The sequence below is a fragment of the Ammospiza nelsoni genome, chromosome 23 (assembly GCF_027579445.1).
Source record: "Ammospiza nelsoni isolate bAmmNel1 chromosome 23, bAmmNel1.pri, whole genome shotgun sequence".
Lineage (NCBI taxonomy): Eukaryota > Metazoa > Chordata > Aves > Passeriformes > Passerellidae > Ammospiza > Ammospiza nelsoni.
Window position 1 is genome coordinate 4,570,589 of NC_080655.1, and position 72,089 is coordinate 4,642,677.

General features: G+C 43.2%; 1 protein-coding gene across 1 annotated transcript; it reads right to left on the reverse strand.

The window, feature by feature from the left end:
- Positions 1-14,420: 14,420 nt before the first annotated feature.
- NGF (nerve growth factor) lies at positions 14,421-42,963 on the reverse strand. The gene is made up of 3 exons (XM_059488029.1): positions 42,795-42,963; positions 18,994-19,121; positions 14,421-15,263 (listed from the first exon to the last, which is right to left on the reverse strand). Exon 3 carries the CDS (start codon positions 15,250-15,252, stop codon positions 14,536-14,538), a length of 717 nt encoding a protein of 238 aa, XP_059344012.1. The 5' UTR covers positions 15,253-15,263; positions 18,994-19,121; positions 42,795-42,963; the 3' UTR covers positions 14,421-14,535.
- Between the last annotated feature and the right edge of the window lie 29,126 nt (positions 42,964-72,089).

The following is a 72,089-nucleotide window of genomic DNA, read 5'->3' on the forward strand; positions in this document are numbered from 1 at the left end:
GACAGGGCTGGGAGAAAACCTGGGACAGTGGAAGGTGTCCCTGCCATGGCAGGGGTGGCACTGGATGAGTTTTAAGTTCCCAACCCAAACAATTCTGTGGTTCTACAATTTTACAGCCCCATCCATACAATCAATACAATGAATTCTGGGCTGAGCTCAGATATCAGGGCTCTATTCCTGGTGAGATGTCAACCAACATTTCAATGTGCATTGAGTCCTGCCTGATAAACCTGGCAATTTGCAACCTCCCCGTAAGCACCACTTTGCATAGCAAATATTTTTCAATCAGTATCATCTGTCTTGCAGGTTTTGTTTCTTTCAGGATAACAAACCCCTCCTCTGTTTGCAAGAGTTTTTGCTCTTTCCAAGAGTTGCAAACTATTTACTGAGGCTACAGCCTCAGTAAAAGGAACCATAAGGCTGAGTTCAGATCCTCCAAGGAGGAATATGGCTGGAAGCAGCTCAGGTCTCTGCACTGAGCTGTTAAGGCTGAGCTTCCAAGTTTCTAATCAAAAGCTGAAACCAGATGGAAGTAAAATGTGAGGAATAATATGAAAAATGTGTTTCTGAGGAGATCAAATGGAAGAAAGAAAATGAAAATGTTCTCAATTGACTGCAGGGTTCCTTCAGAAGCAGCTTTGGAGGAGTCACCTCGTTCCTCCTACACCTTTATTTTGTCCCCAGGTGCACCCAGGTGAGGCCAAGTGGAACCTGTGGAGCTGGAGCTCTGTCACAGTGCTCCTGCCAGCACGGAGCAGCTCAGGTTTTCTGTGCCACTAACTCAGATTTAGAAACCTAATAGGTTTTCTGTGTTACTAAATCAGATTTAGGAACCTATCATGTTTTCTGTGCCACTAACTCAGATTTAGGAACCTAACAGGTTCTCTGTGCTGTCCAAAGGCTCTCCCTGCAGTCAGCAGCTGAAAGGACAATAATTGAAGGTGCCAGCTCTGCAGGTAAAACTCTGTTCTTGTTTCTTTATTTGAGGCAGTTAGGATGACTTTCTCTGAAGAGCAAGATTTTGAAGGACCTGAAACCTCCTGATCCTGAAGATCCAACAATTCAAGAAGGAGAAGGGAAAATAAATAATTAAATCTCTCTGACAAGCAAGATGTGTCCTTATTCAGAGAACAGGAATACCATTCTTTCCTTCTTTGGGGAATACATGAACAGAAAAATGAACCCGGAGACAATAACATAAGAGTGTTGTCAAAGTATTCCAAAAAATAACTGAGACTTGTGCAGATGCCAAGTCTAACTTTGGCTGATTCTCTTTTTTAGGAATGTTGTAGAGCAATTTTCTGAATTCTATTAATATAACAAGCAAACAGACTTTGGATGCTCTGGATCTACATTGTGGGAAGTAAAGGTGATTTCTTGGTGATTTTATAGAATCCAAGAGCCTGCATGCTTTTGAAATATGAACTTAAATGTTATTTATAAATTAAAAGATGGTTAAAAGTTTAGGCAAAGAGGGGCACAAGGCCTATGGAATATGCTGGTGATGGTACAGGATGTGTGCAGGCCATGATGAGGGATGATTACAACAATAAATTCTGTTTATTCCAGCCTTGGCAGGGAGGATGGAGAGGGGAGGTCTGTCCATGGCTCTGAGCTGATTCCTTTCTGTAGCACTTTGCCTCCTGCTCCAGCAGCTCTGTGGGAATTACATTGCTGTGTCCTTGTGCAAAATGAGGATGGCAGTGAGCTGCTGAACCTTCCACCACCACTGAAGTGCATTTGCCTTTCCCAGATGTGGTTTCCCAGACTCCTGGTGACACTGGTGTGTCCTCAGGATCCATGCAGAGTTTGGGTGGTGAGCTCCAATACAGGAGGCTGAAATGTTTCTTTGATTCCTTGCTCATTCCCAGCTCCCTCAGTCTCTTATATTTATTAAGGAAGAGGCTAAACAGGAGCACAGATTATTACTTTTACAGTAATACCAAAATCCTGTTTAGGTGCTAAAAGCAGCTGGCTTTGGCAAAGTTAAGAAGGTTTTTGGTTTGCTGCTGTTTGCTCAGGGGTCCTGTATTTCTTATCTCTGTTTTTCTCCCATTTTCTTTTCCTATGCTGATAAAATGAACCAAGAGCCTTGAAGTTTTCCCCCTCTTTTTGGGACCAGACTGTCCCAAAGGCACCAGAATTGCCATGTTGAGAGCAGTGGGCTCATCTTTCCTCTGTTACTGCTCCAAACCATCCCTCAGCTGGAGCCTGAGCCCCTGCCTGCAGAGTCAGAGCTGTCATGGAGGAGCACCACCACCTTCTGCTGCTTCCATCACACTGATAATTAAGTATATATATAATGTATATCAAAATGGGAGTAAAATGTGAGGAATCATGTGAAAAATATGTTTCTGAGGAGATCAAATGGAAGAAACAAAATGAAAATGTTCTCAGCTGACTGCAGGATTCCTTCAGAAGCAGCTTTAGAGGAGTCACCTCATTTGTGCTACACCTTTATTTTGTCTATATATATAATAAATAAAAGAAATTTCACTTTGATCTCTGGTTTAGAGAGGAAGGCAACTTAAACACTAAGAATAAACATAAAATGGAAGATAATTGAAGCACCACCAAGTCATTCCTACGTATTCTATCTTTTGCTGTTGATTAAACTCTGCTTGACAAAGGATGTTCTGTGCCTTCACAGCAAAGATGTGAACAAAAGTAACAGGCATTTAACAACACCAGTGAATTAGTTCTTGTAATGTTACCTGTCAGCAGTGGCAGACAAGAAGCTGTCTCCAGATGATTTCAATTTCACACATCTTCTATCTTCTAAACAGCTTTAGGTAATATTCCAGCAATCAAAGAGGGTAGGAAAAGCTGAGTAATGGTGTCACCTGAGTCAGGAAATGTATTCCTCAGCATGCTGTCACAATATGACTGCAGGAATGCAGGTTTCATGAACTTCTAACAGTATGTGTGTCAGATTTCCAGGCAGAATTCACTGTTTCAGTGTTGCGTGGATGTGTGCAGAAACCTGCAGAGCAATCTGCTGGAGCAGTGAGGAACAAACAGGAATAAAACTCATTGGAAGGGGCTAAAAAGGCAAGGCTGTGCAGGTTGCAGAGTCTTCATTCAAAGTGAAGGAAAGGCAAAAATGCCTTTGAGAGTAGAAATGTCTTGAATGAGAAGCACAGCCTTGAGTGGAATCTGCAAACTGAACGAGTCCAAACAACTCTCACAGAAGAAGAAAGGGGAAACCAGAAGGAAGGAGGCAAAAACCCCAAGCAACTGTTAGGAAATGTTGCTCTAAAGTACTTGATGAGGATAAATGAGTAGGGGCTTAAGTTTTTAAGGCATCGGAGGCTGGTTAAGCTCTGGCTGGTGCAGCACAGGGGAGGTGCTAAGACCATGTTCCTGCTTCCAATTTCATGCTGCATTTGCACTTTCCAGCTCTCAGTCCTGATGTGCTTATCTGTCCTTCTGGATCACTGAATTAGGAGTAGTCTTAAACTAAATATTTCCTAAAGCTCTTGAAATCTAAAATCTAATGGTCAGGAGAGAGTGTTTGAAGAGAGGGTTGAGTGATACCTTCCTTTTCTGTTCTCCCCATGTTTCTCCTTGTTCTTTATGGTTTCCATTTCATGATATTTGGGTAACATGAGCTGAACCAAATCGTTGGTATTGCAGATCTTAGAATTCCAAAGTGGTTTGGGTTGGGAGGGACCTTAAAGCTCATCCCATTCTAACCTCAAAACCTTCCCCTATCCCAGGTTGCTCCAACCTGGCCTTGGACACTTCCAGGGATCTCTGGAAGTGAGATCTTCATTTTATTCCAATTCTTATTACTCTTTCTTTTAATTGCTATCAATATTTTTTTCTTTATACCCTTTTAAAGTTTTAAACATATTCTACCTTTCTTCTAATCCTATCTCACACAAAAAAATAACATGAATACATTAATAATATTAATAAAATATTATTTTATATTGCTATAATATACAATATACAATATACAATATTATATATATAATATATAATATACAATATACAATATAGAATATATAGAATATTTAAGTAATATGAAATATGTAATATACAATATACAATATATTATATATTATCTATTATATATTATCTATTATCTATTATCTATTATATATTATATATTATATATTATATATTATATATTATATATTATATATTATATATTATATATTATATATTATATATTATATATTATATATTATATATTATATATTATATATTATATATTATATATTATATAAATATTATAGCATTAATAGAATATTGTTGTTATAAAAATAATATTAATACATTAGTAATTAACCAACACCAAACCTGCCACACTCTTTAAACTATTAGCCAAAAAAACCCTCAAAATTGAAAAAATCTCAAATTAACAAACCAAAACCACTACACAGGGGCAGCCAGAGCTTCTCTGCCAGGGCCTCCCCACCCTCCCAGGGAAGAACATGAATGTGGCTGCACATTTGCTGGATGCTCCCATTTTTTTTTGCTCCCTAAAACCAGACAGAGCATTCCAAGACACCTCCCTGTGGCACATTCCTCCAGGCCTGGCTGTAACCTTGCCCTGTGTCCTAGGCCCATCTCTCAGGAGTGTTCTTTGCTGCAGGACTTTGTCTAAACATTTTCCCACTGGATCTAATCCAGTCTGGGATCGCAACTGTCGTGAGAATGCAACAAATCATTCTGGGAAGTCTCTAATTTTGCCCCTATTGGTCAAAGCAATGTTTATGCACAGCCAGAGCCACATGACAGAGGAGAGGGTATTCTTGAACCCTGTTAGCAATGTGTACTAAAAAAATACCAGAGCTCCCAAGTTTTTGTGTGAGTAAATGGCAAAACTACTGTTTCCTAGTTTGAGCAACCCCTGATATGAACATCACTGGCAAAAAGCCAGGAAAGCAACTGGAGCCAGCCCAGAAACATTTTTTATCCTTGTGGCTGCTTTATTTAATCAATAAACAAACAAACAAACAAAGTCCCTCAATAAACCAACAAAAAAGCCTTTTCAAAAACGTACTTTTTCTTTGAAAGGGTGTTTTAGGGCTTTACAATGATGCTTGAGATGTGGTACCTACACAGAGATTGCCAGGGAAATGTGAAACACAAAATAAATGCTATAAGTGCATGTGGTTTTGCTCATTTTCCAGGTCTGCCTCAAATAAATAAATAAAGTAAATAAAACATTGTTCAGTTTCTGTCTAGGAGCTCCTTCACATTGCCCAGGTGTCTGCAAAGGGCCAGCCTTGCAGAGAGCTCTCTTCAGCAGTTTTCCAGTGGAGGGGACTGCAGAGCTCTCACACATCCAGGGCAAATGGCCAAGAAATTGATTATTTCCATGGGTTGTTCTGAATCCTCTGGAGGGGTGGGCTTACCTCCAGCTCTAACTGATGCTTGGCTGAAAAACAGAGAATTTAATAAATACTTGAGGGGAAGCTCTGAGTGACAGAGGCTGTGTCAGGGAAGAGCACTGGTGCTGTTGCAGCCTGTTCTGCAGGAGCTCTGCAGGGTAAAATGTCTTTTTTTCCCCCAGCCACCATTCATCAGAAACTGACTGGGGTGCTCCTGCCTCCAGCTGCCATTTCACTTTAGGGTATTGACAGGGAAGATCCTTTGGGAAGGAATAAAACCTGGTTTGAAGGCTCAGATTGATGGAACACCCACCCTGTGCATGGTCACCTCTTAGGGAAGAGTCACAGCATCTCCTGGGTGACAATTTGAGAAATAAGTGAAGGTTTATGGCACGAGGTGCAAAGCAGGTAACTGAAATATATTGCAAAAAATAGGGGAAAAAATGAATGAGAGCTGCTGCTGTTGAGGAGCATTTTAGAAATTATATTAATAAGCAAGATCCTGAGCACAAAAAAAAAAATTAAAATAAAAGAGAAATAAAAATGGGATGGGGAAAATTGGCTAAACCAAAACAGAAACTGAGCCATGCTGAGAAAGTGACAGTGTGAAGTGTTTGTTGATTCACCTTTGATGCTCAAACACAAGATCCTGTTACAACTGGTTAACACAAACGCAGGGCTGCTTGATGGATGGGAAGATAAGTGCTGTATACTTGTCTGAAGAATGATGGGTTGTTATGAACATTAAGAATAAACTATTACAGTCAACACCATTATTCAGCCCAGTGCTAAAGGAGCCAGAGCAAATCCAGTTTACAAAAATCCCATTTATTAATTTGATTCTCCCTGTTTGCCCTCCATGGCTTTGATGTTCTGAAGTTGGTGTTTAAGCCTTGCTGATGACAGCTGTATTGGGAGTTATTAATCACCAAATGAATCATCTCTTCACTCACATCAGACAATGTCTAAGCAGTTTGATAAAGCTGAAGGTGATCTGAGTTTAGGGAAGATTAGATGAATAATATTTTTTTCCAATTTATCCCAAATCCTTTGTAGATAAGACAATCTGTATCTTAAATTCTCCAAATAAATGTCTGGCTACTTTTAAGCAAATCAGACAATTAGGACCTATAATGTCTTTAATACATTGGAGAAATAGCAGCAATTTGTATTTCAAGTGCAGTTTTCAAGAAAATTTTGGGTTGGTTATACTTGAGATGCTGGGGACTCCATCTTGCATTTCCAGAAAGAAAAATCTCTTGATGTAACTTAATTGGATGGTTCTAAAGTGACAGAGAGTAGGTTAGATCAGATGTTAGCAAGCTATTCTTCCCTGTGGGGGTAGTGAGGGGCTGGAATGGAATTCCCAGAGAAACTGTGGATCCCTGGAAATGTCCAAGGCCAAGTTGGACAGGGCTTGGAGCAACCTGGGATAGTGGAAGGTGTTCCTGCCATGGTAGGGCTGGGTTGGGATGAGCCTTAAGGTCCCTTCAACTCAAACCATTCCATGATTGTATGAAAATGGGGGTTTGTCACCAGTGCTGAGCTTCTACAGGATCTGCTACTCCTGGAATGTGTAGCCTTAATTTTCAGTTCCACTCTCCTCCCTGTGCTGGCTGTAGAAATTGCAATCAGAGTAACTGATTGCACTCAGGGCACAGCAGAAAACCTTTTAACTTCTCCCAGAAGCTTTATTGCCACAGAAAACCTTTAACTACTCCCAGAAGCTTTATTGCCACAGAAAACCTTTAACTTCTCCCAGAAGCTTTATTACCACCTGGTAATTTTTAAATAAATTATTCTCCTAGCTCTGAGCTCTCTCTTACTGCAGCAGCATGGATGAAGCATGGAAACTCCAACAGAAGAATGTCAAGAGCAAGTAACCCAAATGTTTGTTTTCTTTCTCTTTCCCACGTCAGCAATTAGTCACTAATTGTATCAATCCCTTCAATGCATAATGAGCTGCATTCTGTGCAGGTCACTGTGCTGATGTGGCCAGGGTGGAGCAAGAAGAGTTGGAAATGGCTTTTCTGCATCAGCTCCTGGCCTGGTGGCACCAAGGGTTTCTGCAGTTCTGTGGCAGAGCTGAGTGTGGCAAATAATGCTGCAGGAGCTCCTGCTGGGCTCTGGGGATGCTGCTGGTGCCTGGCTGGGCTCTCTGGGCTCACAGCTCCTGCAGCACACAGCTGAGGAGTTGTTTGCTTCAGCCTGACAATAACCCTGGCCAAGTTTGTTGTCTTTGGCTTCGGGGATCTGCTTTGGGAGCGCAGTTTGAAAGGGAACTTCAAGAACTCTTGACTTCCTAGAACAAGAGGATTGGGCTTCCATCATTCCCCAGTAAACAGTCCCAGTTTAGAACAGCACTTTCCCATTAGATACTGCTTTTCCTGTGCTACTAATCATCTAAATTTATGGATATGATTCCAAAACCTCTTTTCTGCTCTCCTTGTCTATTCTGATTTATAGTCTTGAGAAGTTAATGGAGGACAAGGGACTTTGCACAATATTTTGCATTCTGGTCACCTTCACTTCTTCATTTGAGCTCATTACAGCTGTTCTGATTCAGAATATTTTTAACAAAGCCTCCAGTTTTACTGTTTGCTAAACAATATTTGTGGCTTAAAATTTCTTATAATTGTTGTCAGTGACGTAAAGGCTCTTAAAAAATTTGTGCAAAATCTGTCTGCTTGGCTTTTTACTACCTTAATAAGAAAATGTTTTCCATGACTTTCTGAAAAGCATTCTGGACCTTGTGTGAGAAAACAAAATAAAAGCTTGGGTTTTACATTTATAGGTTTGATATAGTGCATTGTCTAGCAAATTGAGCACATTCTCTTGTTATTTCCCTGTTGACCAGCTCCTGCCTGTGTCCAGCATGTTCCACCCCACTTAAAATGTCAACTCACAGTGTCTGAAGGGTTGGAATGCACATGTTCTTAGAAATTTGGGTTCCAGTCTCTGTAAGGAGCCTAGAACCAAAGCAATCCTTTGCAGCTGGTGACACGAACACTTTTCCTTTCCCTTTTCTTCCTGTGCATCATCAATCCAAAAAGAAAACAAATAGAGCTTGAATGTCACTACAACAGATCAAACTGAATTTTGGAATGAGCTCCTAAATCAGACAAGCCCTGTTCTAATTAGAACCTGTAATAAAAGGCTCATTATTTATTGCTTAATAGACCTGTCACCAGGGAATTGGGGCTGTGCACACTCCTTCCTTCCTGCCACAGCTTAACTTGTTCTCAGACTTGGACTCTGTGCAGTAGGACTGGAATGTACCCAAATCCAATGATTCAAGAGGAAAAAAGGGAAACGGAACAAAATCCCCAGAGGACACATCTGATCAGGAACAACAGCAGATGTGTTTTGCACAGAGGTGCCATGAGCATCTGTGTTCATCCCGGGCTGAAGGCATCACCTGGGCTGAGGTTACCCAGAGCTTTCCAGCCCCGTGAGTCACTCCTGCACCCATCAGCTTGGATCACAGCCCTGGGGGCAAGATCTTGCTAAATGCCTGTCAGGGCCCCCCGTGTGTGCTGGATTATGGAAATAGGGATGATAAAAAAAGAGGCAATCCGTGAGTCAGTGTGCTCAGTACAGGCTTGCCTTTTCCAGGCAGAAGGAGCCTTCACACAGGCACCACTTTGCACAGTGGGTCTGGTGGGGTTTGTGCTGGCAATATTCTATTTAAAAGCCATGTGTGCCTAAGCAATGCTTCAAAAGAAAAAGCCATTCACATTTGAAGCAGAAATCCATTTCACTGACTGTAAGAGCCTGAATGAGAGATGTGGGACTCCAGGCAGCTCTTCAAAATGCAGTTTATTCCATCCAAGAGGTTACAGCAGTCCAGGGTGATGGGTGACAGAGCTGTGCCTACAGCTGTCAGCTCCAGCTGCAGGCAGGCCTGGAGATTCTTAGTTTAGGTTACAAAGGCATTCTATACTTTTCTTTTGGTTACAATGCATTCTATACTTTTCTTTGCTGATCATCTCAATACAGTAGAACCAATCGATACCTTAACTATTATCTCTAGCCTATCATAACTACTGGTATTACCATATTCATGTTACTGTTCTCCAATCACTAAAAGTTAGTACATTGCAGTTTAAGCTAGAAGTTGTTTCCCAGTTTTCTTGCAGTGGAAAATTCTGAGACCTTTTTTCTACTTATAACTTTGCTGACTTGTTTGCCTGTGCTCTCTTTCTGCTTGGTAAAAACATATTGTTTGGGTGGGTTTATCCTTTGCTCTAAGCCATAAAAACCCCTTCTAACTAACACACCTTTTGCCTTTTAGCTTCCAGTAAGACTGGCTCAGCAATTCTTTTCTTCTCTATCAAAACTTGCTTCCATCTCTATTCCTTCATCAGACTCTACATTTAAAAACCTTTCTGCCAAGCACACATATTTGTGAGACTTTCTTGTCAAACTTTCATCCTTCCCAACAACTGACTTAGACATGAGCAGGTCTGGATTGGTTTTATTTTTCTTTTGGTGCAGAGGAAGAAAAAAATTTCCTCCAGAACAGTTTGTCAGAAACACAACAGAATAACTTCCTACTCCATCCCACCCACTTTAATTGTCAGATTGCAGTGTCCCCATCATTCAGACAGCAAAGGTGCACAGCAAAACTTGGCAGCTTCACTGTTCCTCTTCATGTCTCAGAGAGTTTAGGGAAACCCTCCAAAAGCTACGAATTTCTGATTCCCTGGGGAGTATTTGGTGTTTGAAATCTAGAAGGACAAGAAGGAAAACTCAAAAGAACGCTGAGAAAGTGCTGAATAGATTGTTGAAGTAAAAACAATAATTACAGAACAGTTATCACTGTAAGGATAAGGACTAAATATTTTATCTGGTAATTTGAGGCCTGGGTTCTGCTGTAAAATTGGGCATACAGGAAAGAGGTGTTCATCTGAGCTTCTTTAACACCAACCAAACCAAAGAACATCCATGTTTCTAACAAGATACTGGTCCTGCTAGGATTCCCTTCTGCTGTCTAAAACCAATGGATGATGTCTCCTGGCCAGATTAGAAGCTGGATAATTCTGTATTTTCTTAGTTTTAGCCCCATGTCAGGCATCCTGCTGGAGTGTTTTCTCTATGTATTAAACTGCTGCTCAGTGCTAATTCCATATTTTGTTCTGCCTTGGGCTGCATTCAGTGTTCCTTAGGTTTTGCTCATTCCTTTTCACTTGTCAAAGCAGGGTGATACTGAAGTGTCAATGTACAATCCTTGATGGTTTTACTGACCAAAGGATTCAGGATTGAATATCAGGCCCAATGATTTACATCAGGCTGGAGATGCCGCAGCAGAACGTTTGTAGGCACAGAGACACTGACTTCTCCAGAGCACAGAATCCCTCAGAAAAACAGACTGAGAAAAGTGAAAACACACACACAGCGATTCCAAACCCTGCAAGTAAATTCCCCAGTGGTTGTAATTGCTCTCCTGAGGTGTAGCTTGCTAAGGAAGAGCTGGCAAGGGTGTGGCTGCTGCTTAATTACATGTTTGAACAAGGGATTAGAGAGTGGAGCAGCAGTGTCATGTAAGGGGTGAGAGGAAACCGGGAGAAAGCAGGACTGTTATGTAAACCACCTCTTCTCTGTCAGTGTCAACATTTCCTGTCTGTATTGCACTGAGTGAAAATAATCACCCAGGCCCCATGAAGTGCAGCCTGGTTGCAGGTGTAGGGGTTGGAATGGGTTTTTTGGCAGTCCAGGCTTTCTGGTATTTCTTGGCATCCCCTCAGCAGCAGGAGTGACTGAGTAACCGGTGGGGTTTTAGATGGGTTGTTGCCGCCTCCCACACTCCCCTCAAAAAAAGCCCCACCAAACTAATTACAGCAGTGATTAGAGGATGAGTCCCATGCTGGCTGATGGAAACTGATTGTGATCCATCTCTCTAGAGATTGATCTGTTTTCCTCCAGGCAAAATTTAATCTTCACTCCTTAGTCAGACCCACTGAGCAGGAGTGAAATTGTGGGTGTCAGCCGTGTGGCATTTGGCTAAAGGTGAAACCAGATTGATCTGATTTGCTTTTTAAGTGTAAGGATCTCGCTTTTCTGTCCTCAGATTCTAAAGAGAATTTCAGATTCTTGAATTAGCAATGATGTAATTCTCCCAGTCAAACTGCTTCATAGCAGTCTGTATAGTTGATCTCCTTTCAGATGAAGTAGCTTTATTTTTTCTTAGCCACAAATGTTTTCAGTCCTTATATTTAGAAGTAGGGCTTTAAGAAGAAATGAAGATGCTCCATCTTTAGGGAAGCAGTTGGTTATCATACTTATATATATATATATATATATATATATATATATATATATATATATATATATATATATAATTAAAACTGGTAGACTTCTTTTCTTGAACAGTGGGAAGAGAATTCAGCACTCAGTGAGTAGCACTTGTTCCAAAAGCTGAGGGCACCTGAGGAACTGCTGGGAAATGCAGAGAGCTGTGAGTGAGCAGTTAGTGTTGAACAAAGTTGGTCTATGAAGATTCTTCCTCACAGGTTTTTCAGTTATTGTCACCTTACACAAAAAGCTGAGCAGGGCATCAGCTCCATTCTCCATGCTGAGCTGTAGTCTTGACTCACCATACAGATTTTAATGCAGCTTTTACAAGTGAAAGTAAATAGATAATTTACTTTCACTTGTAAAAGCAGAAACAAAGCAGATGAGGCTGATTTGGGTGCTTTGGCAGCTTTTGTTTCAGCAGTGGGAGTTGAGCTGTGGTGTCACCTGGCCCTTCTGTCCCACATCCCTTCTCCTGCAGTTGTGGGTTAGGTTTGATCACCTGAGATCTCACTCAGAACCCAGCAATTTCTTGCTGAGCAGTTAAATCCTGAAATTGTTTTCTTGTCTCCCTAAAGTGACATTAACAAACAGATTTCCCCCTTTGCTCTGCTGTGTAGCCTCTTGATGGGATCTCTAATTAGGGATGGCAGCTCCCAATATTGCTTTAATTATCATGGAATCCCAGAGTGGTTTGGACTGAAAGGAATCTTTAGGATCATTTTCTTCCAAACCCTGCCATGGCAGGGACACCTTCCACTGTCCCAGGTTGCTCCAAGCCCTGTCCAACCTGGCCTTGGACACTTCCAAGGATGGGGCAGCCAAAGTTGCTCTGTGCCAGGGCTTCATCACCCTGACAGGGAGGAATTTCTCCCCAATATCCCATCTAAATCTGCCCTTCTGCCCTCCTTCAGTTTAAAGCCACCCCCCCCCACCCATCACCAAGCGTCCTTGTCAGAAGTCCCTTTCCAGCTGTCCCAAGGAACAAAGGCATCACTTTCAGGGCTTTTGAAGAAATGCCAGGTCGTACACATGTTTGGAATTACCAAAGGCATTCAGAAGACACTTTCAATTGCAGTTCTCTTATGTCAGTGGTAAAATAATCTCAGTCTCCATAAACTTAGTTCTGAATGAGCAGCAGCTCCATTCTTCTCTACTCCCATTGTGTCAGGCTTAGAAAACAGTTCTACAGCAATTTGTCACCTTGGCTTTAAGGGCACTGAGGAGCACAGCCTGCTCGAATTCCCTGCTTTCCTCTGCCTCAGAACACTGTGTGTCACTGATGTCCCTCCGTCCCTCCTGTGGCGGTGACAGGGTTCTGCTGCTGGGTCAGGGCACCTGAGACCTCTGTGATTTCCTTGCCTCCCCTGCTCCAAAACAAGTTGTTATTTGGAGGATCAGGACAGCCAGGAGCCTGCCTCTCCTCCTCAGCATTTCAGATAAGTGATTATTCACAAAAATATTGCAAATATGTTGTTCTGGAGAGAGCCATACTTTCTCAGTGGGACATTGCTGCCCCACACCATAAAACCTTATTGGAGGGGAGTGAAAACTGGCAGAGCAGAGATGCTCAGGGGTGGTGGCTGTGCCCTCCACGTCACACAGACTGGCACTGTCCCACCAGGAAGCACCTCTTGCCTGGCCTGGGTTAATTCCACTGGCACTGTTTTACCCCAGCACGTTTTCTCTGGAGATTTTGCTGCCCTGCTGCGCTGCTTACGTGGAGGAAGCAAAGGTCAGCTCTGCTTTTTGCATTAAAGCAAGAACCGTGCAGGAGGGGAGCCGAGGGTGGCTGTGCCCTCTAGGATTTGGAAGGGACCACGCTGAAAAACCTTGATGGTATTTGTTTTGAAACAGTTTCTGCAATGGAGAACAGCTGCTCTTCCAAGGGAAACAAGGAGAGGATCTGCAGCTTTTGGAGAGTGCAGTGAAACACCCAGCTCAGGCCTGGGGCTCTGCCAGGTATTTCTGGAGGTCGATGTCCCCGCCATGCAGAAATCTTGAGCACAGGGTTATTTTGGGTCCTTGCTAAAACACAGCCTCAGTGATTTTTTTATTATTTATTTTTGGATTTTAGTCTGTCATGCATGAAAAGACTTGCTCTTATGGCAGGTCCCATTACCGGAACGCTGGCTTAAGAAAATTATCAAATTTGGATTATAAGGCACTCGAACTTTTTAAATTTATATAAGTATATTGACATTTGAAATCTCATATTCCGATATAGTTCTGAAGTAATGAGCTGTAAAATACCATTTTGACACAAAAATACATATTTTGAGATTCTATTCTTGTGTAAACAAATGTTCCAAAGTAATTCAGAATGGATTATTTTTGCAATTAAAGTAACAGAGGGCAATTTGAAAATATGCAGTAATATTCTTACTTATAAAGAATTTATAAATTCTTACTTATAAATTGATCTGGCAACAATGAAGAATTAGTTTTTCTACCAGGACTTCACTAAGATGATTAATTAGATATGATTAATACCTTTATGGATAATTAGTAATACTGGAAGCAAGTTTTGAAAGTTCTGTTTCGGTCTCTTGGTATTTGGACAAAAAAATTTCAATTGAAAATAAACCTACAATAAACTGGCAGGGAAATTTTCTTGTAGAAGAGAGCAATACGTGTGAAAACTGCGTGGAAAATGTTTTCTTTTTGCTGAAAGCTCGTTCAACACCCCAGAGCTGTAGAGGTGAATGACACTAAAACAAACACTCACTTTAAAGAGCTCTGCCGGTAAATAACTTACAAAACACCAAAGGTTTCCAAAAGAGTTTAATAAATAATGAGGTTCTTTCTGTACTGTATAAACTATAAATATACCATGCAGTCCTTTATAACTTAAAATAATTTACAGGCTGAGGTAGGGGGGTCGGAGGGCGCGGGCTCAGGGCCTGGCTGCCTTCCTGCTGAGCACGCAGACGCAGGCGGTGTCGATGCGGATGAACCTCCAGGCCGCCTGCTTGCCCTCCATGGTCAGGGCCTTGACGAAGGTGTGGGTGGTGGTGCAGTACGAGTTCCAGTGCTTGGCGTCGATGCCGCGGCACCCGCCCGACACCGGCTTGGGGTCCCTGCACTTGGTCTCGAAAAAATACTGCTTAAAGATGTTGTTGTTGATGTTGACCTCGCCCAGCACCGTCACCTCCTTGCCCTTGATGTCGGTGGCCGTGGTTTTGTCCCCGACCCACATGCTGACGCTGTCGCACACCGAGAACTCCCCGCGGTGCAGCACGGGGTGCGTGCTCCTCCTGCTCCTGGCAGTCCTGTTGGGAGCCCCCGCGCCGCTGAGAAATCCCAAATTCCGGCCCTGCCCGGCCAGCGGCGGGGGCTCCGTGCTGAACAGCACCCGGGGAGAGCGGAAACGCCGCTTCCGAAAGATTTTGGGGTCCACGGTGATGTTTAGGGCTTCTCTCCTGCCGAGGCTCCAGGCGGTGTGGCCGTGGGACGTCTGCGGAGCCTCCTGGGCAATGCGGTGTCGGTCGCTCCGGGTGCTGAGCAGGGAATGTTCTGCAGGAAACTCCAGTGGGGCATTGTCCTCTGACTTGGGAGCTGCCTGTGTGCCGATCAAAAAAGCTACAGTCAGAGTGTAGAACAGCATGGGCATTACGTTCTGACCTAGAACGAGACAGAAAGGCACTGTTACTGCAGTCAGAAGAGCATGGGTGTTACATTCTAACCTAGGACAAAAGAGAAGGGCACTGTTACTGCAGGGTGTAGAACAGCATGGGCATTATATTATGACCTAGAACGAGAGATAAAGGCACTGTTACTGCAGTGAGAGCATAGAACAGCATGGGCATTATATTATAACCTAGAACAAGAGAGAAGGACACTGTTACTGCAGTCAGAGTGTAGAACATAATGAGTGTTACATTCTGACCTAGAACAAGAGAGAAGGGCACTGTTACTGCAGTCAGAGTGCAGAACATCATGGGTATTACAGTCTAACCTAGAACAAGAGAGAAGGGCACTGTTATTGCAGTCAGAGTGTAGAACAGCACAGGAATTACATTCTGACCTAGAACAGGAGAGAAAGGCACTGTTACTGTAGAGTGTAGAACATCATGGGCATTACATTCTGACCTAGAATGAGACAGAAAGACACTGTTACTGCAGTCAGAGTGTAGAACAGCACATGGACATTACATTCTAACCTGTAATGAGAGAGAAGGACACTGTTACTGTGAGGCAGGAGGGCACAAACTGCTGCTGTTCTGGCCATAAATTTATCAGATACCCGGGATCATACGGATTTCATCAGGTATTCATGTGAGTGCCAGATGTTGTTCTTCCGGAAGAGCTCATTCAGACAGCATCAGTGTTCTTAATAAAGCGAGAACATTAGAAAATAATAGCTAGATTATTATTAATTCCTCTGGTATTTGTCGTTAGAGCACTGTTTATGAAGCACTTGTTTGGTGTTATTAATGTGGAGACCATATGGTGACAGCATGTTCCCAGGAGTCAGATCTCTAGTGAGTTTTGCAGCAACCTTTTTGGCCAGGGCTGGTCTCTTGGCTGCACAGGAGTGAAAGCAGAAGCAGTCCCTTGGCTAGAACAGCTGTCCATTCCCTAAATTTGTCTGCAGAGGTGTCCTTGGGGCTATGGTGAGGGCCACCAAGCCCATACCTGGTGCCATTATCACACCCTCAGCAGCCACACTCACCTGCCATGTGGCCAGGCAGCCTCCAGCAGCTGCCAGCTCTCCCAGCTGCCCTTTCAGGACACACCACATCACTGAGTTAGGGCAGATAAAGCCCAGGCTCCTTCCTTGAAGAGTTCAGGTATCTGTGTCACAAGGGCAGATGGGATTTTTCCACATTCAAGGGCACATATGGGAGCACTGTGGATGCCAAACTACCTCTGCTTTGATACAGCACAGCTACAGCCACTGTGGCCTAAGTACTGGGAATTCTGGATAGGGAATCACCTGTTTATTTTCAGAATGCCATGAGCAAGAACCCCAAAAGTCCCTGCAGAGCAAATACAGTGCCAGTGCTGGTCCTCCTTCAATCCAGAGGACAGGCACATCTGTTTGGGTGTGGAAAAATGCAAGCCAAATGTCTAAAGCTTTGCTAAGACCCATTTCATGCAGGAAGAGCAGCAGCAGCAATACCTCATTGGGCAACTACCATGTGCTGACTAATTCAGCCACATGTTGGGAATGAGAGACATTCAAAAATGCTCTGGAATTGCAGTGAAGGGCAGACATTGTATTTCCTCTGTAAAGACTTAATAAGCAGAGACAGGGTATAAACAGAAAAGCCCAAGTGAGGCTCCTCCCCGTCTCTTTGCCTTGTTTTCCTGACATGTCTCAGCTGGCCCCGAGCTGTGCCGTGGCTGGCCAGCAGGCAGGGAGCCCCAAAGCCACTGGACAAACAGGGTTTTGTACCAGAGGAATCAGGCTCTGCAGTTCCACTGTGATTTCCCAGAATTTCTCTGTGTTTTTGCTGGGTGTGGGTCAATTATGGTTGCAGTTCCCCCCCTCTGTGGAGCTTTGTCAGATTAGAATCCCAAGCAGCACTAAAGGACTCGAGCAGGGTGCTCTGCCAGAGCATAATCCTGTGGAAAATGCAGAACAACCCTAAGATGTCCCACAGGATCTGGTGTGTCTTATCTCAGACAGGAGCTGAAATGACATAAACAGCAAGGTTTGTGCAGGGCTGAGCAAACATTCAGGGGACCAGCAGGAGACACCAAGTGAAGCAGTGACTGAGGAGGGAGGAGAAGCAGAGCCCTGGAGGGGAGGAAGGAAGAGAAAGACCAAAAGCCTTTGTGTGAGCACTTGGCTGTGCAACTGCTGGGCTGGAGGCATTGGGGACAAAATGATGACGAGGAGAGTCAAATGTTTGTCACAGAGCAAATCCTCACTGTTCCAAAGGCACTTTAATTTGTTTAAAGCAAGGCTGAGGGTTGCTGCTTTCCCACGTGCTGCTCGTGCTGGAGCACTCGTCATCCTCTGTATAAGGAAACAGAGCTGGGTGTAGCTCAGAGCTTGGCTGTGCACCCTCCAGAGAGTAACCCCTTGTTCCACAACCAAACTGAAGTCAGATGGTTCATTACATCTCTCAAGAGTCAGCTTTCCCAACAGAAATGTTAATGGAAAAGGTTTGCAGAATAAAATCCACGCACAATTTCGCCATGCCAATAGCAGCCTCAGTGTATTGTGTTTATGCACAAAGCCCTTTTTTATTATTTCCTTCTATAGGAAAGAGATGCCGCAATGTCAGCAAAGAGCTGGTTCTGGTTTTGTGCTATACAAGATTTGCTGCTCTAAAATGCAGCTACATTTACCTCCCTTCTCTGGGTTTTTGTGTTGCCTGTGCTGAGATTTTTTATTTAAGGCCATTAACACAAAAGCAGAAAGACCTTGCCTGCCTTTTTTCTTTAATTGCCTTGTATTTCCTCTCCTTGTGCTAAATCATTCTGTGGAGAGTGGCCCAAACACAGACAGAATGTATCTGGGATACATAATAACTTCTCAGGATTCAAAATGGAATGTTTTTTATCAATTAGTGAGTTAGTGGAGAATACAAAGTGACACATTAAAAAAGCAAACTCAACTTGATGACAACCCAGGCAAGAGAAGTTAACATTAAAGAATAGGTGTGCCTTGGGCTGTGAGGGTTGTGAACTCTTTTGCTGGCATACAGAGGTATTTTACAGGCTGTTTTGGGGAGTTTGGGGTGTCCCTGCCCATGGCAGGGGGTTGGAACAGAATGAACTTTAAGGTCCCTTCCAACCCAAACCATTTCGGGATTCTATGATTCTCTCACCAAACTTTGTCCCATGATTAATTATTAGAGCCTCTGACGGTGCTTTCTGGAGATGCTCACAGGGGATACCTCGTGCAGCCACCTGGACTTGCAGGGGATGTGCAGCTGCCGGTTCCAGTGCTGGGGGTCCGTGGGTGTGAGATGGGAACCCTGGGCACAAAGGTGTGGAGGGATAGAATGTAAGAAAATAAAGACAGTGCAGAAGGTAATCTCACACCTGGGGAGCTGCAGCTGTACTAATCACCAGAGATTAGGAACAGGCCTGCCCTTAACAGGCCACAGCTGTGTCCAGTAAGAAGATGAGTGCTACAAAAGAGTGGGTTAGCTGTTTGAGGAGAGAGTTGGAGTTTGTTGGTTGTGCTGTGAAGGAGGAGTCAGTGCTGCGAGGAGCTGGCCATGAGAAATCACTGAGAAGATATGAGAGCTTTGCAATAAGATGACAACACAAAGGTTATCACAGGCATTGTGATGCCAAAATTACACCACTGTGCTGAGCTCATTTCTGTGCTGGGCCAGTTACCCTGGCCCATGGGTGGCTCCAGGCTGCTGGGGCAGTGAGTGTGGCTTACCTGTGAGTGCACTGCACGAAGAACTGCTCCCCCAGCAAGGTCCTTATTTCATCCAGAGCTGAGCCGGGCTGGGCTGCTCCTTGCCATGGGGCCCTGCTGCTCCTGCCAGCTGTGTGTGCTGTGGGTCACTAGGGCAGAAGGGTTTGTGTCAGTAATCAGCCACAAATCAGAGTTCTCAGTGCCATCCCCCATGGCAGCAGGGGCACAGGGACAAGCCCCCCTGGCTTTCTGAGCTGTGCCTTTTCCCTGTCACAGCATCGAGGGAAACTTGTTCCGCTTGTCCAAAGCGGTTCCAGACTTTGCAGAGCAGAACATTTCTAAGACAGGGCTGCCTTTACTCAGCACCTTTCCTAGATTATGGTTATTGATCCACTGCTTCCCCCTCCTCTCAGACACCTTGCAGGGGCAGCAATATCTGGTGGCACTGCACAGCAGCCAGGCACAAAGCAGGGCTCACAGCCCCAACATCTACTCTGGGAAGCAAATCTGGTTACAGTTAAATTCAGGAGGAGAATCACAGATTGCCAGACAATTATCTGATTATGGCTGATATTTGAGAAGAATTGAAGATACAAAACTCACAGGCACATAAAAGCAAATATTTAGGTGTTCGCTGTGTTGCTGCTGTAAGGGCAGCAATGACTCCAGTGTAAATCACTACATTGGCAATGATCATACAGACCCCAGCTAAAGGAAAACCATTCTTTTCTTCACCAATTAAATCCAGCACACTGACACCTTCTCAGCAAAACACATTTTCTGGTTGTAAAATCATGCCACTGAAAGGGATAGAAATAGTATTTTATTAATCTTTTTATTCAATAGCTTATCTGCTCCATTTCATAAGGGAAGTAGAGGTTGTATAAGGTAAATAGGGGTTGGATAAGGCACTCCTGCACTGCAAAAATCCTGCTGCATCAGACTGAAGTGCATTTGCTAAGGAGAACAAGCTGCTAATGCAAAAATATGAATTGGACTCACTTTCCACCTGCACAGTCTGTCAGTGGGAGCACTGGCTGCCAGCAAAGGCAGCCACTGGGTTTGGCTCTTACAGCACCCAGGTACAAGTTCCTTGATGTTTAAACCTGCAGCTGAAACCCTCCCAGGCTGTTTCCATCAGAGCAGGGCACAGCAGTCACCCTGGTACGTGCACGGTGGTTTGGGCACCCTGCCTTGCTTGGGGCTGTGGCTCTGGCTGCCCCTGGTGTTGCAGGCTTTGGAGCTGAGCTGCTTCCACTCCTATCAGTGTGTCAGAAAGGTCACACAGAGTTCCAGAATCCAGAGGTTCGTGCTACAGATGGAGTGTGCTGTGTTTTTGCAGGAATGTACAAGTGAAGTAATAACCCTTTCAGTGAACTCTGGAGAGTTGAGTACCAGTAATGATAGAGCTATAATGTGCTGGCCACTGCCAAAAATATTCCAACAACTTTTCCAACTGTTCTGCCACCCTAAGAAAACACTGTTTCGGTTCCAACTGGCTGGTTTTTAACCACAAAAGCATTTATTTTCAGCAGGACTTTTTTTTAAAAGTTCTTTTACTGTCTTTTTCCCGGATTCCTGGCTGTGGTGGAATCCAGTAAATGATGCAGTGTTATTCAGCATCCATAGACTATTCCTCTGTTCTACCACTCCCAGACATTCATAAAATATCCTAGTGAAGTGAGTCTTTCTTCAGGATGTACCTGTACACAGGATGACAGACCTGTGGGTAAGAAAAACTCACTTCAGTCTTTTTTTTTTTTTAGTCTCAGCACATGCAGAGTAGAATTAAAGAGTCCCAGACTGGTTTGGGCACAGGGTGCCCAGAGCAGCTGTGGCTGCCCCTGGATCCCTGGAAATGTTCCAGGCCAGGTTGGACAGGGTTTGGAGCACCCAGGGACAGGGGAAGGTGCCCCTGCCACGGCAGGGATGAAACTGGGTGAGCTATAAGGAGGTTCCTTCCACCCCAAAACATTCCGGGATTCCATAATTCCGGAGAGTGGAGAAATGGATCACATCAAAAAGCAAATGGTTCCGTGTCTTGAAAAGCTCTTTGCTTGCAGGATCTCTACGTGCAAAAAGTGCCAAACAAAATATGTTTAGGGAATTCCCCTTTTGTTAAAGTTACCCACAGAATCTGAGGAAAAATGGACAAACAGGGAATGTTGCCTGGAGAGTTATTAGGAATGAGAATTTAATAAATTTACTAAATTAATTGCTTCCAATGAGAACAGCAGTCAGTGCAGCCTTTTCACTGCACTTGACCAGATGCCATTAAAGCAGCTCCTACACTGAGAAAAGATAAATTAATGCTTATTTGTCTCAGTCAAGCACAGCAAGTAAATTATTTTCTAAATAAAAATAAACACAGTCAATAAACATAAGCATAGAATGTTGTAATCTGAGGCATTATACAATTTGGAATGTTGTTTTCTGTCGTTCTTGAAGTTGCTGGCATATTTTAGGGATGTGTAAAAAATAAACAGAGCTGCTTGGCTGTCAGTGCAGCAAGTGGGATCGTGGAGGTCACCAAAATAAGCAACAAGTAGTGAATTAATTTTCTCTCATTGCTTCTGGTAGTGAGAGAGAAATGAGGGAGGCAGCTGCTGCTGCTGAAGTTGCTGGTAAAGAGAAGCTGCCTCTGGCACATCTCTCATGGAAACATTTCCACCAGTATATAAGTTATATGAATTAAAATTTAGCAGTAGCAACTCAAGGAAAAGATTTCTGAGCCCTGTGCAGCCTTGAAGGGAATCCTGAAGCCATTATGACTAAGAGCAGTGTCAGAGGCACAGCTTTGCCTTGATCTTAGCTGATGAGCAAGAAAATGGGAATCTCTAATGGACCCAACATTTCATTCCTCCATTATATCTGCAGTGACTCAGCCTGTAAATAAGAGGTTTATGACTGCTGGAGAGCCAGCTGGAAGCTACCTGTGTCTCATACACTTCCTTTTTTTTTTTTTTTTTCTTTTTTCCAAATGCCTCCAGCACTGAAATGTTCCTTTGAGGATTTCTAGGGAGAGCAGTAGACTGAGAAAAATTCTGCCCTGCAGCAGGGAGCATCATCATGTCACCGTGATCCTCCTCGTCATCAGGATGTGCACCCAGCACCTGCCTCCAGAGCTCTGACTCAGCCCAGGCCCAGGCAAAGGTAATAACAGGGCTGGTTCACAGCCCACTGAGCCTCTGGGAATTTGGGGTGCTCAAGGGGAAATTGCTCCATGAGTCTCAACCCATCCCTGGAGGTGCTCAAGGCCAGGCTGGACAGGCTTGGAGCAGCCTGGGATAGTGGAATATTCCCAATATTCCTGCCCGTGGCAGCGGGTGCAGTCAAATCATCCTTGAGGTCCCTTCCAGCCCAAACCATGCTGTGATTCTGTAGGGTGGGGATGCACCAAATCCAACACTTCTTAATGTTTATTCTATATTTATTGTGGTATAAGTAATGGAAGTGGCTTATTTGCAAGGTCCTAATTTCATCCCTTCTTTCATCCTGAACCAGTCCATCAATATTTCACCTGCTGGTGTCTCTGTAGAGAAGTCCAAAGAGATGAAAAGTGTCTTTCCATCACCTTCCTTGACACCCCATTCCCTCAGAGCATCTGGTGCTGAGTGAGGCCATCTGCTGGGAGAGATCCAGCTGGAGCCACAGCTGGAGGCTCCTGACAGGAGATGACAGCTCTGGTGACATGGGATAGGCACAGCTCACCTTTAGAAACCTTATTTTAAAACTCCTGAGTGGTAAAACAAAATCCAAACTTCTAAGAATATAATTATTTGTTTTACTTCTCAAGTTTGTTTTACAGTGTTTGACATCATGATACTCTGGCCTGTAGAGCTTGCTCATGGGAATTCAGAGGCATCAACAGTCATGTAAAATGTGATTCCTTTGGGAAAAACCCCATGATCCTAGGTCAGGGTGGCCATACCAGCAAGGGCTTGTGACAGGATGCAGCCCTTGCTGTGACATATTGGCTGTTGGTGAGTGTTAAACATGCACTGAGCCACCCTGACAGAGCACAAAGCTTTATCCTGCTGCAGATAACAAAACCAAACTGGCAGTTGTTAAATAAAAGATAAAGAAATTCTCTCTGTCAAGATAAAAATCTCTTTAAGTAAAGTGAAGGGAAACACATCACTTAAAACTAGTGACAAACTGAAAATAAATGGCAGAAAACAGCTCTCGGAGGAGCATGTGAATCTGATTCTCCTGAAGTCAATAACCTCAATGGCATAGAGCTGGTAAATTAAATGAGCTAGAAATAAAAATCCTGGCTAGGAGTAAGTTATAGGAGCATACCAGGGTTGTATATCATCCCTATGTTATTATCCAGAAAGCAAATCCTAAAATCAATGATTGGCATGTGATGATTGCTTTGGAACTTTCCATATCGCCCTGGAGCTGGATATATATATTTTTATAGGACTCCAGGGTTTCATATATCCTAATTCATAGGCACCAAGGAGTGACTAAAGATCTCAGGCACTAACTGACAGGAAAACTACTGCAGGATAAATGGGATAAATCCATCCATATAAAGTTGGATGCCTCCATCCTACCCAGCTGCAGCCAGGATGGGATTGCTGCTCCCTACAATCCCTGTCCAAACACAGCAGGACTCGTTCCCTCCTGCTGCTTAAAACAGTGACTCCAAAGACCTTCCTGGGGCTGGAGCATGGCCTGCCCTTCTCCCCTCTACACCCTTCCCAAATGGATTTAGATTTGGGAATAGTTGGCTTGCTATATTTGGCCCCGAGGTTTCCAATACAAAATTACCAGGAATGAAAGAACTGGAATTTCAGACTTCACAACACGACTAAAATCAAACTGGAATTCAGCTGGGAACAGAAAGTATGAGGGCAGTCAGACTGTGATGTTACATCCCCTCTTACAGCCAAGAGTAGTTAAGGCAGAAAAATACAATATCTTTAGGGCCAGTAAACCTTTCCAACTAGTGATCTTATTCCAGCTATTCAGAAGGGAATATAAATCCTGATTCTTTTCCAAACCCTGATTAATAAGAACCAGCAGAATCCCAGCAGCAGTGCTAGCATTTCATTTTTATTCAGGCCCATAATTTTCATTTATATTCTCCTTTTTCACTTTTCTACAACTGCATTAACAAACTTGAACACAGGGATTTTAGCAACTGCCTGTGTTGTAGAGTAAGGCATCAATGCAGTGCCTCCAAAAATGAGGTAGAAAACAAAAATGAGCTGGGATATCATGATCACATTCCCAAAGGTAGACTCCATCATCTTCAGAGTTTCTCTGGATCATTAATTTGGAAAGGAACATTATGTAAGGACAAGGAGCTGCCATAAATTATGGCCGTGACTTTTCAGACTTTCCCGTTCTATTAATTATTTACATCCAAAAGGAATTTTATCTTCTACAAATCTTCCAGTGTGTTTATAACTATTTTCAATGACTCAATGATATTTTAATAGGGCAGGAATTCTGAGAAGCTCCAAAGGGAAGCTGAAGGGTGTCTGTGCTTGGCAAGTCAGAGTACAGAAGGATGCAGCAAAGGGTAGAGTTGAGAGAATTTTAAAATCTCTGTTCTGCTCAACTGAGGGCCTGGCTGCACCTGATAAAAACTTCTGTAGCTGCAGCAATTCAAACTGATGGCCTGGATTTTTTTCCATTAAAAAACCCCTTAAAGATATAGACAAAAATCTACAAAATTAAATCTTATGACATGGAGGTGCTCTTGTGTTCGCTCAGAGTGCTGAGATAGGGAAGAAACATCAACACTGGAATGGAATATTGCTTTGCTTGTGTAGGATTTTTCCATCCAGAAATGTCGAGTGGTTTTACAAACACTTAATAAAATGATCCTCCCCACTCAGTTATGGTCAGTAGAATTTACTTGTGTAGCATGTGAAGAACCCAAAGAATAACACAGGATTCCTGCCAAGCAGTAGCAATGTTCCTCTTCTCCACTGCCCACCTTCCTTTTGTTGTTTTTTTTTTTTTTTTTTAATTTCTAGGATATTCTTTCCCATTTTAAAATCTATTTTACTTTCATGAGACCTACAGAAATCAATTGCCTTCTTTAGGGATTGAATTCCTTCATTTATGATTTACTTTACATTACAATAGGAAAATCATGACAAAACCCCTAAAAATGACACCTTTAGAAATACAAATTCCTTATTTTTATTGCAGCTGGAAATAGGTATTGACCCCAGAGCAGTCACAATAATTCTGGCCCTTCTTATTATAACTCTCAAGGCACAGGCATAATACTTTGAACTATAGAAAAATGTTAATATTTTTCCTTAAACTAACATACCCTAAGGTGAATTATGTGCTCAAAAAACCTCAATCATTGGGCTGTTGCTCATTAGCTGTTTGATTTCTGTATTCTTTGTCATATCCTGCACATTTGAGAAGTATATTTCCATATTTTCTGGACAGCTGAACATAAACTTTGTGCCCTGCTGTACATGAGGTGACCTCCAAGATTTGAGCAGATATTTGTCTGTGTGCTCATTTCAAAGCCTGAGTTTTTTCTCCAGATTGTAAAGATGTTGCAATGCTCAAACCCTTGTACTCCACCTGCCTTTCCCATTTGAAATTGAGTTCAAAACAATTTTTTTAAAAATTCCTAAGCACTCCACTACAGAGGTGTGAAATACAGTGGGTTTTAAACTGAGCAGATATAAATAAATAGTGATGCAGTAATCCATTTTAACATTAAAAATATATTAAGTAACAGTCTTAGTGTTAAATGTAAACTAAGCAAATGCTTTAGTTGGGTGCAAGAAAAACTTTCAGCTTTGAAGTGTTTTTGCTCCTTGCTGGTGGCTTAAAAATTTAGTTACCAAAGAGGTGGAAAAAAGGGTTTTTCTTTCCCTGCACAGCAGGAACCTCTTAGATGTGGTGTAGTTTTGAAATGAGAGGGTAAAAACCTCCTAAGAAACAGGGTAGAGATTTCCACAAAAAATCTGGAAACATCACCAAATAAAACAAAGTCAACCACAGAAACACTGAGTTATCAGATTGCAGCGTCATCTTGTAATGTTCTCTGCAAGCACAAGTAGTTCTTGCAGGAGAAATAGGAGTCTCCTCTCATCTAGGGTCGTTTACCAAGAAAAACATGAGGTTTTTACAATTGCTTAGACCTTTCAGATATTCCTCCTAATGCCAGGGCTCATCTGAGCGCCATCAGAAGAAGGAAACAGCAAAGGAGGTTTCACCTTGCAGCTCCTGCCCTCCAGACAACAGTGCTGCTTCATTTTCATCAAGGGAGAGAGCTGCTTTGTAAACTGTGCTGCTGCTGGAATTTTTACCCCTGGGCTTTCATATTTTATATGTCTGTACTCAGCACTTGCTGAGGATTAAAGCCTGCTTTCTGTGCAAGTGTGTTGACACCATCCAAAACGCTCCATACCTACATTTTCCCCCTGTGTGTTTTTCTGAGCTCAGCCTGGGAGATCATCTTGATTACTTGGCAACAGAGTAAACCACTGCAAAGCACAAGTGTTCAGGATGTTTGGGAAACTGATCCTATTTCTTCCCATGCTTTTATTTGCCTTATTGTCCTTATTTGTTCATTGTATTTTAGTGTCTGCATGCTTCAAGTGGTAGAAAAACAAGATTGGCTTTGCCAGTGTTTGTGATGCATGTGAGTACCAGCTCCTTCTCTCTTTACCAAACCCCTTTTCTGCACCTTTCCTTATGGAGTGGATGGATTAAAAAGCAGCAGGAGAGTGGGACAGCCACCCCTAAAAATCTCATCCCTGGCTCTCTCACTCCTGTCCTGGGTCATGCCTATGTGTTGACATCCTCTGTTTTGTTTCCTCTCCAGCTCCGAGTGCTGCTCCACGTGCTCTGACTCTTTATCTGCAGGGCTCCTGCCTTCTCCTGTCACACATTGAGCCCAGCTGCCTCAGAGCTGCTGCCCCACACAGTCCTGTCTGCAGCACACCTGGGAGCTCTTCAGCATCTTGGCTTTCATCTGCTGTGGAAGGTATTTACTCCTTGCTGTGGGATTGTTTGAACTCATTGCTGCATTAACTCACAATGCCAGACAGCTCTAAAGAAGGGTGGTAACAAAATGTGATGGATTCTGTGCATTAGCAACGAAATATATATTCAGAAAAACTAATCCCAGTAGTGTTTCCTTGCACTGAGCTAACACAGAGATTGATTTAGGTGTTACTTCATTCCTATGCTCTGAGAATCTCAGCTCTCCTTCAGCTGCCACCCCAGCACCAAACCTGAGGCCAGAGGAGCACAGCCCAAACTTCAGCACTCTCAGCATCCTGAGTGTGTCAGGCAGCTGCTGCACAACAAATCTGCTCATGCTCCCAGGGAGCAGAGACAGTTTGAACTGGGGCCATATTTCATATTTCAGCTGGACCTTGTGGGCTGCTGGGCACAGACCCAGCCAGCAGTGGGGAGTAGGAGTTTAGGAGTTTTCCATCTTTGTATTATGTCAGAGTCTGAGGGGAGGCAGCTGCTGTGGATGTTTTAAGATAGGAGGTTTTTATTCCCTGCTCAGCCATTTAAGGTGAAATGAAATTTAAGGTGACATTTCAATGTGGGAAGGGGTTTGTTTGTGTGGATCTTGAACCTCTTAGAGCCTGACAGCTCTGGAATATCCTCACCTCACACAAAGCTTGAAGGGTGTAACACACAGAGAAGTGAATGGGAGCTTGCAGCTGTGTCTGGAATAAATGTCTTTGAACATTTATTCAGCTCTCCTGGCCACACAGACCCTCTGTGCAAAAGGACAGCTCAACAAAAGAGTGTCTGTAAGGGAAAGATCAGATCCTGTCCTGTGCTGTGGGAATCCTTCAAGCACAGAACAGAGAGCAAAGAAGTTTAAATGAAGTTCAGCAACCTTTGCTTAAGAACAGGAAACAGGGAGTTGGACTGACCTGGCAGTCTCAGCAGCTCTTATAAATCTGTGTTTGGCAACACTTGTGTGAGGAGGATTTGAAGGGTCTTTACATTTTCTGGCATCATCTGGTGGTTGAAAGCATTTTTGCTTCAGTACAAATGATAATGGGAAAGATGCCTCTTTTTCCTTTAAATCATGCCCTTGAGTGTTTCTGTCACATTTTCTAGAACTCTCTTTGGCCCTGCTCGGAGTCTGAACAGCTCTGAATCCCTGAATTGCAACACAATGCTATCACTGATAGCACTGGACATCTTTGAACTGCTCATCCTTCATCTTTCTGTGGGGCTCACAGACTTCCCTGTTATGTGGACTTGGAAATTAGGGAATTCCTATAAAAGTAAGCCAGGATTAGAAGATTATGTCTACCATTATATGTCTACCAACATATTATTTTCCTTGCTACCTTTTATTATATTAGATATGAACTTTTTTTCCCCCATTTTCACAGTGAGAACAATCAGTGGATTTAATGTGGGAGCTCTTGGACTGGGAAACTAAACTGCTGTAATGGGTTTCCTCAACCTACATTCACTAAAACAATCTTGCAGAAGCTGATTAAACAAAACTGTCTCTAAGTGCTGTGTCACAACCTTAGAGAAAACAGGGGGAAGGAGTGAGGGCAGGAGAGGCTTCTGAAAGCTGTCAGTGGTACTTTGATATAGCAAGGAGAAGCTAAGAACAAAAAGCTTTGTTAATAAAATGTCACTGCTGCTCCTGGTAAGTGAGATACAGCTTGAAGTTTACAGGTTCATAAAGGCTGGGAAAAGCCTTTAAGATCATTAACACAGCACTGTCATGTCCACCACTAAACCACATCTCCAAGCACCACATCTACATGGTTTTTGAACATTTCCAGGTATTCCACTCTGGTCACCAGTGGCAATGGCTTCAGTGAAGAAATTTTCACTAATATCCAATCTCCCCCTGGCCCAGCCTGAGGCTGTTCCCTCTCCTCCTGTCCCTGTTCTCTGGGAGCAGAACCCAAACTCCAGGCTGTCCCCTCCTGTCAGGAGTTGTGCAGAGCCAGAAATTCCCCCTGAGCCTCCTTTGCTCCAGGCTGAGCCCCTGCCCAGCTCTCTCAGCCCCTCCTGGTGTTGCAGCTCCTTCCCCATCTCCGTTCCCTTCCCTGGACATGCTTCACTCAGATCATGCTTCTTCAGTTTAACAAGGAAAAAATGCTGCAGAAAAATCCACATATGTATGCTCCTGACAGGACAAGATGTTGGGAGCCTTTGGTTGGCAGGGGCACCTTCCACCACCCCAGGGTTCTCCCAGCCCTGTCCAGCCTGGCCTTGGGCACTGCCAGGGATCCAGGGGCAGCCTCAGCTGCTCTGGGCACCTGTGCCAGGGCCTGCCCACCCTCACAGGGAACAATTCCTAATTCCTAATCTCCCATCCATCCCTGCCCTCTGGCAATGGGCAGCATTCCCCTTGTCCTGGCACTCCAGGCTGTCCAGAGTCTCTCCCAGAGCCCCTTTAGGCTCTGAAGGGGCTCTCAGGTCTCTCTGGAAGTTTCTCTTTTCCAGGCTGAGCATTCCCAGCTCTCCCAGCCTTCCCTTGGAGGAGGTGATGTTGATCCCAGTACAAAATGGAGCCTGTTATTCAAACCAGTGTGGATAAAAAGTCATGGCCTGCACGGAGGAGAGCTATCTTTGTGCAAGCTTTGATGTTAAAAAATAGCAACTTGAACTCACAGATGTACTGATTACCCTGCTAAAAGAAGACGTGGAATCTCTTCTCAGAATTACAGCATTTTAATTAGAAGAATGTGAGCAAAGCCCTAATCTTGTTAGTAGGGATAGATACGGATGAGGCAGAAAGAAAATCCACAGCAACACAGTCCAAACACAAAAAGCTGTCTTGGAGGTTGGTAACAGCACCAGAACTGCTCCCTGCCACTGCTTTTCCTGCAAGACTAAGCTTGACACTGACTAAGTTGGAAGAAATTGCTCTTCTGCCTTGTAGCACTGAGCTACATCACACACAGCTGTGTGAAAAAAAAAATAGCTGAAATCTGGGAAAGGTGCTTCAGGTTTACAAACCAAACCCACAGATACTTGGTTATTCTCTTTAAAGTTCCTTTGAGCCCTTCTAAATTCCTGTGACATTCAAGGATCAATAAGAATCTCATCTGTAGCTGATTCTGACAGATGTTAATCTTCGCCTTGGCTTTGCAGCCTGCCTGAAATAGTACTTGTTCCTTCATGTCAGGCCTCTGGCAATGCTTACAGAGCCAGGATTACAGTCTCCAGTCAATCCCATTTGTACTGTCATTAACTTTCTAAACTGTTCCCCATAGCTGGCAACCTTTCCATGCTTGGAGATCTACTTAGTGGGAAGCTGGGAGAGTGATGGGTTTTGCCTGTCTGGAATCATTGTGCCTTTAATTGAGATTTGTTTAATTTTGTCATTAAGTCCATTTACATTGTAGGCATTTCATGACTATGATTACACACTGTGACTGTACCCTGGCTGTGTTTTGTGCCATTTACCTATTAAAGAAAGAGAAAAAAGCTCTGCGTTTACTTAAGATTTTTACAAGTAGCCTTTGTTTTTTTCTTCCATTAACTTATTTAATAAATTAGTCTGATTTTTGGATTGGAAAAAATCGCTCATCTGCAAGTTCTGTGCTCTGTTTCTAAGAAAGTTATTAGATTTACTTGGCAAAATATAGGTGAGGATTCAGTACCTGCTTGTCTGGAAGGAATTGTCAGAACCCATAAACGTGGTGGATTCCAAATTAGGGACAAATCTCAATCAGAAAGCAACAGGAATGGGAACATTTCTCCTGCAAACAAGGAGTTTATGGTGAACAGGAATCCCTGGGTGCAGCTTTGCTGTGTGTGTCCCTCGGTCCCAGAGGTGTGGGAGGGCTTGGAGCAGCCTGGTGCAGTGAAAAGTGCCCTGCCCGTGGCATGGCATGAGATGAGTTTGAAGGTCCCTTCCAGCTCAGACCAGGGTGGGATCTGTAATTCCATGATTCTCTGACAGGTCAGGTGCTGGTTTTTGGATTTTTTCCTCCAGGACTCCAACAGTCAGGGGTGCAGGTGACTTTTCCTTGTCCCAGAATGTGAGTCAGGGGTGAGCAAAGCTGTGGGAGTTACAACACGAGCTCGATAGTGATCACTGCAGCAGCTGGGGAAGCCAAAGTCTTGCTTCTTAATAGGAGAAAAGAAAGCTGATTAATCAGCTGAGTCATCCTGCTCTGCCTCACTGCTGGTATGAGTGGCATTCCCTATGGATCAGCCTATTCTGAGGGAAAAGCCAAACCATAATCAAGGCTAATTGACTGAGCTCAATCAAATGTTTCAAAATACCACCCATGAGTTTGACATCAAATAAAAAGGAGGGATATTCCCAGTCAGACAGTTAATTGCTTCCTGAAAACCTGTTCTGTGCAATAATGTGAAGATTTTCACCAGGGCTCCTTTTTATTTCCATTTCCTAGGCTTACAGTGCAATGTACAGATTAACAGACTGGAACAAGACATTTGCCCTCTCACCTTTCTTCCTTCTGAATGATGCTGCAGTGCTGCCTTGTCTCTGAGACAGAAAATTTGCAGCCTCCAGGAGTTAAAACAACTTTTTGGATGGTTTTAGAAAGATAAATAATGCCAACTTCTTGCAGCTATTAGTACTAGCACTAAAAACTGCAGTATTTTAGAGCAAAGCCAGTAGGCTCTTTAGTCATTATGTTTAGAGAATTAATCCCAAAAGGATATTTCTATGGGTTTTGTTTCTTACATCCAGCAGAAATTGCTTCAAAGAGGAGCTGAAATGTCAGACTTGTTACAAGAGTTTGTCTGGTGGAAAATAACGGTGGAGTTTAAACATTTGTCTGGCTCCTGATGTGGCCCAGGTTGTGTGCAGTGATGAAAAATCAGCAGCACATCTGTAAATGAATCATTTTCCCTGCATGCACATGGTTGCACAATTTTATCAGCTGCTTGCCTTGATGAATATTTGATATTTGTCATGTGTAGCTATCCCATCCGATTGTAATATCAGAAATTCCAAGCACAATTAACAGCTGAATTTGATGTCACAGTTTTCAAGCCACAGTCCTCCTGTGACCCAGGGCAGCAGCACACAGGGTGAAACAGCCTTGAGTCAGCAGTGATGGCAGGGCTGCAGTCACAGCACCAACATCTGGCTGCAAACCCTGCAGCTGGATGGGACATCTCCTCACCTGGCTGGGTGTGCAGAGCAGGTGGCAGGACCTCAGGTGAGACCCAGCATTTGAAAGAATCAATATGGAATCCTGGAATGTTTGGTTGGAAGGGACCTTAAAGCTCATTCAGCTCCAACCGTGACACCTCCCACTGTCCCAGGTTTGTCCAAGCTCCATCCAGCCTGGCCTTGGGCACTGCCAGGGATCCAGGGACAGCCCCAGCTGCTCTGGGAAACCATTCCAGCCCCTCCCCACCCTCACAGGACAGAATTCCTTCCCTATATCCCACCTAAGCCTTTGAACCTTTCTGTCCAAGCCAGTGTTTGGGTTTCACAAGGAATCTGGGAATGCTGAATCCAGAACTTCTGGAGGGCTCCTTTGTAGGAGCAATGGGGGCAGCACGGTTGGGATGGGTGGAGATGAGAGATCTCTGCAGCCAGGGCTGGGAATTTGTGGGTTATTGCAAAGGGCCTGGGTGCAGGGCCCTGCTGGGAGCTGCCAGCCACAGCTGGAGCAGGGCTGAGAGAAGAGAGGGGCAGAGAGGATGAGAGAGAGAGCGAGGTTCCCGTTACAATACCATAAATCTTCTTCTGTACTGAATATTCTGATTCTCACTAACCAATCCAGTACAAGATACAAATCCTATAGCATTTCCATACAGCCTATAAGAATCATTACATTACCACACTGTGCTACATTTTAAACCCTAAAATCTCCTCTTTGGGCCCCTTCTGCCAAGCTGTAGGGTCTGCTCTGACCCTTGGGCCTGTCTGCAAGCAGAGGGTGTTGTTCCATCAAAAGGGGATCACCTTCAGCTGGCCACACCATTGTTTTCCAGTTGTTCAGTAACTGAGGGATCTCAAAGCTTGCTTTCATTTCAGTCTCCCTTATAGTTTCCATATTCTCAAAATCTTTTGCCAGACAATCATATTTATAAGGCTTTCCTGTCTCATCTTCCTCAACACTCATTCAGTTTCTGGGATGCCCTGGGAAGGTCCTGCTGGGACCCCCCAGCCCTGGGGTGTGGGTTTGGCCTTTGTTGTGGGGCATTGGTCACAACAGGGGCTGCAGAATGATTTCATGGGTGTGGTGGTGTTCAAGCAAAGGTTGGGCTTGATGATCTTGGAGGTCTTTTCCAACCTTAACGATTCTGTAATAAATTCCATTATCTTTTTCCCCACATAATCATAATTCTGGTTTGGATTTCACTTAAAAATCCATCACTCTTGTGCAGCAGGACATGAACACGGGTGCCACAGGCTTCACACCTTCTGTAGCTCCACAAAACACATCCAGAAAACTCCCAAACCTGAATTTCCATGTGGGTTGTGCCAATATCAATTAGTACAAATAACCTGATAGATTTGAAATTAGCTGTCATTATAACACTTCACCCCATATGTAACCAAGTATTTTCCTTGTCTGGGTATTTGCTGTGCACCTTGTATGTATTACAGTGTTATTTGTTAATGCTTTTGTGTGGTGAATCAGTTGTCAGGAAGAATCATTGTGGTTACAAAAAAGAACTGGAAGGAAGAAAATATGGATAAGGATGGAGTAGGAAGAGACAGAAGATGACATTTGTAGCCAGATGTGATTTGTAGTATGAAAATATTAAATGCTGTTGAAAAGTGGGACTCCACAGATTATTGACATAATTGTGGCAATAGGAATAAATTTTTCTTTGGTATTTGTCTATTTTTGCTACAATTTTCCTCAGATGATGAATACATGAAAATTTTACATTGTCTAACGCAAAAAAATTGGCTTTTTATTCAATTTTTTAAAATAACATATGTCTAGCAGATTTCTAACTGAACCATCTTTTTCAAGAAGCCTATTGTGACTGAATTTTGCATCTTTCAACTTTTCTCTGGGGTTCCTTTGCATTAGTATTAGGTTCAAAGCAATAATCAAGGTCTAAGCCTCACAAGATCATTTTTTCCCTGCTTAAAATGAAAACCAGAGGGGAGTTTTGCTGATTAGGTGTGTATTTTATTTCTGTGCACAATGCCAGAGTTTAAATACATGTCACTTGGAAATGAGCTTTTGCAAATTCAAAGGGAGAGAGATGAACTTTAAATCTAAACTTTAAACTTCACATCAGTTTTCCTGTGGCACAGGAGAGGTGTTATTTTCACAGAAAGCATTTCCTTTGGCTTTCAAGTGATGGCACAAGCAAGTGCTGAAGACTGAATTCAAATTACTCGAATTTTTTTTTAAATTTGAAATCCTGAACAAAGGGGAGAAATTCTGCAGGTCATTAAATGGTTTTCTAATTTCTTTGCTTTCAAAGAGAAGGGAAGGAATTAGAAGGAAAGGGCCACACACTTTTCTCTCTCAGAACACACAGAAAAAAGAAATGGTCTCTAGAACAGCCCTGCCCAGCACCAGGAACGTGCACCCAGGCAGAGCTCATGGATCAAACTCCCTCTGATGCTTTGGATTCTGGAGGCTTTGCCAAAACCAGAAACTCACACTTTTGGCATAGATAAAGTGTCCTGGAATGTGAGGCTGAGCAGTGACCCCTTGCACTCTCCTCTTTACAGCCTGTGCCTGAGAAAATGATGAGAGGAAGGTTTGGCAGGAGGGACTGGGCAGGGAGTGTTTGGATCCAGGCAGAACAGAAACGTGGATGTTGAATGTTCAGAGCACGGATAGCACCAATCATGGAATTCCAGGATGGTTTGGGCTGGAAGGGACCTCAAAGCTCATCCCATTCCACCCCTGCCACAGACAGGGACACTTTCCCCTGGACCAGGTTGCTCCCCAATAATGAGGGAAGGGATGGAAAAGATTTTTGATGTGGAAAATAAACCCACGCCTCGCTTCGGTGGCTTGTTCTGTGCTGATTTGTTTCTCTTGACACACTTCATGTAATTTTTCCTCCCAGGTAAGAAATGCAGATACTGTGATCAGTTACTGATTTCCTTCAGTTTTGCTGAGGGAAATGGAGAAAATTGCTTATACTGAGCAGAAACAAGAGTAATCAACTTATTCCTTTTCAGAGAGAGCCCTTCAATGTCCTCTCAGTACAAGACAATGACCAGGTGAAAGGCTTGATGTCTCTGGCAGGAGCAAACAGAAGATTCTCAGAGCAAGATGAGCAAAATCTCAATAATTCACATAAACAGATTGTATGGCTGTGGAAATGCACCCACCCCAAACCCCTGGCTGGCCTGGTGCTGGGACACAGAATGTCCCAAAAGGATCATGGAATAATGGGCAGGAAATGATGCACTGGGAAAATGCAGACTGTGTCATCCACCACAGGGCAAAGCTCTTTGTGAACAAGCACAGGTCTTTTCTCATACCTGACTCATCCAGCACAGAAAGTCGTCAAAGAAAAAAGAAGAAAAGCTATATTTCAAAATAGAAAAACATATATTCTGTGAGCCAGAGCTCTTAAATGTATCATAATCAAAATATTACGTAGCAATGAGGTGCCTGGCAAAGCTATGTTTCAAAATAGAAAAACATATATTCTGTGAGCCAAAACTCTTAAATGTATCATAATCAAAGTATTACGTAGCAATGAGGTGCCTGGCAAATCCCCATCACAAAAATTCCTGAAGAACTCTTTTTTTTTTAAAAAAAAAGAGCCTGGATCACATATGGTTGTGTCAGGAACAAAATAAAACAGCCAAAGTGAAGCAGTGAACCAGACCAACAAAAAAATCACCTTTCTACTTCTACAACAGAGGAAATAAAAGTGATTAAAAACTGGAAAAATCAAAATAGTAGTTTTTCACCTTGCAAAGCCATACTTGGCAAATAGAAAATTATCAAACACATAATCTGCTTCCCGGCTGTATTACCCTAATTTACTCATTGGAGGTCAGAACTGTCAGAATCTGTGTAATTTTATAAATTTCCTGGGCTGTTAAGAAGTTAATGAAGGCAATTTTCACTGCATCCTCTCTAAGGCAGCAACATTTCTCACAAATATGGCAGATCAAAAGAAATGACCAGCCCTGAGTTCCAAACCAGATTCATTTTATCCATTAGTCATTCATTTAATTCATTCCTTTGATTTTATTCTTGGAAGAGCTTCATGTTTGCATAACATAAATGGTCATTATGGTTTAGTGGGCATCGTGGTGTTTGTCAAAGGTTGGACCTGCTGACCCTGGAGGTCTTTCCCAACCTTAATGACTCCATTATTCTGTAACCAAGGCCCAAAAAAAAAAAAAAATCAAAGAACTGGTTTTACTTTCTGGTTATTTTCTGTCTGTCTTTTGTGCTTGAACCCCAGTTAGGATTTTGATTCCTAGCAAGTCAACAGGAGCAGAATCTGAACTTTTATTGGCACATTGTTATGGACCCCATGGGGACAGGAAATTGGATTTTGGAGCCAGGAAGATAAATGAGAGAAAGACTTTTTGGAACCAGTTTATGATCTGTGTTGATGCTCAGTTTTAGAAAACTGAATTAAAGAAGCCTTGAACTACCTCAAGTGGTCTGATCACTGCAGGTTTGATTTCTCTCACACGGAAGGGAAATTGTGTCAGGGTTTGGATGGAAGTCCAGGCCAGGGAGCTCCTACCTTGGTGCACTGTCACCGTCTCCCTTAGTGCATTGTCACCTTCTCCCTTGGTGCATTGTCACCAACTCCCTTGGTGCATTGTCACCAACTCCCTGGGTGCACTGTCACCTTCTCCCTTGGTGCATTGTCACCTTCTCCCTTGGTGCATTGTCACCACCTCCCTTGGTGCACTGTCACCTTCTCCCTTGGTGCATTGTCACCTTCTCCCTTGGTGCATTGTCACCTTCTCCCTTGGTGCACTGTCACCTTCTCCCTTGGTGCATTGTCACCTTCTCCCTTGGTGCATTGTCACCACCTTCCTTGGTGCATTGTCACCAACTCTCTTGGTGCACTGTCACCACCTCCCTTGGTGCATTGTCACCGTCTTCCTTAGTGCATTGTCACCATTTCCCTTGGTGCATTGTCACCAACTCTCAGTTTCCTCCAGGAAATGCCACTGTGAAATGTGGAAGTCACGTCCATGAGAGAGGACAAGGAGGAATGGCTTTACACTGAGAGAGGGCAGGGTTAGATGGATACTGGGGACAAATCCTTCCCTGTGAGGGTGGCAGGCCCTGGCACAGGTGCCCAGAGCAGCTGTGGCTGCCCCTGAATCCCTGGCAGTGTCCAAGGCCAGGCTGGATGGGGCTTGGACCAACCTGGGACAGTGGAAGGTGTCCCTGCTATGGCAGAGGGTGGGATGGGATGAATTCCCTTCTCACCCAAACCATCCTGGAATTTTATGTGATAAAACCCATGCCAGCGACAATGTGCGACTGCTACATCCTGATTTGGGTCACCTGGTGGTGTCAAGCACTGTGCCATAAAATCTCAAAGCATTGCTGGAAATGCAGGAGCCTGGGGGAATAAAGGAGAAAGGTGATAAAAGCTGCCTCCAGGATAAGGAAAAGTTAGAGGTGTTTCATTCAGTCACTACTGGCCTGGGGCAGCTCAAAGGATGGCAGAAGAGCCATCAAATGTTATTTCAAACTACCTGCTGCAGCTTGAATTTAGACATTATGGCAGAGCCTCCTTGGTGTGTGTTCAGGGCCTGATTTCTCCTTGCACTGGGCAACTTCCAGCTGTGTGCAGGCTCCAAGGACTGAGCAGCACTTTGCTGATTTTCTCCTGCTGTTCAGCCCTGCTGTGATCTCAGTGTCTCTCCCAGAAGCTGTTCTGACTCTGGGCTGCTGGAGCAAGCTCTGGATGTCCTTGGTGACTCCCCAGCTCTCTGCCAATGCACTCAGGTTCTTGGCACCCAGGATTCTCTGCTGGCATTGCCATTCTCTGCTGCATTTCTCAGGGTGATGCAGTTCTCAGAGTGAAAGGTTATTGTCAGTGTAATTAATGAGGCATTGCCCTGCTGCTTTTTCCTTGAGATTTATTTGTGCATAATATTTTTAGAGGAAGCTGTTAGAATTTTTACTGAGTTCAGCAAAAATTTTCAAATAAGATGCCAGCTCCATATGAAGGCCACATTGAGATGAGATAAAATGGTATTTCCCCATTTCAGTGAATTTCACAAGATGCCCCAGGATTCACAGGCCCTTCTCCACTGTCTCAGAGAGAGAAAATCACTGTAAATCTCATCACTGATGTCTTTCTATAGAGGTAACATCCATGAACACTGGCCTACACCAAATCCTTGAGCAAACACCAAAATGAGGGATGCTATTTCACCTTTTGCCATTCTTTCACCAATGAACTGGCAACCCACAGCAAATACTACACAGTCACCTCTTTGGGGTGGGGTAGGTGGAGTATTTGACAGCTGAAGCACCAAGGAGAAGGAATTAGAGCAGCAGGTCAGGAATTGTGCTTCCTGCAGCCCCTGGGGAGTGGGGGAAATGTGGGGAGCAAATCCTTGGGCTGCTCTCCCACCCAGAGATGGTTCTGGAAGCACAGACTGATGGAGCCACAGGCAGCAGCTTTGCTCTCAGTGTGCCTGAGTGCTCCCTGAGCCCTGTGACATATCCATGGGGAGGAATTCCAGAGCTCATATCCATGGGGAGGAATTCCAGAGCTCCTTATGCCCAGAGGGAGGAACACCTTGTTTTGTTTGCCTCCACTTTGCCACCTGCCAGTTTTATTTCCTGCTCCTTGGTTTTTGACAACAGCCATTTCCTCTCTACATCTTAAGGACAACTGTGACTATAAATATCTCCCTCACACCCCTGCTCAGCCATCTCTTCTCCAGACTTAGAAATCATAATCTCTGTAGTTTCTCTAAATACAGAAAATGTTCCAGACTTTCATCATCCTGCACCTTTTCTTGTTTTATCCTTGTAACCAGTGACCAGAACTACCAGCAGTACCCAGGATTTGGGGTTGGGATGAGTTTACATCAAGGGTCTGAGATCTTCTTTCCCCCAAATTCCTTTAGTGTTGGTGGCCCTGGACAGACAAGAGTGCACATAACTCACAGTGATTGATACTGCGATCTCTTGGCAACAGCAAAAATGATCTTGCTTTGCTTGACCACATAATTTTTGTGAATAAATTCACATCCCCCCCCCCCCCACACACACACAAATATTTAATGAATTCTGTGGGGCTGCACAAAGGGCATTGTGGGGAGAGAAAAAGCCACAACACATCCCACAGGACATCTGTCCCCGGCCTTTGGTTGGAGAAATGTTCCCAAATGCTTTGGCCTCTGTGACCCTGCTCAGGTCAGACCCAGCACAGGGAGAATTTCCTTCTGGCCAGGGCAGGAATGCAGTTGTAGGAGCGTTGGTGGATGGCCTTTTGCTCCCACAGGAGCATGGAATCATTCAGGTAGGAAAAGACCTCTAAGAAGATTGAATCCACACAGCACCACTGTGCCACGTCCCAAGTGCCACACCTGGGCATTTCTGAACACTTTGGGTGTTTGGTGACTCCAGCACTGCCCTCAGTCCCAAATCTGGCAACCCTTTCAGGGCAGAAATTTTCCATAATATCCAACCTGACCCTCCCCTGGCACAAGTTGGGGCCAATTCTTATTGTCCTGTCCCTGTTCCCTGGAGCAGATCCCGATCCCCCCAGCTGTCCCCTCCTGTCAGGAGCTCTGCAGAGCCACAAGGTCCCCCCTGAGGCTCCTTTTCTCCAGGCTGAGCCCCTTCCCTGCTCCCTCAGCCCCTCCTGGTGCTCCAGCCCTTTCTCCCTTTCTCCATCTCCATTGCTTTGGGACAAGTTTCTTTCTTTCTTTCTTTCTTTCTTTCTTTCTTTCTTTCTTTCTTTCTTTCTTTCTTTCTTTCTTTCTTTCTTTCTTTCTTTCTTTCTTTCTTTCTTTCTTTCTTTCTTTCTTTCTTTCTTTCTTTCTTTCTTTCTTTCTTTCTTTCTTTCTTTCTTTCTTTCTTTCTTTCTTTCTTTCTTTCTTTCTTTCTTTCTTTCTTTCTTTCTTTCTTTCTTTCTTTCTTTCTTTCTTTCTTTCTTTCTTTCTTTCTTTCTTTCTTTCTTTCTTTCTTTCTTTCTTTCTTTCTTTCTTTCTTTCTTTCTTTCTTTCTTTCTTTCTTTCTTTCTTTCTTTCTTTCTTTCTTTCTTTCTTTCTTTCTTTCTTTCTTTCTTTCTTTCTTTCTTTCTTTCTTTCTTTCTTTCTTTCTTTCTTTCTTTCTTTCTTTCTTTCTTTCTTTCTTTCTTTCTTTCTTTCTTTCTTTCTTTCTTTCTTTCTTTCTTTCTTTCTTTCTTTCTTTCTTTCTTTCTTTCTTTCTTTCTTTCTTTCTTTCTTTCTTTCTTTCTTTCTTTCTTTCTTTCTTTCTTTCTTTCTTTCTTTCTTTCTTTCTTTCTTTCTTTCTTTCTTTCTTTCTTTTCTCTCTCTCTCTCTCTCTCTCTCTCTCTTTCTTTCCACGATATAAATTCTGTGTTGCCCCTTTCTCAGGGAATAGAATGAGATTTAATAAATATTCGGGTGTAACAAATCCTTTGCCTGAGCAGCTGCCGGCAGAGGTCAGCGTTGCTGAAGCTGGGCTGGAAGGGGTTGAGTTTCCCTGGCTTTTATTGGCCCCACATTTGGCATTGACAAACATTTCCAACCCCACCAATCCAGCGCTCACTGTTGCTGTTACAGCACTGAATCTTTTGGAATGAAACCATGGGTTTTAGTAACCCTTTATCTTTTTCTTTTCTTTATCAGCAGTTTGTTTGTAAAATGTAGATGAAAAAAAAAAAATCAAACATTTCTCTTAACTTCTTAAAATTACCGGTATTTTTTCCAAGTGCCTTTAATTTAAGTCAATAATGCTAATTAGTATGTATTCAATATTCTGTTAGTCCTAAAAGCATTTTTTAAGGAAACAGAAAACCAATTAATAGAATCTGTACTTAAAGAAACATTTATATGGCCAAAGTCATGGACCAGTAAGGAAATAATTTATGGGCTTTATTCTATTGATTGAAACATTCTAGTTTTTAATGTGTTCTATTTGACCCTTGTTCTAGACATCCCATTAAATAAAGATGTCTTTATTTGAAAATGGTAATCTGAATATGTATTTTAGGTATTTTTGAAGAAGATGCTTGAAAATGCTAATCTGAAGACGTATTTTAGGACTTTTACTAAACTAGTTTTTCAATTAATATCTTGTGGTTATTTCACAGGCTGCTCAGTTACCCTATGAAGTAATTGTTTATTTAGCATGTGGGTTAAAATTATGATTGTGTTCATTGTAGCTTTCCACTGAACTTATATGAAGACAGCTAAAAATATAATTTCAGACTTTGGTGGGGAAAAGGGGCACTGCTGAGCTACAAGGATGAGGAAATAGAGCCAGAGTTACTTTCTTTAGCACCTTGTTTGGAGGGCCAGACCCCTCCGGGGTGAGTGGCTGGGATTGATCAAGCTGTGAAATCACTGGTTCTGCACACATGTGTCAGGGGGCTCCTCTCCAGACCTCGCTGAGATTTGTTTTAAAATGATTCACATCTATGATTATTAATACATTTTAAGGCCTTTAGAGTCCTTCTTATCATACTTGGGAGCTCTCCAATATATTTGATTCATCGGTCAAATCCCTTCTTTCCATCCCTGTAATCTCTTGGGGAAGTGCAGAAAATGTTGTAACCCTCTGAATTTCAGGCAAAACTGCCTGAAATGGCAGTTGGCAGGGGGATTTTAAAAGCCTGTTTTCCACAATATCTGAACCAGCTCAGAAGTGCCACAAGCAGGAATGTACAGACAAGTCAGCTCCCTCTCTGTCTTATTGCAGATAATTGTCACATTTTAGTTTGGCTTAGCAAAAAAAGTGCCCCAAAAACTTTATAGTGATACTCTAATGCATGAAAACATCCATAAATTATCTGTCTAACAGCCACAGTGCATCTTCCAAGTTGTGACAACTTGGAAAACCAGCCTGACAAGCACGCTCACTTTTGGTGTTTTTCTAAAACTTCCTGAGCTTTATAAGGAGAATTTAAATTGAAGAAAGAACCGAAGCACAAACACTTTTTGTTCTCAGCACACAAATTCCTTCTGTCTCCCTGCCTGGGGTCCCTGTTTTTATCTGTGAGCAGTGTCTCAGCTCAAACAGTGTTATCACCAGCTATAAATCAATAAACATTGTCAGCTCCATCCTGTCACTACACACAGGCAGCAGGGAGGTCGTGAGCTTTCCCAAGTGGACATCCCAGAGGATACACGGTCTCTGCTGAAGCACTGCTCTGTCTGCAGCTAAAAGGATCCTGCCTTGGGTCAGTCACGCTTGGATTTAGCAGAATTCCTATTTATTTATATTAGTCAAGAAAGAAAAGAGTTTTTATCTAGACTAGAATTATCACAGGGCGGGGAAAAAAAGGAAATAAGAAAGCCTCAATATTCAGAACAAAGCCAGCAAAGAATTTTCATATAGGCGCAACTGCTGCAGAATGCAAATAAAACTAAGTTCCCATATACCTGGATAAAAAGAGTAAGACCACTTGCATTTCCCTGAGATTAAGCTGCTCTGCCTAAAGACGCTATTCAAGCCCTAAGCTTATCCACAGCTGCCCCGCCAACACCTTCCAGATGTGCGTGCGGCCGAACCTGCCTTGAGCAGATGCGATTTTCTAACCACAGCAAGCAACGAGCAAGCAGCGAGCGCTCCGCGCTGCACAGACATCCCATCCCAGCTTGTCCCAGCTCATCCCAGTTTATCCCAGCGCATCCCAGCGCATCCCAGCGCTCCGGAGGAGGCTCCGGGGCGCGTAGCCCGCTCTGGCCGCGCTCCGGTGCCGCTGCCGCCCCGCTCGCTCACCTGGGAGCCGCAGCGCTGCCGGAGGCTCCCCGAGGCTGTCCAGGCTGTCCAGGCTGCTGTGACACCGCTGTCCCCGGCCCCCGTGAGCCATTCACATCGCCGCTGCCGTGGCAGCCTCATCCAGCGCTCGGGGCTCCGCTCTGATTCACGGCGAGCCGGCTCCCTCTGGGTCCTAGCGCTTGTGGACGTGTGGGAGCTGCACGGGCTCGCAGGAATTCAGCGCTTGGCTGGCTGCCGAGCGCAGGCAGGGATGCACAGATGTGCAGTGAAAGTTTCAAAGCCTCGGCTGCGCTGCGAGAGCGCTCGCACAACGCCCCGAGAAGGCTCCGGCTCGGCCGCGCCGCTGGCAGCGACTGAATCCCTCTGCGAGGGGGGTTTGTCCTCTGCCTTCCCTCCCTGCATCCTAATCCTTGCCCTCGATTTAAAGATGAGGGCTCCCGCAGGGAAACTCCCAGCTCCCCGGTGGGAAAATCATCTCCAGAGCCCTCTGCTCCTCTCAAGAGCGGGGAGCAAACCTGTAGGAACGCTAATGGTTAACTGGGGAAGGAGTGGACTGGGTCCCTACAAAAACCGTGCAGTCCCCGTTATCAGCTGGCTGAAACTGGGGTCAGCCAAGCACTGGTTGAGAGTAGCAAAGAAATATTTGACCCTGACTTGAGGCAGAGGAAAAGATTATATAAGAGTCCTTCCAAGTGAAATATTCTGTGTTTAACACGCTTACATTCAGCAACAAAGGGATATGGAAATGTTTTCCAGCGTGTTTGAGGAGAGGGATTAAGTAGTTTACAAGGGAGCAGCAGTGGGATTTAGGCAATGGTAAATACAGGAAAGAAGTGTAAAAATTTAAAACTTTGTAAAAAATATATATAAAAGGCAATTTGGCTAAAAACTCTACTCTCAAAAAAGTTGGCAGCTCTGTTGAGGATTATGAAGCAGCCCCTTAGAATTTCATAGTTCTTGTTCTGGCACAGTGGAACCTTTGTGATTACACAGACCCAAGGAAAAAAAAAAAATTAAAAATTAAAAGCAGATCACTGCATTTTATCTAAGTGGAAGTAATCAAACACTTTTTGATTCCATCCAGGAGAGGGCAGCCAGCTGGAGAGACTGGTCCTTAAATCCTTTGGGAAAGGGAAAGATGTGTGGAAAGAAGAAGAGCAAGGAGGCAGAGAAGCCTTGAGATAATCAAGTTCTCTGCCATGGGGATGTGCTGCTTTCTGAACCTGGACCACCCTTATCCTCATATTTCATTAGCACCAGCAGAAAATCCTTAAATTCCTTCCCCACAGAGCCAAAGTGCCTTCAGTGCTAGATTGATTCTGGGAGGGGATGTGTGTTTAAAATTGCCTGGAATATCCTTTAGGAAATTGCAGCACAAAATGCTGGATGTGACTGCTGAAATTGCCTTTCCCATTTGCCAGGATTATGCAGATTGCTTTGTTTTTCTCCAAGAAAAATTATTCTGCACATGATGGCAGCCACAGGCCAAAGTGTGTCTTCATTTACACAGGAGGGAGAATTTCTTCAGATGTTTCCTGCAAACCTTGACATGGGGATTTGGCCAAAGCCTCGGGGTCCATGGCAGAACTGCCAGGCTGTGCCAGTGCTGAGCATTCCTCTGGCCTCATTAGGACATCCTCAGATTTAGGACTTTGTGCTGGAAAATTGGAAAGAGCCTTAGAGCTCATTGTGACTGCAGTAAACAGCATCAGATGAGAGCTATAAAATGATAGGATTTCTCTTTTCTTTACATAAAAGTTAGTGCACGCTTGTGTCGAGCATCTCTAAGAGTATTTCTTGGCAAGAACTGCCTGTTTTTTCTTAAAACTGTTCTAAGAAAACTGCCTGTATTTTCTTAAAAGCTCCTTTGGACACAGTAATCAACAAAACATTGTGTTGGTGCCTAATCTGTATCAGCAGCACTAATTTCTGTCTTGAAATCCTCCCCTTGTCCCACATTCTCGTTCCTCCTGAGCAGGCTGGGATCCCTGGGAAGGAGCAGGAGCTTGTCTGCTCTCCCTGACGTTCCCATGTCACCCAAACAAACACCCAGGCAGCTCCTGGAGAAGGTGTGGCAGCTCTGCAGGGAGGAATGTCAGATCCCAGGGCATTGCTGTGCTCAGAGGTGAACCCTCCTCCCTCAGCAGTGCTTGGAGGCTCAGATTTAAGGAGGAAAGCCTTGCTCAACCCTCCCTGAGCTGAGGCTTCTCTTGCTTTGCCAGGTGAGGGGTTGGAGTGTTATGGGTGAGGAAAGGATGTGCTATGGAGTCAGAAGGGCAGCTGGATAAAGAGACTTGTAAGCACAGGATTAATGAATCCTAATTACTGCTTTGCATCCAGTTATTTCTCTGCTTTTACCACAGTTTAAAGGCTCCCATGATCTCTTGGATGAGCTTCTGTGAGAAGCTGTGGCTGCCCCTGGCAGTGCCCAAGGCCAGGCTGGACAGGGCTTGGAGCACCCTGGGATAGTGGAAAGTGTCCCTGCCATGGCAGGGGTGGGACAAGATGAGCTTTAAAGTCCCTTCCAACCCAAAATGTTACATGATTCTGCTGATTCCTCCTGGAATCTGTGTCCTTTGTGCTGCTGAAAGTCTTAGACAAGGCATTTGAGAAGAAGTGTCTGTGTCCTTTTGGTTTAGAAGAAACAGCCTTCGAGGAAAAATGTTGCTTTTGATGAATCCTCATTTATTTCTGAAATCTTTGTGGGTTTGGAAGCAACATGGGCAAGTACAGCTGCTGTTCATAAAATCTTGGCACTTCAGAGAGGTGTCAGGTCACTGAGAAAGGGACCCACAGAGCATCAAACAGTTTTCAGAGGTCCAGTAAAAGTATAAAGGGATGGGATGAGCTTAACAAGTTTTATTTTCTTAAGATACAGTTATTTAAATGTGTGTGTACATTACATTCAATATTTCCTTGTAATGCTAAGTCTTTACGTGAGAAAAGCTGCGTCACAAGCAACCCTCTTCCCCTGCCTGTCCTGGGGTGCTTTGATGTGAGTGTGAGGAACAGTTACAAACAGCTGAAATTAAACACTCAGAGTGGAAGATGGTGTCTATTTTACCTGAAAGAATATTTAGCTTTTACACCTCTACATTTGCAGGAAGCAGAACACTGTTAACTTGTGTAAACTTGTCTGAGAGCTGTTCCCAGGGCTGAAGTGAGTGGAGAGAGATCACAGAATTCCAGACTGGTTTGGGTTGGAAGGGACCTTAAAGCTCATCTTGTTCAACCTCTGCCATGTCAGGGACACCTTCACTGTCCCAAGCCCCATCCAGCCTGGCCTTGGGCACTGCCAGGGATCCAGGGGCAGCCACAGCTGCTCTGGGCACCCTGTGCCAGGGCCTCAGCACAATTCCTTCCCAATATCCCATCCAGCCCTTCCTTCTGACAGTGGGAGCCATTCCCTGTGTCCTGTCCCTCCCTCCCTTGTCCCCAGACCCTCTACAGCTCTCCTGGAGCCCCTTTAGGCTCTGCAAGGGGCTCTGAGCTCTCTCTGAAGCCTTTTCTTCTCCAGTTGGGCACCCCCAGCTCTCCCAAGCTCCAGAGGAGATATTGAATTCCTACACCACAGCTGGAGGAAGCTCACCCATGTTTGGCTGAGTGGAAGTTAATCAAGAGATTGGGAGGAATGATCACAATGCAAATTCTCTTCTCGTGTTCATTACAGAAAATGGAAAAGTTGATAGAGGAATTGGGAGTGTGTTCTGATAGAGGAACTGAGGGTGTGTTTTGATGGAGGAACTGAGGGTCTGATGGAGGAACTGAGGGTGTGTTCTGATGGAGGAACTGAGGGTGTGCTTTGATGGAGGAATAAAGGGTCTGATGGAGGAACTGAGGGTGTGCTTTGATGGAGAAACTGAGGGTCTGTTTTGCCTTTGGGGGTTTTGCAGCACCACTGTGGGGTTGTGTATGAGGGAGATGTTTCCAGCAAAAAAGCAGAAGCTCACTTATGGGTCATGAATAAATGGGTCAGACAAACAAGTTCATTACTGATTTACTGTAGGGCTCAGTCTCCTGTAAATATTTTCTTAACTGTCTCTGCCTCATGGCTGCCCAGCTGAGTCGATACCACATGCGGAGAGCAGCTTGGGCATGTTGGAAAATCGATGGGAACACGCTGAATTCCAATAGCTGCAATCCAAACTGAGCAGGGACAGCCACTCATCTGTGCTGCTCTGCTGAAGTGATTTGCACTCATCCTTTCTCTCTCTTTTACTTGGTTCTGCTCTGCACAGGAGAAAGAAACCCTTTGACTCTAAATGAAAACATCTCAAAAGCCTGAGCTGACTAAAATGTCTGCTGATGGTTCAAGTGCTGGTACAGACAGAACATAATTGTAGTGGCAGTGACATATAGACAGAGCTCTGATAAAAACTTCACATTCTGCTTCAGACCCTGCACACATTTGGCCTGACAGTTGTTTGAAGAGATAACAACCATTTCTTTCTGGAATGCACAGGCTCGCAGGCAATACATGCTTTATTTAATAAATGCTTTTATTACTGGCTCTAAACTGAAAGAGAATGGGTTGAGATTAGATGTTAGGATGAGATTCTCTCTGAGGGTGCTGAGGCCCTGGCACAGGGTGCCCAGAGCAGCTGGGGCTGCCCCTGGATCCCTGGCAGTGCCCAAGGCCAGGCTGGATGAGCTTGGAGCACCCTGGGATAGTGGAAGGTGTCCCTGCCATGGCAGAGTTGGAATGGGATGAGATTTGAGGCTCTTTCCAACCCAAACCATTCTATGATTAATTATCAGCTATTCATTGGCAGAGAGGATCAAATGAGAGCATATGTGCTATTTAAAATATTAGAGGAATTATGGATTTTGAGAATCAGCACTCAGATGTTTATTCCATGCTCTTCTATGAAAGAATGAATATTTAAAAGAAATTCTGCTGAGTTGGTGCAAAGTTTTTCCCCAGGACTGAGCTTTTTGTGCTTGGCTGAGCCAGGCTTGGGTGGAAGTCTGAGTTCTCCTTGGAAACCATTGTTTGTCAGAGTTTGCTGATGCTGGATTTTGTTTGAGGTCTCTCTCCTTGGACAGAAGCTGCTCTGATGGATTTTTAGAAGAACACCTGCTCTGGTGCACCTTTCACATTCATCTCCTTGACAGAAGCTTTTAAAAAGCCAGCAAAACCCGTCCCTCCCTGGTGCTGGGGTCGGGTATTTTTGCCTGGTTCTGTGCTGCCAACACTGTGCCAGCATCAATCTTTGAAACACCCACAGTCTGACAGGGGGATCCTGTTTTGGGGGGTGCCAGCACTGCCAGAGAAGCTCAGCAGCTCAAGGACTCGTTCCCCCAGTGGCAGCAGGAAATGGGACCATGCTGGGGGAGGTCTGCATGCTCACAGAATTCACAGAATTTACAGAATTCACAGAATTGAAGAGCCCTTCAAGATCATCAAGTCCAACCCAGCCCCAACACCTGAACTCAACCCTGGCACCCAGTGCCACATCCAGGCTTTGTTCAACACCCCCAGGGATGGGGACTCCACCACCTCCCGGGGCAGCCATTCCAGAACTTCATCACCCTTTCTGTAAAAAACCTTTTCCTGATCTCCAACCTAAATTTCCCTGGGTGCAGCTGGAGACTGTGACCTCTGGTTCTGTCACTTGCTGCTCCTCCTGCTGCTGGACCACAATTCCAGATCCCCTGGGAATCCATGGCTCCAGCATCACTCCTGTCCTTGCTGCAGAGGGTTTGGAAGCAGAGAGGAGCATCCCTGTCCTGGAGTGACTCCTCCCTGCCCTGATGGATGAAATGGCCTCGAGTTTCCCCTCCCTGCTCCCCAGTGCAGGAGCTCTGGCAGGAGCTGTGCCAGCCCAAGCTTGGCACAGTGGGAATGGCTCTCCTGCAGGACCCTGCTTTGCTCATGACCTCTGGCAGCTGGCAGCTGCTTAAGGGATTTTCTATCTGCAGGGAATGAGCTTTACAATCTGATCCTTTTTGCCCTGTTAGTGGGCAGATGACAAATGATCATGGCACAATTCCTCCTCCTTTCAGGGCTGGATCCTCGTGTGCAGCAGCGCTGGGGCCACAGCTGTGGGATCAGGTTGTGCTTGTTCTCCAGGGATGCTTCCATGGCCCTGGACAGCAAATTCATGTACACAACACCACAGGAACTGTGGCCACTGGGCCAAGGATTCTCCCACAGAAGAATCTGCTTTTTTCAGAGTGCCCCAAAACATTCCAGAGTGCCCCTTGACCTCCTGCTGTAGGACAGACCCCACGAGAGAACGTGCTGCTCTCAGGGAATGTTGCTTTCTTGCTGAAATCTTGTGGAGGGGGTGGGACAAACACTTTGGCGTTTGATTTGCTGGTGTATAATTTTTTAAGGGTGGAATTAGGCTTTTCATGGAACACCTTCTCCTGCTCTTTGGTCTGAACATGGTCTTTTTCTATGAACACTCTGCTTAAAGCTTCCTTCTCAGGCACTGGTTTTTCTGGAAGTTTTTAAGAAAGCTTTTGTGGAAAGGAAACAGAAATACTAACTAGCAAAATGTCACCAAGCTGTGGAATTGAGGTACAAAAAGGTAATTTGTCAGAGTTAGCAATTACTGTGCAATAACAGGAATTACCTGGCTGATTTAAAGTTCATCCAGGATTTGCCCAGGCTCTGCTACCAGGACACGCTTTACCATAAATCAGCCAATTTCTTCAAACATTTCTGCCCTGGAAAAGTTTTCCAGCTACCTGTGCTTTACCATAAATCAGCAACCACGAGAGAGGCCACACTTTGAGGAGAGCCCCAGATTGCCCCCCAGTCATTCAAGATTTAATTTCCTTAGGTTGAATTCCAACTTTGTAAAAGAATCCCATCTGCAGGATTCTCCCTGGCCAGCCCTTCTCTGTGTTTCCAAGAAGGAGCACACTTAGGAATTGCTGTAAAACATGGCTCTGTGTTCCTAGCACTGTTGCAGGGCAGTAATTAAAACCAGGACTGTTATTCACTCTTTACATACCAATGCCTGGAAGCTGAGCTCTGTGGGGCTGTGTTCTGTGGGAAATGGACTGGCTGGGTTTGGCTTGGAGTTTTGGTTGGATTACTATTATTATTATTATTATTAGTAGTAGTAGTAGTAGTAGTAGTAGTTGTTGTCATCATATTTTTATTTATTAATTTTTTATTTTTAATTTGTTATTGTTATTATTGGCTACCATTATTACTTGTTACCATTACTATTTGTTATTTAATTTGTTTATTTCTTACCATTATTATTTGGTTTTTGTGCTGTTGTCATTTGTATTATTTATTATTGTTACTGCTACTCGTGTTTCCTTAGGGACAGAAAAAAAGTTTATTTTCATTTTATTTTTAATTTATTATTGTTATTATTGTTTATCATTATTGTTTCCTACCATTACTATTTGTTATTTTATTTGTTTATTTCTTACTATTATTATTTGGGTTTTGTGGTGTTATTATTTGTATTATTTATTATTGTTACTACTACTCGTATGTCCTTAGGGACAGAAAAAAGTTTATTTTAATTTTATTTTAATTTTATTATTTATTTTTTTTTATTATTATTATTGGTAACCATTATTATTTGTTACCATTATTATTTGTTATTTTATTTATTTCGTGCCATTATTATTTGTTTTTTGTGCTGTTATTATTTGTATTATTTATTATTGTTACTACTACTTGTATGTACTTAGGGACAGAAAAAAGTTTATTTTAATTTTATTTTTAATTTGTTATTGTTATTATTGGTTACCATTATTACTTGTTACCATTATTATTTGTTATTTTATTTATTTATTTCTTACTATTATTGTTTAATTTTTGTGCCATTATTATTTGTATTATTTATTATTGTTACTACTACTCGTATTTCCTTAGGGACAGGAAAAAAGTTTATTTTAATTTAATTTTAATTTTATTTTTAGTTTATTATTGGTTACCATTATTGTTTGTTACCATTACTATTTGCTATTTTATTTGTTATTTTATTTGTTTATTTCTTACCATTATTAGGTTTTTTTGGTGCTGTTATTATTTGTATTATTTATTATTGTTACTACTACTCGTATTTCCTTAGGGGCAGACAAAAAGTTTAGTGACTACAGCAGATTTAAAAGAATTTAAAATGCACTTTGTGCCCAGAAGTGACAGCTGGAGGTAAGATTTACTCCCAGTGCTTGCAGGAGGGATGTTGAAGGCACGCCCCTTTCCTAATTCCATTTATATCTGGATGAACCTGTTGTCCATGAACTTGTGTGCCTGAGGCACTGTTTGCTTCCAACCCTTTCCTGGCAGCAATCTCCACGAGTTGTGCAGCCTCTCTGTCGATGCTTGTGCTGCTGTCAGTGAGTGCCCCCAGGTCTCAGCAGTGCCAGGGTTCCTCTTCCTCCCCTCCTCACCCATCGCCTTCACCCCCTGCACACCTTCCCCACCCAAGGAGCCCCAGCCCCGCAAAGCAGCTCCTTCATCTCTTTAATATCTTTATTTGCCCTTTTGAGAGCTTTTCCTCACTCCCCTGCGCCCTTCCAGAGCCTGGAGCTGCTCATGGATCCAGTGGTGGATGCAGAGAGGTGCCCCAAGGTTTGTGCAGGTGATTTCTGAGCCTCACATATCTCCTGATTCATTTGCAAGCAGTGATGATATCCAATATCATCATTTGGATGTGCACAGCATCAAGCCATCTGTTGCACTAAATGTTCATTAAAAAACCTCAAGGAATCCCTTCTCCATGTGGAGAAATCCTTTTCTTCCATGCTGCAGGAGTAAAATCCTTTTCCATGCTGTATTCCAGCTCACTGGGACCTGTTTGTCAGCCCCTACAATCTGATCACCCCAGCTGCTGGGCTGATCTTTGTTCTGTTCACAGGCCAATTGCCATTTCAAAACTATTTTAATTTCAAAATTAATTTCAAAATTATTTAAATTTCAAAATTAATTTCAAAATTCTTTTCAAAGTTATTTTCATTAAAATGAAAATGTGCTTGAAGAGGCCTCCCCTGTGTGAGGACACCCAGGTGTGTTTAACCTGAGTGAGGGAACAGCCCAGAGTGGGCACCAGGCTCACACCAATTCAGAGGGAAATCACTGGATTTTATTTGTGAAATAGTGCAATGTTACTGCTTTGTGAGGCTGATCCCTTGTTTTTCTGGTGGTTTAAATTCTGCAGATACTGGAAAAGCTTTCCTGCTCTCACACAGGGAGGTCAGACCCAGCTGCAGTTTTTCTTTGGGCATGTAGGTCCTGTCTTGTCCTACCAAACACCTCTCACCTGGCCCAGAGAAGCTGGGTCTGTCTCTTTTGGAGGGAACCCATTTTTTTGGGTGGTCATCACTGGTGAAACCACCTTTGTGTCACTAAGGATCAGAATATCAGAATTAGAAACATTTTTTCTGGCAGTTGTAAATGTTCTCTCCTTCAGTGTGGGTCTGACCCAGGCTGCTGCACTCAGCTCTCCTCCTTCCAGCACTCCCTGTGCAGGTACAGGGGATGCAGGAGGGAGTTCTGCTGTGAAATTAGGAATATAAACTCAATATCAGTCTTGGAGGGGATGCATTTGACAATTTATCCATCCCTGGAAGTGTCTAAGGCCAGGCTGGACAGGGCTTGGAGCATCCTGGTCTAGCACAATGTGTGGAACGAGATGAGCTTTAAGGTCTTTTCCAACCCAAACCATTCCATGATTTTATGATTCTTTTGGGGTTGGGATATTTTAAAGTAGCTGAAAAAAATGTCCCAGTTGGAGGGACCATGCCCTGACACCAGGGCCTCAAAGGATGGACTTGCCCTTCATCATCTCTCTGTCCAGCATCTACTTCTCTTTATTGATAAACCCTAATGAGGCTTTGGGGAAGGTTGAAAAGAAGTGCAAATAATCACTTTTAAAGCAAAGCTCAAGAAATATTTAATATCCTACACATCTTCCAGGACCTGACTGTGTATTGTGTAACAATGGAGATAATGAAAGTGTAAAACACTGCGGCTCCCTGCCAATGTTACAACTTGTTTTTACTACTAAAAAAGGCAGTAAACTGGGAGGGCACATCCACCAGTGAATTGCTTTGCACTTGCCCTGTTTCTTACACTTGTTTTCTACACTTCTTCTGGGCTCTGCTGGAGGCAGAACTCCAGGCCAGAACTACCCCTGCTCTGAGCCAGTGTGGGAGTGCTCAGTGTGTTCAGCTGTTTTGCAGCAAAAAGCAAAATTCTGCCAGTGAGAATTATTCTGAGTTGAAAACTGAATGAAAACAAAGCTTTTCAGTTGTCCAGGGAGGAAAATTAGGCATGGAGTAAGCCCCTGGTAGGGCTGTCACACTCATACACCAGGTTTTTATTTCAGTATCACAGAATTTGTCTCCTCTTCACTGTGATTTCCACCTCTGGTAAATAGTCTGCAAAATAAAATCCCTCAATTATCAGAAGTGTGTGAAGCTCTCAAGCAACTTTTATGTATCCTGGACTTCCTTGGACTTTCCAGGTCCTTCCTGGGACCACAAGGATTGGGGGAGACTGGGGAACACAAAGCTTTAAGAGAAAACACAAAGCTTTAGGAGAAAACACAAAGCTTTAAGGAGAAATGGTGGAACAGCTGGAGCAGTGGGATGCTACAGAGATGGGATGAAGTGGTGAGAGACCAGGTGAGGTGGGGAGGATGCACAAGGAACCAGCCAGAAATAACAGTGTTTTCCATTGATTTCTAGTGTTTTCCATTGATTTCTAGTGTTTTCAATGGAATTACAGTGTTTCAATGGAATTACAGTGTTTTCAATGGGCTTGTAGGAAAAGGGACAACTTTGGATTAAGGAAAATAGCTTTTTATGGTTTTTGCCAACCCATTGTAGTGGATCAAGCCTTGCAAACAGGAACAACTTTGGATTTCAGAGACACTTGGACAAACCCTCCCAGGGGTGTCCTGAGGATTCTCTGTGGCATTGTCCCCAGACCTGCTGTGACATTAAAGTCCACCTGTGACAATCAGCCACCCCCCAATGCAGGTTTAAGCCATGCAGCTGCAGCAGGAGTTGGAATTGCTCTTTGCATGCACAGAGGGAATCCAAACCAATTTGGGTTTGAGGAGAGCAGGGTTTACTCCAGGACACAACACAGATCATTGGACAGCTCACTCTTGTACAGAGCATGCCTTTTTATGGGGACATTCCAGCTCCAAAGAGAGCAAATTCTTCTCAAACACATTGTCTTAGTTAAACTTTTAATATGTTTTGATATTGCCAGCAGCAGCTTTATATAATGCAGTCGTGTAGCAAACAAAACTCACTCTGTGCTCTTGAGGAATGGGAGCCCATGGATGGAGGGGATGGGGTGGCACTCTGGGGTTGGCAGTGGTTCATGCCTGGAATCAATGGGTTAATGAATTTCCAGCACAGCCTTGGGACTGGGAAGCACAGAATGTTCTGGAAGCAGGGGGAGAGGGTGAGGTTTTGCCAGCTCACCTTGAGCCCAGGCTATAGATGGCAGGAAAAGCCCACTTAGACCAAACCAGTTACAGACTGGGCTTATGGTCCCCAAACCAGTTACAGACAGGGGTTGTGGTCCCCAAACCAATTACAGATTGGGCTTCTGATCCCCACACAAGGACAGACTGGGGTTCTGATCCCAAACCAGTTACAGATTGGGCTTTTGACCCCTAAATCAGTTACAGACTGGGCTTCTGGTTCCCGAACCAGTTACAGACTGGGGTTCTGATCCCAAACCTGTTACTGACTGGTGTTCTAATCCCCAAACCAGTTATACACTGGTGTTCTGATCCCCAAACCAGTTACTAATTGGGGTTCTGATCCCCAAACCAGTTACAGACTGGGCTTGTGGTCCCCAAACCAGTTGCTAATTGAGGTTCTGATCCCCAAACCAGTTACTAATTGGGGTTCTGATCCCCAAACCAGCTACAGACTGGTACTCTGACCCCCAAACCAGTTACTAACTGGGCTTTTGATCCCCGAACTAGTTCCTGCTTCTAACCTGGACATCAATACTATTCTTTTTCCTTGTGCAATGCACAGGCCCTGCACTTCCCAAACATAAAGAAGGTAAGACTGGAGCAGTCATTGCCATAAAAAGGAGTTTGGATGATAGCACTGCTCAGTTTCTGGGGGCTCTGTCCCATCTCCAGAGCCTGGCAGTGCCCTGGGTGGCACCACGGGACGTGCAGCTCCTGGTGGGGAGCATCACGCCTGGCTCCTGCCTGGCTGCCCACCATCTGCTGGGGGTTTGGCTCTGCAGGAGCTCCTGCCATGCTGCTGTGCCTTGGCACCCTCCCCTGGCTGGGCTGGCATTCCCTGGAAGCACAGAGCCACGCTGTGTCCTGAAGCTGTTCCTCGTTATGCACCAAGGGACAGTTGGTGTTTTGGGTTGTTCTCTTTGTACTGTTCTTTTCAGGAAGGCAAAGACAATTTTGTGTTGCATTTGTCACTCCACAAGCCTTTCCAAAATCTGGGTCATTCCAAATTCAAGGTGTCACTGGGTAAGGTAATTCTGCTTGGGAATTAACCTGGGAATTTTAAGTGTTACTACATTGAGGGCAGAACTCACACTTGGAAATCTCAGGTAATACATATGCTTTATGTTTTCCTGTAAAAAACAACTACTCAGGAGTTCTGGAAGTCCAGGGGAACTTAGAGGATATTCAAAGAATGCCTCTCTTATTCTTTGACTCCAATACTGATTTTATACCTGCAGCTCTTTTGTGGCACCTGAGTTATTTTACAACACTGTGGTCAGTGGGAAAAGCTGTGTTGTGCGTGTGCTTTTCCTTTTTCCATCCTGGATTTTCTGTTTCCATGTGTGCTGTGGGTTCCTCTGCCACCTGAGCACAGCACAGTGTCCTTTGGGACTGGAACCAGGCTTTGAGTCAGCTCTGACAATGAGGAGGGGGCTTCCATTCCCTGCACTTTGCTTGGGATGCTGGGGAATAAGGGAGGTGTTGAAATTATCATCCATAATCTCGGCTCTAAGTGATCAAAAAAATCATCACCCACATTTGTAAATCTGTAAAATAAGATTTGTAAATCTTATTTTAAGTTTTTAAGGGCCTTGTTCAGGTAAAGCAAAAGGAAAGAGGGATCCAGGAGATGTCCTCAAGGTGGTGGAAAAATCTGTGACTTGTCTGAAGCAGAGCAGGCAGGGCATGGAGAGACTGCCCAGTGCTGCAGTGTACGTGTTCATCTCTATTTTTAAATTATTCCCTTTCTTTTAGAATTATGTTCAGCACTGTGATGCCTCTGGGTGTCCAGCAGTTGAATTATTAGCATTAGAGCACGGATGAGAGCCAGCAAACCGAGCTGGAGCACGGCTGGCAAAGGAAGTATTTGTGTAAGAGGTGACTGACAGCAACTTGTCCCTGTCTGCTAAGTTTCTTCTGTGACTTCTGTGTCAAAAGTGAGTTCTTCAGAACCTCCAGCTCCCTCAATTTTTTAACCTGTTTGCTGGGAACAAGAAAATGTCTCTTTCCCAGCATTCTCCTTTTCACATTGGCCTTGTTGCAAGCAAGAGCTGAGTGAAAAGGAGAAAAACCCAAACCAGAACAACAACAAACCCCCCCCCAACACAACCTTCATTCCAGAGTCCAATTTGCAATGAGAATCTTTGAGTCTATTTTTGTCCAATTCCATTTGGACAAAATTCAAGAATTTGATTTTTCCCATTGCTTTACTTTGTACTCTGGTTGACTCGGAAAGCCTGGGCTGAAACCAATGCTGAACCACAAAATTCAATTAAAACACAGGGAGTAAGCAGGGAGGAGAAATCAATGGGTGGATTAGTCTATCAGCTGCTGTTCCCATGATCTTCTTATCTTATCCTGCACTACGAGAAGAGCTGTTGGGAAGTGGAGTTGTTCTAAAATCAGCTCAGGCTGCTGTGTTCTCTCAGAACAGAGCAGAAAATTGGATCAATAGCCTGAGCCTATTCCTCTTTGCTTTCCTTCTCAACAGCTGGACTGCCAAATCCAGCCAGAGAATGGAGGCTAATCTGGGGTATAATCCTCTGCTCTCCCACTATAAAGTTAAACAACAGAGCCTGAAACAAGCAGAAATCAGTACAGATTCCAAGCCAGGCTGCTTAGGGTTTACATAGATTTATAATGTTTTAATAATTTTTTTAACATATTTTGCTGCTGTTCTTGTGTCTATCAGCTACATCAAGATATTTGGAACAGAAATGTTTATAAATCCTTGAATTACCTGTGGGTCTATCAAAAAAGAAAACCTAAGGCAGGAGGAAAATGTTCTAAAATGAGAATATTTAATTTTTAATTTGTTCCTACTTCTATCATAAATTTCACTTTTTATGTAGAAGATAATAGGAGCACTTCTGAAGTTTTACATCAAAGGTCCTTGATATGAGGGGAAGAAAGGAGCAAACACATTCTTGACCTTGTATGAGCTGTTTCAAAAACTGCCAATTATGACCTTTTCCAACCTCAATGAGTCTATGATTGGTACCTGGACCTCTGTTAAAATATACAAAGGAAAAGAGCAAAATATACTCTTTTTTATGATTTTTCTTTTACTTGCTAGCAATATTAGGTTGGTTTGCTGGTGCAAAACTGAATGAGGGGTCCTGACTCATGGAATGGCTGGAAAACAGGAGGGAAAAGGGATTGGTGGTGGGTTTTTTCATATAACTCACTGCAGGGATCTGCACTGAGCACAGCAACCCCCACACATCTCTGGTGTTGGACAAACTGGGACATCCACTGCAGGAAAAGCAGCCCAGCACGTCCATGCACCTGCAGTGATTGGAACCCCCAGTTTGGGGTCACACAGGGCCAGTTCTGATCCCTCAGTCCCTGCTCACAGCTTGGGCTCACAGAAAATTGGGTATTTTTGGCTGGGTTAGGTGGCAGATTGTCGACGGAAGGAGACCCTGACATCAATTTGATCATCAAAGGCCCAATTTTATTGATCAGTACGGCAGGTTAAATACAGTTAATAATGAGCTTCATACACATTGCAAAAGTTGAGCTCAGGATTGGTCAGTTACCTCATGTTGCAGCAAGGTCACTGCTGACCTTTCCTTTCAGCTTGCTGACTGCTGACTTTCTTCCTTCAGCTTAACCAGCGGCATTATGTCAGTATGGCCTTTCTCAGCTAACCAATTATTAATAAATCTCTCCACAGCAGATGGCAATGATTTGGTGTTGATGTGGGAGAGGTGATGGAAAGCAATGGGGTGGGCTCTAAGATCCCTTCCAACCCAAACCATTCCATGGCTCCTCCAGGAGCATTTGTATTTATGAGGCTCTGCTGGAGCATTTATCACCATGGAAAGAGGAGGTTTGGGATGGGCTGTTCAGGTGGCAGCACCAAGCCTTGATGTTGATGCAGGAGATGATATTTGGGGTGTAGGATGACCTGCAGCCTTGTGTAAGGATGGACTCCACTGTGTCCTCACAGGGAATCACAGGATCAGGAAGGATCCCAGACTGCTTTGGGTTGGAAGGACCTTAAAGATCATCCTGTTCTGCCTTGTGAAGCAGTGCCATGAAGTGATAATTGTGCTGCTGGAAAGTGGCTGCTTGTGTTGGTGCTGAAAACCAAAGGGTCCCACTGGGAACTTTTATAGGAGAGAACCAGCAATTCTGGTTCCTTCATAGGTAATTCAGATTGTGAGTGTCACTGAAGGGAGCAGCTCCCTCTGGCACCAGCAGAGGCCAAAGGCACACATAAAATTCATTTCCCCACGTTCTTTGGGAAGATCTTCCTGGCATTTGGATTTCTTTTGTTGTGCTGGGAAGAGATGTGCTCAGCTGGGGCATTTCTCTACCTTGAGCTTTGGATGAAAATGTGTTTCTATCAGGAGTTCCAGCTCTGGCTCTGCTCTCCAGCATCCCAAATCTCACCTGGCTGAGTGGGAGCAATCTCTGCCCATGGTGGAACCACTCCAGGGTTCTTCCAGGAGTTTCTCTGCTGGAATTTTTCTCCCTGTGGGAAGAGCAGGTGTTTGGAATGTGGTGCTCCAGTTCCAGCAGGAGAAGGAAAAAGCAGAAATGTCTCAGCAAACTTCAGCTACAGTCTGGGGTGTTGGAAATAAATCTTATCATAGAATCCTGGAATGGTTTGGGTTGGAAGGGACATTAATGATGACCCAGCCTCACCCCTGCCATGGGCAGGGACACCTTCCACTGTCCCAGGGTGCTCCAAGGCCTGTCCAGCCTGGCCTTGGACACTTCCATGGATCCAGGAGCAGCCACCCTGTGCCAGTGGGAGCAACACCCCTGTGTGCAACCAGAAATGGACAATCAGCCTTGCTCTGGGTGCTTTCAATGTTTTCCTGAGCGTTCCTCCTAGAATATCTCATCTCTCTTAAGCACCTCCAAGCACCCATAAACAACATCTTCCTTTCTGCACTTCCCTCAGTGCGTTTATTTTTGCAGCAGGGAGGGGGAGATGGAAAATCCTCGGAGCAGTAGCCACAGAAGCTGATCCACCAGTGAGCAGGCACATGGCCAAGTGGATGCATGGGCATACATGCAGACAGCCCAAAGGACAGATGTATCAAATCAGATTTATGAGGTCAGTTTTCCCAGCCAATAAAGCCCAGATTGCTGTCTGCCCCATTATAACCTTCCTGTGTTTAAATGGATGTGAAACAGATAATCCAGCCTTTGGCGGGAACAGCGCTGATAAAACACAAACATCATTTCTGTAGCCACATAAGATTATTTTTCCAATTCAGCAGAAAGTATTGCTTGAAGATTGTTAAAGAGGTCACAGTATTTTTATACTGGTTGTGTGTGAATAAAAATTTTCTCAGTCTGAGAGAAGGATCAGAGGATGTGGATTAATTATTATTATTATTGTACAGTAGAGTAGAGCAGGAAGGGACTGAATATCTTGGTGTGATGAGATCTGTCCTGGGCAAACCTGTATAACTAAGAGCTGCTCCTCAAACCCCAAATAAAATTGTTCTGAGCCCCAGGCCAGGCTGGTGTTTCCCTCAGGTTGAAGGCTGTACCTGTTAAAGTTGTTCGATGAATGGGACAGGACTCTGAGAACATTCCATCCCACCATTTAAATGATTACTGATCACATTATTTCCCCAAACCTATAAAATAAAATGCAAGTCTGCCATTAGGAGGGTGGTCTATCCATTATCTCCAGGATAACTGCCTGAAAAAGTTGCATTTTTCTTTTTATTTTCAATAAAACAAAGCATTTTTCCATTCTATAAGATCCCTTCTCTCAGCAAACAAACCTAAATTGGTTCAATATTGTTGTTTGAATCTCTATTTACTTATCCTATGGGAAAGAAATGTAAATTAAAATATGAACATTACATGCAAGACACTTCAAGAAGATATTGAAATTGTACAGTAAAAATAGCTTTCTGATGGGAATATATTAAATAACATTGAACATAAAGACTCATTGGCAGTGTCATTTGCCAGCTGCAAAAACAGTATTGGGATGGGAAACATGCTAGGAAGAAGCAGGCACTTGGGAAGAATACATTAGTAAAAATTCTATTTTTATTTAAAGTTCTATACAGTCAAAGTTCATCTTCCAATGTTTTCTAAGGATTAGGCTTTCAGTGACATTGGAACTTTTGGCCCAAACATTCCTGGAATCACATTGTCCTCTCTAGAACCAAATGAGGAGAAACTAATGCGTTCTATTAAAGCTTATTGTTGTGAATTTTGTAAACTGGGGTTCTTTTCCCCTTCAGATTCTTTGTTCTGCCTTGTGAAGCAGTGCCATGAAGTGATAATTGTGCTGCTGGAAAGTGGCTGCTTGTGTTGGTGCTGAAAACCAAAGGGTCCCACTGGGAACTTTTATAGGAGAGAACCAGCAATTCTGGTTCCTTCATAGGTAATTCAGATTGTGAGTGTCACTGAAGGGAGCAGCTCCCTCTGGCACCAGCAGAGGCCAAAGGCACACATAAAATTCATTTCCCCACCTTCTCTGGGAAGATCTTCCTGGCATTTGGATTTCTTTTGTTGTGCTGGGAAGAGATGTGCTCAGCTGGGGCATTTCTCTGCCTTCAACTTGGGATGACAATGTGTTTCTATCAGGAGTTCCAGCTCTGCTCTGATCTCTCAGGCTCTGCTCTCCAGCACCCCAAATCTCACCTGGCTGAGTGGGAGCCATCCCTGCCCATGCTGGAACCACTCCAGGGTTCCTGCAGGAGTTTCTCTGCTGGAACTTTTCTCCCAATGGAATGTGGTGCTCCAGTTCCAGCAGGAGAAGGAAAAAGCAGAAATGTCTCAGCAAACCTCATCTACAGGTGAGGGTGTTGGAAATAAATCTTATCATGGAATCACAGGATCCTGGAATGGTTTGGGTTAGAAGGGACATTAATGATGACCCAGCCTCACCCCTGCCATGGCCAGGGACAATTTCCACTGTCCCAGGCTGCTCCAAATCCTGTGCATCCTGGCCTTGGACACTTCCAGGGATCCAGGGGCATCCACAGCTGCTCTGGGCACCTGTGCCAGGGCCTGCCCACCCTCATAGGGCACAATTCCTTCCCAATATCTTATCTAAGTCTTCCTCTTTCCATTTAAAACTCTTCCCCCTCGTCCTGTTACTGTCTTACACCTAGGCGGAGAATCAGTCACAAATCCTGTGTGTGAGGTGGTTGCACCCCGGAGGAGAGAGAGCTTTTGTCCTTTGGCTTTGGGGTTGCAGTTACTCCATTAATTTTTGTGATGGAAATGTGAAGCACATGGTGAAGATCACTCCAGACTTCTGACCTTTTCCACTTTCTTATTCCCCTTCCTCAGCTGGATGGGGGAGGTGGTTCTGGAGCTGCCAGCGAAGCCTGTGAGGAGCAGATAACAATGAGGTGATAGCACACAAATGTCAGCCCCCATTAATCCCAGGACAGCCACCCGGATGCGTTTACAGCAGATAATCTCAACACAAACACAGCGTTCTAATCTCTGCCCTGGTGACTCACCAGCACATATTGACCTCAAGGCAAAGATCAGCATCTGTTCCAGAGCTGTTCCAGCCTCTTTGGAAGGTGTTGCTTTGCTTTTCACCAAAATTGCAATGTTTCTCAGTATTCAGGGGTCCCTTGGAATTCTTGGAAGTGAGAACAGCCAGTGGTGGAAAACATGAAGGAATTTCAGGTCCAGTCAGAGAAATAAAAGAATTTTTCCCCCAAAGGGTGCTGGGCAGAGCCCAAGGATGCCAGAGCTCCAGGAGGGTTTGGACACCACTCCAGGGATGCCAGGGTGGGATTTGGGGTGTCTGGATTGGACTCAGTGATCCCTTCCAGCTCAGGATATTCTGTGAAGTTAAGGATATAATCCTGATGTACAGCACTCCCTGGCTTTCTGTGGATGTTTTCTCTTGGGAGAAGGAGAAGTCTGTGCTCCAGAGTACACCTGTGGCTCTTCAAAACTGTTTAGACTGATGTGTAAATGCCTGGTTATTATCACAGCTATTCCTTTTCCATCTTTTTATCCTGGGTGAAGTGGTTCCATGGCCTGCAGCTTTCCAGACACCTCAAGTGTGGATTTTTCTTTCTTTTTCTGGAGTTTGGCTGCTTGTTGGCACACAGTGCTCAGTGAGGGAATTCTGCAGGGTCTTCCCAGCAGAGAAACAAAGGCTGCTCACTGCTGGTTAAACTGGGACTCAGAAAGGAAAAAACCAAGTCAAATGCCATTTCTGAGGAGTCAATACCTGAGGAACAGTGATTTTCTTTCTGCAAAATTAAGCTCCAGAGCAGATCACCAAGTTCAACTTTTAATAGGCTGCTATGCTTGAAGTTATCATAATGGGATATTATTTGGTATTATGACATTTTAGTATTAAAAAATAATTCCCTATAGCCATTCCCTGGAAAAGAAAACCAAGATTCATTGTCTTCCACTAAGAGATGAGAACAAGTTCTATGTAGCTCCTGAAACATTGCCAGATGATCAATATAATTTTTATTCTTACATTGTGTCTTTTTTTCACCTTTATTTCTCACTGGATTTCAAACTTTAGATTGAAATATGCCAGGGTGGTTAATCTGTAGCCTCAGAGAATTAATGTTGGACAATAAGTTCTCCAAAGAGGAGTAAAGAAACCCAAATTCAGTCCTGGGAGGGGGAAAACGTGACTGAATGACACAAAAAAGGAGCTAAATGTTCATTCAAATACCGACCAAAACCACGGCAGAAAGTTCTCAGACCAAGGCTCCCAGGGGACAGGGACACACAGCTATAAAATAAATACTGAGGAATATGGGACATAAAGAAATTCTAGAAAAAAAAACCTTAATGCTGCCAAAAATATCACCTCCCATCCAGGCCAGATAAAAGGTGACATTTGTACATGGCCTCTTGCATTCAAAGAGAGCCAGACCCTGAGTGCAGGAACCAGAGGTCGAAGTTTGGTCACCTAAATTTAAAACAGCGATGTGGAAAAACCTCTGTGTATCTGCTGCACTCCCATCTGCTGTCATCCTGCTCTTTTATTTCCAAGTTAATTAATTCCCTGGGGATGCAGCAGACTTGGAAGGGCTGAGGGGCACAATCCCTGCTCTGAGGGCCTCATTCCCTGGTTTATTTGGTGTATTCCATCTCCTAAACATGGCTCAGAGTTCCACAGCTGAGATCGACCACGGAAAACTTCACTGTTCCCATCACTGATTTAAAGTTGTCTGGAAAGGTTTAAAATGATGGCATGTAGAATTTGGTAAATTTTGGATTATTGACATCAAGTGAGACAAAATGTTCTGGAAATTATTGACAACATTGGTAAATTTTGGTGTCACTGGTTTTTGTTAATTGAGTTATTTAAGAATTTAACTGCCTTATAAAAATATGTAAAATTATAGCATAGAATTGAAGTTGATAAATGCTATGTATTTTGTTTTCCTGACAAAATCTAAAATCAGCAAAGGGAGAGGAGCTCCATAATTCCTCTCCATTCTTCTCTTCTCTTCTCTTCTCTTCTCTTCTCTTCTCTTCTCTTCTCTTCTCTTCTCTTCTCTTCTCTTCTCTTCTCTTCTCTTCTCTTCTCTTCTCTTCTCTTCTCTTCTCTTCTCTTCTCTTCTCTTCTCTTCTCTTCTCTTCTCTTCTCTTCTCTTCTCTTCTCTTCTCTTCTCTTCTCTTCTCTTCTCTTCTCTTCTCTTTTCTGTTCCCCTTCTCCTCTGCCACAGAACATCAACTACAGCCCCAGGCTTGGGGGAATCCAAATGCTTTTCTCTGAGGAGCCCCTCTTAAAAAGTTATTTATTTTCCACTTACTGACAACTGTAAAATCAGTTACCTTCAGGAAAAATGATTCCTAAATCTCCCTGACTCTAGCAGGATGTTCATTATTTGTTCTAGTGGTGACAAAGCAATCTACTGCTAAGGTATGTTTTTGTTTCTTGTTTTAAAGGTTCTTCAAATAAAATTTCACTTGTCCTTGGTGTGACTCTCCATGAACTGATCTCATTCTGCTGGCAGGTGAGCTGTTCCTGCATAGATAGAAATATTTAAGTCTGTTCTGTGCACTCAAACCTCAGCAGAAATTCCCCTCTTCTTAAAGTGCTCAAACAGAAGTTCTGTAAGGAGCTGTAGAAATTGAAACTACAACAAATCTGGGTTGAGTGAACACTCCCCTCTCTTTTCCTTCTCTTCAGCCTGCTTGGAATTCCTCATTTTCAGCACCCCAGCACTGCCAAGGCCACCACTAATCCACATCCCCACATGGATTTTAAATCCTCCAGGGATGGAGACTCCACCACTGCCCTGGTGGTGAAATATTCCCCAAAATCCATCCTGACCCCCCTGGACATTTCTCTGTCCTGTCCCTGTCCCTGTCCCCTCCTGGCAGGGATTGTGCACAACCAGAAGTTCCCCCTGAGCCTCCTGAAATGCTTCCAGTCTTTAGGTGGTTTCACTTTAATAGAACAAAATAAAAATACGAAAATCTCCACTCTGAAAGACTCTCAAAATCACAGCCATGTATTTCAGAAAAGCGATTTCTGTGCTGACACTGCTGGGCTGTCCTGGTCCAGAAAAGGAAATTCCTTATGGATCTTTTAGTAGGTAGGAAGAAAAATGGGATTAAAGATTTGATTTACAGCTGGTCCTGGGGTCTGAAGCTGGGCTTGGGGTATTCAGAAGGGATTTAGGAATGGGAAAATAGCAAGGAGACTCTTTCTCATGGTTTTCATGGTGGGTTTTGGTCTTCAAACTCCCTGAGGAATTGCAGGAGGATGTTATTACATTTTCTGTCAAATGGAATGAAAGGTAAAGGTAAGTGTAGGGATGTGAAGTGATGCACCAGGATTACTTTTTTTTTTTTTTAACCCCAACAAAAATGAACAAAAAACCCCCTCAAAAACCTAATTTTGCACTAAGAGCAATTGGCTCTGAGCTGACTGTTCAGAATCAGGAAAATTAATTACATTTGGATGATTTAATTGGTCTCTAACGTGAGGCAACCTGCAGAATAAATTCTGTGCCTGTGGAAATTGCCTGGGCACATGTGCAGGGATTTCAGTGCTCCAGGGGAAGGGAGGAGGCTGGGAGAGGTCTGAACAAGGGGGAGCTGAAGGGGATGAAGGTTTTTATGCAGAAAGAAAGGAATATATGGAATACTTTAGTCTGGAAGGGAGTAAAATGATGAGAAAAGGGAGTAAAATGATGGGGAAAATCAGTAAAATAATGGAAGAAAGGAACAAAGTAATGGGGGAATGAGTAAAATAATGGGAAAAGGAGTGAAACAATGGGGAAAAGGAGTAAAATAATGGAAGAAAGGAATAAAATAATGGGGAATGAGTAAAATAATGGGAAAAGGGGGGAAATAATGGGAAAAGGTAAAATAATGGGGAAATGAGTAAAATAATGGGAAAAGGAGTAAAATAATGGGGAGAGGAGTAAAATAATGGGGGAAAGGAGTAAATTAATGAGAAAAGGAGTAAAATAATGGGGAAAAAGAGTAAAATAATGGGAAAAATTGGAGGAATTTGATGGAACTGAGTCCTGAGAGCCATGGCAAAGGTGATGCTGTGTGCTTTTACAGCATGGGAAGCAGGGGGCAACAAATTCCACTTTCAGGAAAGAGGATGGATGAGTTTTCTTCCCATTGCTGTAGAATGTTGTGAATGTGGGAAATTTCTGTAGATTTGAGGGAAATGAACCCAGGTAGGACCAAGGCTGATTTCTGATTTGAGAAACCCCTAAAATGCAACTTTCTGAGGCAGACAGAATACTCTGGAGCTCTTTAATACATGTGTGTCCTACTCTTATACACATCCATGTCTTTTAGATGATTGTAGGGAAAATATTTAATTAAAAGGGAAGACATTTAATTAAACATTGTTTGAGCTGATCAAATGCTTGTGTGAAGACAGCTTCTGTTAAATATTTGTTACATTTATCTGCCACGGTGTAACATGGAATTTATTGAGAAAGGAAGCCAAGTTTTGAGTTTTGAAGTTTTTACATTGAGCAAGACAGATGAGAGCAGATATTTGATTTCCACTCCTTTTTTTTTTTTTTTTTTTTCCTGCCTTTACAGAGGTTTGAGTGGAAGAGGGAAACCTGTTTTTATGTCAGTTATTTACTGTGCATTGTTTTTATACTCTTCAGTTCTGGACAAACACAGCACTTAAAGCACTTGCCTACCTGAGGTACCTTAGACTGTCAGTGTAAGCACAAAATACAGTAAAAGGGCACAGAAAAACAAGGATAGTTACTGTAATACAAAGATTTATAAAGGTGAGAGAGTAATTTTTACATCTTTTTATGTTTCTGGTGATTGCATTTATGTATTCTGTAATGTATTGCATATATAATACAATATATACTATATATATATATATATATATATATACACATATATATATATAATTGGTTATATGTATTTATATATTTTTATATATTAAAATTATATATTTATATGTTTATATAATATAGAAATATATAAGAATATAAAAATTCTATATTTTATATATTTATAAATTTATATAAATATATTTAAAGTATAGAAATTTTTATATTTAGAAATATATATTATATATCTAATATATTCTATATATAATATATATATTCTATATATATTCTATATTATATATAGAATATATATTCTATATTTTATATGTATATTTAATATATTCTATATCCTAGATATATATTTTTATATATAGAAATATATAATTATTTTACTTTTTTTTGATGGGTCTTATGGCTTAGTTTTAGGTATCCCTGCATGGAACAGGTAGTTGAACATGATGATCCTCATGGGTCCCTCCTAATTTGAGATATTTTATGATTATTTAAGGAAAGATATTATGACTTTTATGGGGTCACAGCCCAGGGAAGACTCTTGGTATGGCCTTGCTGATTTTCATCAGGCACTTTGAGCCCAGGTTGTTCCCTCCAGGGGTGAGCTGGGACCCACTGTGGATTTTCTCCTGTGTTTCCCACATTCCTCCAGGAAAATCCTGCAGAGGAGCTTTTGGAGAGCACAAAATAGATGCTCAGGGTGTGGAGGCTGGGAATCTGCTGGAATAACAGCACCTCTGTGTTTGTGGGGCAGCAGCTGCCAAACCTTGCAGGGGATTTCTGCTGATTCTGTTTTCCCCTTCCAAAACACACCTGGAGCTCCCTGGGAGCAGCTGCTCTCCCTCTGGGCCAGGTTCTGCTCTGTCTGGGACAAAATCTCCCAAAATCTCCCCAATCCCTGCATTTTCCCAGAGCAGGACAGGAGCTGGAAGTGGTCACAAAAATTGGACAAACTGTTTGGTAGCTTTCACCTAAAACCTTTAATCATAACCCAACAACTATTGACCTGAACTTAAAAACATTACTGTGCTGCAGCTGGTTATTTGTAATATCTGATTTTTAGTTTGTTTGACATACTTGGGGTTTAGTTCGTTGCAATATCTGATTTTTAATTCATTGGAGAATTCTTCATGTTTATTATTTCATCTTGCTGTGGTGACTTAGGATAAAAATGGGGCTATAATAACCAGGGATTTCTCTAAGAAATTATACAGTTATCACAAACCTTCAAAAAGCTTTAAGTAACAGTTATAAGTCCAAAAATTTTTGGAAAAACAACTCCATTATGGAATGCCAGTCAGGTTTGTGTGAGCAGCGGGGATGAGAGGTTCTGGATACTTGTGAAGTGTTGGGAAGGATGAAAGTTTGACAAGAAAGTCTCACAGATATGTGTGCTGGCAGAAAGATTTTTGAATGTAGAGTCTGATGAAGGAATAGAGATGGAAGCAAGTTTTGATAGAGAAGAAAAGAATTGCTGAGCCAGTCTTACTGGATCACTAAACAGGCAAAGGGTGTGTTAGTTAGAAGGGGACTTAGAGCAAAAGATAAATTTACTTTAAACAAGATGTTTTTACCAAGCAGAAAGATAGCACAGACAAGTAAGTCAGCAAATGTTGCAAGTAGAAAAAAAGTCTCAGAATTTTCCACTGCAAGAAAACTGAAAAACAACTTCCAGCTTAAACTGTAATGTACTGACTTTTAGTGACTGGAGAACAGTAACATGAATATGGTAATTACAGTATTTATGATAGGCTATAGATAATAGTTAAGGTACAGATTGGTTCTACTGCATTGAGATGCTCGGCAAAGAAAAGTATAGAATGCATTGTAACCAAAAGAAAAGTATAGAATGCATTGTAACCAAAAGAAAAGTATATAATGCATTTATAAGCTAAACCAAGGGGTCTCCAGGCCTGCCTGCAGCTGGAGCTGACAGCTGTGGGCACAGCTCTGTCACCCACGACCCTGGACTGCTGTAACATCCTGAATACAATAAACTGTATTTTGAAGAGCCACCTGAAGTCCTGCATCTCTCATTGAAGCCCTCACAGTGAAGTGCTGCTGTTCCTCAGCTCAAACATGATTTTCTTGCTCCATGAATCACAGGCCAGGGCTTGGCTCTGCTCCTACCCCTCGACAGCTGCCTGAGCGTGTCTGGGCATTCCCAGCGTGCTGTGGGAACCCCTCAGAGAGGGACAGGACTCTGCACTCACAATTCCCTCTTTCCATCCCTCATCTCACTGAGGAGGGCTTTGGTGTAAGAGTAAGAGTGTCCCTGGAGAAGATTTCTAATTTTGCTGCCTGGTTGAGCTGAAGCTTTTCCAGAGCAGGCTGTGGGGTGGAGGAGGGCTGGGAAAGGTCAGGGATCCCATCTTGGCTCCTTTTCCAGCAGCTTGGATGGTAAAACCCCCCCAGACATTCTCGTGGGCTCTCTGCCGGCTGCGACAGACAGATCATTTCCCCCTCTGGATTTATAAAACTCTTTGGGGTTGTGGCATCCTCAGGAGCCAGGAGCAGCCAGCATCTGTGGAAATATCTGGGAAAATTTCAGCCACGCAAAGGGAGTGAGTGAATGGCGCAGGCAGAACCTTGAACCATCTATACTTGGAAGGCAAAATGCAGGAAATTTCATTCCTCCAGCTCCAAAACATTCCCCATTTTTTTCTGTTTGGTTTTTAAAAATAATATTGTGTCCTTTTTGGGCACACATAAATATAGTGATGCTCCTTCTGTGCCTCATGTATTCCGGCAAACAAGCTGTCAGATTGCCCAAGTGGATGGTATATGTGGCAGGAGATTTATGAAACTGTTCCATCCTGCTTCTAAATAAATTAAAAAACGTCATGCCTTTTGGAAATCAAAGTTTTCAGAGCAGTGTTGTGGTTTTTGTTGCTCTAAATTAGTGAGATGAAGCGTTTCATTTAAAAAGTTCCCTCCTCTGACAATTGTCGGGGAGTTCACACGAATGGAGCTTTTCATTTTGGTGGAGAAAACCCAAATTGTGTAATGATGTCATCTATTTTCATACTCTGTTTAGACAGCCTTGCAGACTACAAAGGACATTTTTTCTCTGGACTGTGGATCTGAGATTTCTGAGGGAAAATATCAGATATCTGTGAGGAAATGTTAGGGTTTTGTGACCCTCTGCCCAGCCACAACCTCTGTGAGCAGGGAGCACCCAGGAACCCCCCGTTTGCAAAGCAAGGTTAAAACACACCAAGCTCAACTTCACATCCCAGCATTTTTTATGGAAAGTGGAAACAGATGGACTAGACAAAGGCTCAGTAATCATGTGTCTAACACTAACCAGAGGGAAGAAACCAAAGCAGCCATTCCCACATTGGTGGTTTTGCTTCTAGAAGATGTTCCTGCACTTCAACATTTGTTTGAAAACCTGAACAAGGCCGTGGATGTCTCCTGGCTGCTGGCCTGACAGGGAATTCCACAGGGATGGCCCTGCAGAAGGGTGAGGGGTTGGGGGGAATTGGGAAAGGCAGGATGATTTCTTAGCCTGAAGCAAAATCTTTGCTTAAAGCAGGAAAATGAACCCCAAATAACTGACTGTAAGAGTGAGCACAAGTCTGATTAATCAGAAAATAATAATCATTTTGTCCAAGACAAAATAATAATTTTGTCCATAATTTTTACATGCTAAAGAGGAAATTGAGTAGTGCCTTACTTGGTAAGTTTAAAGAATAGGTGACAATATTCTGCACAGCTCTCTGTTGACACAGAAATATCTTTAAAAAGTTGACAGAGATGTCAAAAACAGTAATACCTAATTAATAAATAATACCAAATGGTATTACATAAATATAGTAAATACAATAAATAAATAAATAAAAAGAAAATAAATATAGTAAAATAGTAAATAAAGTATATAAATAGTATATACTTAAAGTATATAAATATAGTAAATAAATATAGTAAAAACAATAATACCCAAAAAATGTCTGTAATTGAGAATCAGTGAATGAATTGCAGTAACCCTTAAACAGTAAAGCCAAATGACAGAAGTTCCAAAACTTTCTTGTTGAAGGAACAACTTTTTTGGTATATGCAAGGTATGCACCATAAATCAATGGTTTTGAAAAAGTCCATCTAGAACTGCTGTGTTTTACTAAATTATTTGCCTTAACCCATCCTATTTAATTCCATTATTCTGTTAATATAACAGAAATTAAAATTCTGAGCTTGGGTTTTGTTTCATGGGGTTTCTTTTGCTTTCACCACCTGCTTCTACTGCTCATCCCTGTGAGTGAGACTTTTCCACATCTAAAATATTTCCTGACACCAGTTCATTCCTTTGTACCAGGTGGGTACTGACACAACAATTTAATAATTTGTATTGATTAATTAATTACTAAAATCAAACTCAGAAATTAACCAAAGCTTTCCATCCTTCTTTTATTGTCTCTTTTAATTTTTTTCTTAACTGTGCCATATCCTACATCTTATTACTGCTCAGCATTTCTATATATTTGGATTTCTTCTGAGCAGGAGCTGTTTGATTTGACAGATTCTGTATTTGCAGCATCAAAATATGTTGCTATGGAAAAAGTTAGGAGTTCTAATTAAAAATGCAGAGGTCACAAGTTTCCCAGAGCCAGCAGGGCATAGATCCTAGGAGAAAAGAATCACAACATAAAAAATCCAGAGATATGTCATTCTGCAACTTTCCAGATCTGAAAAGGGAACAGCAAGCATTCAGGACAAAACAGGAGGCTGAGATTCATTCAGATGCTAACTTCTCCTTCCCACTGGCACAAGCTGCTTCTGGAACTCATGCAGAGCACTGAGATTTGAAATGTCATAATCCAACTGAAACTGAGGAGAGAAATTAGATGGGCTTTAATAAAGAGAAATCAGAGCAGAAATCAGGTCATCCTTTCAACTCCAATACCAATATTAAATTAATTTTCAATTTTGAATTATTTATTGAATTAAGGTCATCCTTTCAACCCCAATACCAATATTGAGTTCATTTTCATGTCATGGTGCTGGGGTTTTGATGAAATACCTGTGTCTGTCAAAGTGGCCCAAAGATGATGAAAGCTCAGCAAGGCCATACCAAGAGTCTTCTCCAGGCTGTGACCCCACACAAGGCATAATATTTTCCTTAAATAATAATAAAATATCTCAAATTAGGAGGGACCCATAAGGATCACCATGTCCAACTACCTGTTCCTGTCCTGAGCCTCTGAAAGATCATCCTGGTGGAAAACACCCTCAGGCACAGGTTTGGGGTTGTCCTGTGCCACAGAGCTGGGCTGGATCATCCTTGTGGGTCCTTTCCAGCTCAGGATATTCTGTGATTTAACTTTTCTGTGATTTTAGCATTTTTTTCCCTTCAAAACCTTGAGCTCTTTAACTATTTACAGTTTCCTCTCCTATAAATTGTTATTTCTAAACAATTCTTGTGGCTTTCCTCTCCTTTTATTCCATTTCAGCCAAACTAAGAACCACCAGGGTTCAGCCTTGGTGTACTTAATATTTTATATTTGGTATTTAGAGTCAATAATTTATATTTGTTCTAATATGTGACCAGGGGTGCCCACACAACTCCTCAATATCTGAATTGATCAATATTTCAT

Coding starts and splice junctions, on each gene's coding strand:
- NGF (XM_059488029.1), bottom strand. CDS start 15,252: ATGCCCATGCTGTTCTACACTCTGACTGTAGCTTTTTTGATCGGCACA.